Here is a 72,089-nt window from a genome sequence, read left to right as displayed (position 1 = left end):
TTGCAGAAAGAATTGAAGAAGAAAGAAAAAGGGAACTTAAAGACTATAGGAGATTTGTTTTCATTGAACTTGATATAGTGCCAGGTACACCTATCATTCATAAATATTCTACTCCAGAGTCTTCTATAACCAAGTTGTAGGAAGTTCAAACAGAGCTAATGCCTACCAAGTTGCAAGGACCCAAGTTGCAAACCAAAGCTACCGAATCAATAGCTACTATGCTTGAGCAACTAGAACCAGAACAAGAAGTTGAAGCATAAAAGGATAACAATTCAAGTCATTCAAAAGTCAAGGAGTACGTGCTAGCCAAATATGTCAGAAAGCATCATGCACCAAATTAGATCATTGGAGATAAATCTAAAGGAACTATGACAAGAAGTAAGTTGAAAGTCACTTGTTTACTTGTTGATTTTCAACCTAGAAATGTCAAAGATGCATTATAAAATGAAAGTTGGGTTGAAGCTATGAATGAAGAGATAGAAAAGATAGAGAAAAATAAAACATGGACTCTTGTACCTAGGCCTAAAGACAAAAATGTGATTGGAACTAAGTGGGTATTCAGAAACAAGTTAAATGAAGATGGTAAGGTGTCAAGGAACAAAGCTAGACTGGTATGCAAAGGATGCTCTCAAGAAGAACGTGTAGACTATGGAGCTCTTATTGCAAGATTGGAAGGTGTCGGAACCTTACTTGCATATGCTACATACAAAGGATTCAAATTTTATTAGATGGATGTCAAGTCAGCATTTCTCAATGGTATACTAGATGAAGAAGTTTACATTGAATAGTTTGAAGGTTTTGTTGATCCAGACAAGAAGGACATGGTCTACAAATTACATAAAGCATTATATGGTTTGAAACAAGCCCCTAGAGCATGGTATGAAATATTGCATAACTATCTTAGTTAGATTGGTTTTCAAAGAACTAATGATAACAGTAGCTTGTACATAAAGGAAGGATCAAATGATAAGATTGTTTTGGCAGAAATATTTGTAGATGATACTTTGTTCACAAGAAATGATGATCTTTGCAAAGAATTTTTAGAACAAATGAACAAGGATTTTGAAATGTCAATGTTTGGTGAGATCAAATTCTTTTTTGGTCTTCAAATTCATCAGAGTAAGAATGGCATCTACATCACTCAATCTAAATACATCAAGGAGATACTGAGAAATTTTGGTATGGAAGACTGCAAACTAGTTGGGACTCCTATGTGTACTGGATTGAAACTTACCAAGGATGATGAATCAAAGGAAGTGGATCAAACATTGTATAGATCTATGATTGGAAATTTGTAGTATGTAGTGCACACAAGACTAGGCATTGCCCTTGCAGTAGGAATTGTAGCAAGATTCTTAGCAAAACCAAAAGAAAATCACGTGATGGCAATCAAAAGTGTCATGAGATATTTAAAATGAACTAAAGATTATGGAATATGGTATAAACTTGGAGGAAATTTGGATTTAAAAGTGTCCACTGATGCAGATTGGGTAGGGAATGTTGATGAGAGAAAGAGTACAAGTGGAGGAACTTTCTTTCTTGGAAAGTGGTTGGTTTCTTGGACAAGTAAAAAGTAGAACTATACATCCCAGTCCACAGCAAAGGCTGAATATGTTGCAGCAGCAGTAAACTGTTCAAACATTGTGTGGTTGTCTAGCTCAAACAATTAATTGAAGGTATGAAGCAAGAAATCAAAGAAATTTTTGTTATGTTTTGTGACAATACAAGTGCAATCAACATATCCAAGAGTCCAATGATACATTCAAAAACCAAGCACATTGCAATAAAGTATCACTTTGTCAGAGAATTGGTGTAGGATAAGGAAATTAGATTGGAATATGTCCATACAAAGGAATAAATTGCTGACATATTCACAAAGCCTTTACCTAAGGATGCATTCTTGTATCTAAGAGGTAAGTTAGGGGTCATTCCCCTATCTGAAGCTCACTAAGATGAAGTTCTAGTGATGCATCAATAGGTATCACGTTGAAGAACCTTTTAGTTGATGCAGAATAGACATGGAAATATTGCATATGAATTAGTACATAAGGTAAGTTACTATTCATTTGGTTTATGTAAGAGGAAGACATTACTATGAAAGAGGGAGATTACATTGTGTGGTTGTCTGGCTCAAACAATTAATTGAAGGTATGAAGCAAGAAATCAAAGAACTTTTTGTTATGTTTTGTGACAATACAAGTGCAATCAACATATCCAAGAGTCCAATGATACATTCAAAAACCAAGCACATTGCAATAAAGTATCACTTTGTCAGAGAATTGGTGTAGGATAAGGAAATTAGATTGGAATATGTCCATATAAAGGAATAAATTGCTGACATATTCACAAAGCCTTTACCTAAGGATGCATTCTTGTATCTAAGAGGTAAGTTAGGGGTCATTCCCCTATCTAAAGCTCACTAAGATGAAATTCTAGTGATGCATCAACAGGTATCACGTTGAAGAACCTTTTAGTTGATGCAGAATAGACATGGAAATATTGCATATGAATTAGTACATAAGGTAAGTTACTATTCATTTGGTTTATGTAAGAGGAAGAGATTACTATGAAAGAGGGAGATTACTATATTTGAATACTTTTGAGGAATGAAACATAAGAGGGAGAAGCATTTTGTTAGAGAAGACTTGTTTTCAAATTTCATTCTAATATGACATGTTGTACTGCCATCAATGCCAAAGAGGGAGATTGTTGGATATAATTGTTCAATTGTGCATTGTCTTTGATGTTACAAAAATGTCATATCAATCATCAGATAGAGTCTACCAAGCTCAGTTGGTCAGCATGGCAAAAGACAAAGTCTACTGAATTCAATTGGTTAGCAAAGAAGGTTTACAATGTCTACCGAGCATTCTCAGGCTTTACCGTGTGTATATAGTTGTTACTGAGCTTTCAAGCTTAAGCAAGGAAATTTAGTTGTTACCGAGCTCACTTAGTCATCAAAGGGAAATATGGAAGAGATAGTTCTTACTGAGCTCTCATGGTTAGCGAAGAAAATTTAATTCTTACTGAGTTCACTTGGTTGCCAAAGGATTTTGTAGATTTTGCAGTATTAATCAAGTTGAGATGGTAAACTCAAGAAATTGTTTCTAGAAGTAGTGTTTACCGAGCAGGGTCAGCCAATGAAGAATTTCATTATTTTGTGAAATAAAATTTATTTGTTTAATGTAATATTTGTAGCTGACTGATGTATGGTTTATTGGTAAATGTAACTTATGAATGAGCTAACTTGATAATCTGAATGGTATATATAAGAGGTCAAGTTACAAATTCTAAGTGTGTGTGATGGATTTGATGTGATGCGAATGTGAAGGAGGACTGATTATTGGGAGAGAAAATTTTCTAGGATGATCAGAGATCATTGAGGAGTAGCAAAGCTATATTTGATCAAGGAGGATCTAATGGTGCAAACTAGAGATCTGTAATCAGCAAATTCAGTTGCATCATATTCAGGTCAATTCATTGTTACTTTCTAACCATTGTAGCAGTGATTTCAAAATCTCTTAATAGAGTTGGTTTAATAGCCATTTTGTAAATCCTCTAACAAGGTGATAGTTCAGTTGAATTCTTCTAAAGACCTCTAGTAAGGCTAGTCCTAATAGGGTGATTAAATTCTCTAACAGGGTCACACCTAATAGTGTGTATTGTAACCTTTAACAGGGTTGGCTCCTAACAAGTCTCACTTCAGAAGAGTGAAAATTGGTAGCTAGTTACTTGGTGGTTTTTCCCATATTGGGTTTCCACGTTAAATCTAGTGTCTCTTGTGTTCATGTTATTTACTTTTGCATGGATGCTAATAATTATGAATGCTTAAAGATCAGTAACAAGTTAATCTACCGAGTTATAGCATTTTTGTGATATGTTTACTAAGTAACAGTAGTAACTAGTTATTTAAGACATCTAAGGCATCAGAATTTATTTTTGGAGTAACTGATTCACCCCCCCTCTAAGTTACTTCATCTATGATTCCAACATTTCTCATCATAGTATAGATATGTAAAGATAAACCACTTAGATTAACTATTCATAATGTATGTGTAAACGCAAGAGGAAAATGTCATCTTACCATTTATCATTTGAATTAATTCTACTCACAACCATTCATATCTCATCAATAAATAACTCATAGTTTAATTTCATACAACAAATTGTACATAAATAAACTATAGTGATGAGTACCTAGAGGATTTCATTTAGTTGCACAACACTCTTCATGATGTAATTTACAATTTAACACAAAATCTAATAATCTTATTGCATTATCATAAAAATTACATAAATTAACAAATCACAATGTATGATAACATTATCATGATAAGTATAGGAATAAACACAACAACAAAATCAAGTCCCTATCATATAGATTCTAAAAATATTGATCTAATTCTATCCAAATCATAAAACTAATAATATAAATAAATAAAATGTTATATCACCCTTGTTTAGGCTCTTCCAATTTCTCAACTAATAAAGAGAATGAAAAGAAAGGATTGTAGGAATTCCCTTAATGTAATACATCAATTTTTCACATGGAGGCATAGTATGTGATTCTCAACAATATGCTCTACGAAATTTGTCACTTCTCTCCCAAATGGAACACCTCATCTTGCATTCTAGACCTTTCTAAGCCTCTTATAAGAGCACATTCATAAATTTTAGGGATTTATTTTAGTGCAAAAGTGTAAGGGCCTTACACCAAGGAGTGGTGTTAAAGTAAAGGATTTAGTGTCCATTTTGTGAGCATTCAAGGACCTTTTGCATGCATTATCAGATTGAAAATTTTTACTTAACAAAATCCCCAAACTTCAAGATTCAATATCATTTCAAACTTGATAAATGACAAAGGTTCATCATTTTATGGTTTAGATGAACACAAGCTTAGTATTAGTCTTCTATTTTTAAAAAAATTAAATGCAGACAAAAACATGAGAGACTCGCATTATGAAAAACCTTCTAAGTTTTTCTTTTTGTAGAAATATTTCGTCAAATATTATGGCTCTCAATGGAAAAATTGACCAAGGTAAAATGAAAAAATGCATTAGGGAAATAGAAGAAAAACATAACTAGTTTAGAATTATTATTTTTCAAGGGATCGTTGCAAATATACTAACACTACCATAATATCTAGTATGTGTTTTTCAAATGCAACTTCCTCTCACATTTATACTGACCATCCATGAATAGATATGTCCCTTTATGGGACATGTCTTTAAATAATTAGATACTTAATATTAATCATAATATATTTATTTATATATTTATGCATTTATACAATATATATAGATATTATATTAAACAATAATAAACTTACATATATAAATTATATCTCATATATGATGAACACAAATATAAAGGATAAAGGCATCTAAATTGACTAAACTTTAACACTCCCTCTTAGTCAGGAAAGATAAAAACATTTTGATAATCAAAGGTAAAGGATGATCAATATTTTGAATCATCCAAAGATGATTAACAATTGTCATCTAAGCTCTTAATTATTAAAATACCTAGTATGCAATTATACAAACAACCCAAAGATAATAAATGTGATGACATCTAAGCTCTTATTTATTTGTCTCACAAAATGCATACTTAACTCATACCCAATATGCATCTATATAAACAACTCAAAGATAGTCAATTTAATGAAATCTAAGCACTTAATTATAAGTCTCACATGATGCATATTCTCATGATTTAAGTACAACACTTATTCAAAATGTATAACATGGAGTTTAGCCAACTAAATATTTCACACATCAACACTCTTTGATTAAAAGATATCGATACATTACACCATTGGTAATAGTGGGAATGATAAGTTTTAAGGATCTCTTTAATCAAAAGATATCCATCATTATGATATCACAATTGCTATCATCAATATTAGTCTCCCAGAATACCTAATATTCACCAATTACTCAAATATATGATATCGCATCTGATATCAAGAGTAATGGCCTCCCAGATATCAATGATATTCACCAAGTACTCAAATTAAGGTTTGATATCACATGATACAAGTTATTGTAAGATTATCACATTACAGTAACTTTTGCAAATAGAAGTGACATCATTTGGAAGTCATCATCTCCTCATGATGTGCACAGGGGGTAGGCACATTAAAATCACATATTCATAAGGTATATTCATGAATTAGAGTCTTCTTGACTAGTACAATTTATGAATCACTTGGAGAATCCAGCTCAACATGGTTTACTCCCTCTGAATCACCGAATGTTGAATAATTTACTCTATCTTCTCCCTCTCTTTCAAGATTGTCTCTAATGAAATGTCAGGCTCCCTTTGAACATTAATCTTCACAGCTTCTTATTTTAGACAAAGTGTCAAACTCCCTCTAAATCTAATATAAATCCTTCATTTTCCTACAGTAAAATTCTCGGAGGAGAAGATCAAAGGAAAATAATTCTTATAGTACATGCATAGATATAGTTAAGAGGTTGACTATAATATGCAAAATTTAGTATTCAAGAAATAATAATCAACAATATTTATCTCAATATTCTAGAGCACATACTCATGAACATCCACTTTGATGTGACTAATTCTTTCTTCTTTGATTATTAGTCTTCATTTAAGCTATAATTGTTAGCATGACTACTGATGATACTACATTGGTGGAGTATCTTAAGAATTGAAGAACATTGATATGTTGCATTCATGATTGTGTTTGTCATTGATGTCAACATAGCACTAATTCTATAAAGAGTGGAAGAATAGTAGTTAGTAATCTTATGATGCACAAAAGTAGAGGAAGTATTAGATGATATATAGTGGAGGATGCCTTCATGAAGTTGTCTTGATGATGTGGTCAAGAGGATTAAGTCTATTTTGATGGTGTATGGAAGTTACACTTAATTTATTGGAAGTAGTGCAGAAATAGAGTATTGAAAAACAAAATATAAATAATTTAGCACTATCTTTCATCTAAGATGTAATGAAGATGATGGGTAGACATATGTGATATAGGACATTCATGTCATGCTGCCAGCATGTGTGCAAGACGTGGTTTCATACATGTGAAGATTTGCATTGACTATAAACCGACAGTGCTATTATAATTATGAATTAATTAATTATCTTATTTTAATTAATTGGGAAAGCTTCAAGGCTGAGTCAAGCAATTATTATGAAGACATGGTATAAAGGAAAGTTTTTTTTCCTTGTTTGTAAGTAGAACTTGGATTAGAGGACCAAATTATTATGCGTGGAGAAAGAAGGAGCATAATGCTTGCTAAATGCATATAAGTGATCTATGTGTAGTATGAGATCTGGTTACAAGATATGAAGAAGAAGAAGAAGTCTAGTTGACAAAATAGAGATAGAGGAAGAAGTACATTCTAGCTCTATTATTCTACAAGAAATAATATAGAGAAAATTTGGACAGTGGGTTCATTAATCTTAACCTTCAAGATATTTAGGTAGTGGGTCTAGTTGTCTTCCATGACTCCTAATAGGGCTGGAATCTCCTAATAAGGATTTAAAGTACCCTAACAAGGAATCATATATACAAAATATTGTAACAGACTCCTAATAGGGTCTATCCTCTAACAAGGAATATTTATATTAGTACATCATCTTGTGGGTACCATCCCCATTGGGGTTTTCCCTCTGATCAAGGATTTCCCTAGTTAACATATCTAGTGTTAATTATTTATGAGTATCTTGTTGTGGTTTTAGTTTATATTACTCACATTTTTAAGTTTGTTTAAGGATAATGATTTTGATAATAGTTGGATAACTGATTCACCCCCCACCTCCCCCCATCTCTTAGTTATATTAGTGGACTATATGTTCTAACAATTGGTATCAAAGGTTCAGGTCCTTGAAGATAAGATTTAACAACCTTGGAAGATCAATGGAAAATATTTTTAGATTAAATAGTCCAAGAATCAATGGGGCTATTTATGCTAGTTAGAAGGAAAAGATGAAGTCTCATCTATTATGCATGGGTCTAGGATATTGGCTTTTGATGAAAGCTAAGAAGATAATTATTGAAGAATAAAAGCTTGAAGAATGCATGAGGGGGAAAGAGATTTGTGCATGTGTAACATAAGAGCCAGAGAAGCCCTATTGTCAACTCTTTTAGAGAATAAATATAATCAGGTAAAGACATTTCAAACTTCTTATGAAATTTGGAAAGCATTAGAAGTTACTTTTAAAGGAGATGATCATGCAAAAAGAATGAGATTGCAAAATTAGATTTGCACATTTAAAGATGCTAAAATGATGGAAAATGAATTTGTAAGAAGTTATATTGGTAGAATATAAGAAATTGTTGTAGGAATTTAGCCTCTTTGTGGAACTAAGAAAGATAATGAAGTTATATGAAAGATCTTGAAAAGTTTGACACCACCATTCAAGTAAACAACTCAGATGATTCAACTAATAATGCCCTACACTAAAGATTTCACTATAGAAACATTGCTTGGAAGATTAGAATTATTAGAATAAAAAATGAGATAGTCTGGAGAGTTAGCCAAAGTTGAGATAGCTTTCAGTGCTCTAAACATTTGACCTAATCTATTAATAAGTACAAGTGCAAGAGGAGATTTTTCTAGTAGTAGCAGATATGAAGAAGATAAGAAGATTGGAAAAGTAATAGCCCTTCTAGTAAAAAGAGAGAAAGATGGTAAGAAAATATTTAAATGTTTCTCTTGTGATGAATATGGTCATTATGCATCTAAATATATTAAAAGAAATAAAAAGTTAAGGAAAATTCAAGTCTAGAAGAGATAAAGATAGAAATTGTTTGTATGCAAATGAGGATGAAGAATCTGATGAAATAGGTCAAATTGAAAGTCATGATGAATTAGGATTTGTGGCTATCAAGGAAGATGATCTTGATAGAGAAATTAGAGAGGAAAGAGCTCTAGTTACCCAAGTTGAGCAGAAATCAGATTAGATAATTGATAGTAGATGTTCACATCACATGACTCGTGATATGAACAAATTTTTGAAATTTAGAAATCATGATGGGGGTATTGTTAGGGTTGGTAAAAATGTAACCTGACATATCATAGGATTTGGATCTATTAATCTCAATGGTAAAACTAGCACTGATGATGTTTACTTTCTTGATGGTTTGAAACATAATTTGTTAAGAGTTGGATAGTTGGTAGACAAGGGTTATCTATTGCAGTTCATAGAGAAGACCTGCATTATCAAAGACAAAGATGGTAAGATTAGTGGTACTGGAACCAAATCTAGAGGTAATGTATTTCAGTTGAACCCTACTGAGATAACATATTTGATTGCAAAGGTTGATAATAGCTAGTTATGGCATAGAAGGTTTTGTCATATAAACTTTGATAACAATGTAAAGGTTAGTAGTGCATTTGCAGTAAGAGATTTGCCTAAGATTATCAATCCTACTAATGTTATTTGTAAGGAATGTATCTTGGCTAAATAGAGGAAAGTGTCATTTCCTAGCAAAAAGTTCTCTACTACAAAGAAACTAGAGATTGTTCACATAGATCTAAGTGGTCCCGCAAGAACCAAAGGATTCTATGGTGAAAGGTACTTTATGATTTTTGTTGATGATTCCACTAGGATGATGTGGGTAGCATTTCTTAAAGAGAAATTTGAAGCTTTTGAGCAATTTAAGATATTCAAGAAGAGATCTAAAAATGAATTTGGTATTAAGATTAAATATTTAAGATCAGATAGAGGAGGAGAGTTTACCTCTAGAGAGTTAAACATGTTCTGTGAAGAGAATCAAATCAAAAGACATTTATCTTCACCTAGAACACCTGAATAGAATGGGATTGTTAAAAGAAGGAACAAGTCAGTATTAGAAGCAACAAGAGCAATGTTATTTGAGAATGATGTCTCAAAGATATTTTGGAGAGAAGCAATTAACATTGTAGTATACACTCTGAACAAAGTACAAATCAGAAAAGGGATGAGTGAGACACCCTATGAGCTATGGTTTTGTCATTCACCATTAGTCAAATATTTGAGAATATTTGGAAGTAAGTGTTACCTAAAGAGAGATGATGATATTGGTATGTTTGATCCTAGAAGTGATGAAGTTATGTTTCTTGGTTACTCATTGAAAAGTAAAGCATATAGATGTTTCAAATATGGAACTAAGACAATATTTAAGTGCACAAATGTAAGAATTGATGAAAAGTTTTGTACTAAAGAGAAGATGGTAGATTATAATTCTGATGAAGAAGAGGATAGTTTTGAAACTGTTAGATAGAATGTTAAAGTTCTTTTTGAGACTAACAATGACTTGCAAAATGATGTATCTATTGAGCATAGAGAAGAACAGAGAAATGAACCTAGAGATGAGATAAGAGTTGAGATGTCAACTCCTACCTCCAGCAAAAATATGACAAAGCACCACCCTATAGAGAAGATAATTGCGAGCAGAAATAAAGGTGTGATGATAAGGAATAGAGTAAATGAGTAATTGTGTCTAATTTCTCAAATGCACTAAGCATGTAAGGATGAACACTAAATGCAAGAAATAAAAGAATAATTAAATCAGATTGTTAAGAATGAAACATGGGAAATAGCTCCTAGACCTAAAGACAAAAATGTTATAGGAACCAAGTGGGTATTCAGAAATAAGATGAATGAGCAAGGAGAAGTTGTGAGAAATAAAGCTAGACTTGTTCACAAAGGTTAATCACAATAAGAAGGCATAGATTATGAAGAGGCATATGCACTTGTGGCAAGAATGATAGTAGTCTAGATGTTCTTGGCTTATGCAATAAGCAAGAATTTTAAGGTCTATCAAATGGATGTCAAGTCATCTTTTCTAAATGGGGAACTTGGAGAAGAAGTCTACATTGAGCAACCTAATGGATTCCCTCTAATAGAAGAAAAAGAGTTTTTATGTAGACTAAAGAAAGCACTGTATGGTCTAAAGAAAGCACTTAGAACTTGGCATGCAAGATTAGATAGGTATTTGTCTAAGATTGGATTTACTAAAGGTACATCAAATGGTAATCTATATTTAAGGAAAATTGATGATGGTTTTTTTATCATTTTAATATTTTTGGATGACATATTATTTGGAGGAAATGGCAAGGAAAGTGATAAGTTTGCTAAAGAGCTGAAAAATGAATTTGAAATGAGCATGATAAGAGAAATGAGGTTTTTCCTAGGATTGCAGATTACGTAGAGTAAAGATGGTACATTCATTTCACAAGGCAAGTATCTAAATGACTTGTTGAAAATATTTGGTTTGGAAAGTTGCAAACCTATTGGTGCACCCATGATAACGGGTCACAAGTTATCTAGTAAAGATGAGAAACCTACAATTTAGTAGCTGAAGTACATATCTATGATTGGAGGATTGCAATATCTAACTCATGCCAAACCAGATATGGCAAATGCAATTGGGATTGTGGCAAGATTACAAGGTGATCCAAAAGAGTACCATTATGCAACAGTAAAAAGGATTTTTAGATATTTTAAGGAAACATCTAATTATGGAATTTGGTATGATAGATCAAGTGATTTTACCTTGTGTGCATATACTAATGCAGATTGGGTAGGCAATATGGATGAAAAAAAGAGCATTAATGATGGAGCACTCTTTTTTGGAGGAAGATTGATTTCTTGGTTGAGCAAGAAATGAGATTGCGCCTCTTAGAGTATAGTTGAGGCAAAGTATGTTGTAGCAGAATATAATTGTAATCAATTTATGTAGATGAAGAAAATGATGAAGGATACTAGAATTGAGTTTTCAAAAGCCATTATCATTTTCTATGATAACACAAGTACATTGAGTATGTCTAAGAATCTATTATCACATTCTAAGAAAAAGCACATAGCCATAAATTATCATGTTTTGAGAGAAAATGCACTAGAGAAGGAGATAAGGTTGGAGTATGTAAATACTAATCATTAGATTGTAGATATCTTTATGAAGCCTTTTCCTAAAGATACTTTTGAGTACCTAAGAGGTATGCTAGGGGTTATGCCCCTGTCTACTTTAGAGTAGATGATGCAAGGAGTGCATCAGTCTAGTTGTATAGAGCACTATGGTTAGACTAGACTAAATGTTGATGCTTCCTCTATGGTGGAGTATTTGGTATGTATTAAGTCATTAAGGACTCTTGGTATTTGGTATCCTACATTAAATAGTGTCTTTGGACACTTGAGCTGATAGAAGAGTTGGAAGAAGTATATTCTAACAATTGGTATTTAACAATTGTGAATTTGAACATTTGACATCAATGTTGATGGTGGAGAAGATATGTATGAAAAAAATCTCCTAGCCAATGGGGGAGAGAATATGTGAAGAGAAGCACCTATTGAGTTGTCAATGGGGGAGTTTTATCTCCTTAGGGAGATTTAGCAAGATTCATGTAAGTGTGTCAAAGGATATGTAAGTATGCAACGGGATATGTAAGTGTGCAAAAGACTATGAGAGTGCACAGACAAATATGTTAGTGCATAGAAGGAAATGATCATGCACAAATTGATATGTAGTCAGAAAATACTGTAAGATGTTCACCATCAACATGCCAATAGCTAGAAAATTTCAAATTGATGAAGAGGATTTGAAAAAAAAGATAGCAGTAGCAACAACATAGTACAATTTGGTATTATTGAAATTTTTTTCATCTATGTTGCTATCAATGGCAAAGGGAGAGATTTTTATCATGAACACTAATGATACTACATTGGGGGAGTATCTTAAGCATTGGAGAACATTGATATGTTGCATTCATGACTAAGTTTGCCATTGATGTCAACATAGCAGTAATTCTTTTAAGACCAGGAAAATAACAATCAGTAACCTTACAATGCATAGAAATAGAGGAAGTATTGGATGATGCACATTGGAGAATATGTTCATGAAGTTGTCATAATGATGTGGTTAAGAGGATTAAGTCTATTTCAATGGTGTATAGAAGCTACACTTGATTTACTGGAAGTAGTGCAAAAATAGAGCATTGGAAAACAGAGTATAGATGATCTATCAATATCTTTCACCTGAGATATAGTGAAGATGATGCTTAGACATATGTGATAGAGGATAGTTGTGTGGTGACATTAGCATGTAAGCAAGACATGGTTTCATACATGTGAATATTTGTATAGACTGTGAGCCAACATTGCTACTGTAATTGTGAAATAATTAATTATCTTTTTTTAATTAACATGGAAAGCCTCAAGGCCTACTCAAGGAATTATTATGAAGACACAGTATAAAGGAAATTTATTTTCCTTGTTTGTAACTAGAACTTAGATTAGAGGACCAAGTGGGATGCAAAGTATTGTTACGCAGATCAAGAAGGAGTAGAATGCTTGTTGAATGTGTATAAGTGGTCCAAGGGATCACTACATACACAGTATGAGATCTAGTTACAATATTTGAAGGAGAAGAATTTTGGATGATAGAATAGAGATAGAGGAAGAAGTACATTCCAATCCTATTATTATGTAAGGAATAATAAAAAGATCATTTGTATAGTGGGTTCATTGATCTTAACCTTGAAGCTATTTGGGCAGTGGGTCTAGTTGTCTTCCACAACTCCTAACAGGGTTGGCACAAATCCTAACAGGGTTGGAATCTCCTAACAGGGATTTAAAGTCTCCTAACAGGGACTCATATGTACTAAATGTTGTAAAAAACTCCTAATAGGGTCTATCCTCTAACAAAAAATATTTATATTAGTACATCATCTTGATGGTACCATCCCCACTAGGGTTTTCTCTCTGACTAAGGGTTTCCCTAGTTAACATATCTAGTGTTAATTGTGTATGAATATCTTATTGTGGTTTCAATAAATATTACTTACATGTTAAAGTTTTTTTAAGGATAATAACTATGATAATAGTTGTTTAAGGATGTTTCGGGTTTTCCCACTGAAAATGATGATTGTATGTTCCATCCTTTATCGTTGTCTTGACAATCAATCCTTCAAACACATAGATCCAATTACAATGATTGAGGAATGCTCCTATAGAAGAAAGGACCAAAATGTGCACTTGAGGGACCTACTACTTTCCCAAAAAATCTCCTTCCATGCATGCACTAGCCTTCTAAGTCCATTGCCAAGACAACAAGACCTTGTCTGGAGAGAATACATTCACTATCAAAGTATACCACCACCATCAGAAAAACCCTTTACACATCCAAATAGGCTAAGAAATGATTATTTGCTAGTGGCATATGTATTTGGATGGTTATTTTTGGAACTTGTAATTTTACACATGAATAAATGATGACTACCACCCCCAACTAGTCTTAAAACAACATGCTCCACTGCTTAGCGAGATCCCATAGGTGTTCATCCTCCAATGTACATGGTTTGTTTGCCTTCAATCTCATAGAGGATTAATTCCATGTTTATTTAAAAGAATCATGTAAGGCTCTTGTAAGCAATGTGTGTTTTATTTCTCTACACAAGATCATGTCCTTACTCATTTTGAAGTAATTGGTGAAAATGGAAATTCATAGCACAATTATGTTGATGTTGTAAATGGCTTGTTGGGCCTAGGAGTAAAATTTAGGAAGAAAATAGAGGGCATGAGTAGTGCATATATACAACCACCATAGAATGCAGTTGTGGATAATTTGTAGGTGACTCTAAGTGCTCAAGAAAGTACCATAGCCACTGTCCCTATCCAAGATACTATAAATCCTATAGATTTTCCAACTAATGTCCCAATTTCTTCAAATCATTATCATCTAATGCACCAATTTCTTCAAAATAGTCATTAGTCAACATGTCAATTTATTTAGAGAATCTAAGGCTTTAGATGTTTTGATGAATGTCCTACAACTTTGCCTTCATCAAACCAGTGGTCTTTCCTTTAGACATTCAAATCCAATGGTGTAAGTTCTCAAAAAAGGCATGTTTTCTCCATCCCTACTAGCAATCCAAAAATTATCCCATGACCATATAAATATGGTCTTGAATGATGCTAGGCTTCAAAAATATGGATTCTAAAGGAAAATTTAATGGAAGTTGGAGTAGATATTTCTATGGATCACAACTTGAGTATGTAATTGCTTTATGTCAATTCCCAAATAATCATTTTCCTACCATCCTCTTCGCATAAATCCTTATGGTAGGATACACATGATTTGTATCAGAATAGAATGATTCAATATGAATGGAATGTAATCAATAAGATACTAGAGGACATTTGTAATAGTTCCTTCTATGTTTTGGCCCTGCTTCACCTTGTGTGAATGATCACAATCTTCTAATAATTTAATGGCTACACAAAGGTGACATGATTAGTGACCTTTATATTCCAAAATTTCTTTAATGTCAAAAAACATATCATCCTAACAACAATGTAGTTGGTTTGTGTGTAGTGGGGTTGGATTCTCATTCCATTAGCCTTGCAAATCAGCACTACACATGAAGTAATGATCAATGTATAAGAGATTTTCATCCATCTATATCTACAACCAGTCTCAAGGAGTATTTTTATTTTTATTTTTATTTTTTCAAAGAATTCAATGGGAAAAATGTTGATTTAAATGTTGACTCTGATATCTCCTTACTTTTATTTTCCTTCTATCATCTGATCTTCCTCCAATCTGGTTCTAATACCTTGTTATTTTTCAAAGGATCATTGTAAATGTACTAACACTGCCATAATATTAGGTATGTGTTTTTCAAATGCAAATTCCTCTCACATTTATATTGAGCATAGGACATGAATAGACATGTCCCTTTTATGGGACATGTCTATTTGATATTCAAATGCTTAATACTAATCATAATATATTAATTTATTAATTTATTTATGTATGCATATATATATATATATATATATATATATATATATATATATATATATATATATATATAGAGTGATTATATTAAATAATAATAAACTTACAATATATAACTTAAATATCTAATATATGATTAACACAAATAAATAAAAGATAGAGGAATCTGAATTGACTAAACTTTAACAAGAATAAACATGATGATATTGAAATATCCATATGTGTTTTCTTATGGAGATATCCACCATCTCTAAATAATGGGGGCATGTTCCATATTAACAAAAAGATATTACAAACTATTTATCTAAAAAGGTAAAATTACAAGCCCTTTCTTATTTATGAGCCATCATATATGACTGCATAAGGAATAAGAAAAACTAAGGAACCTGAATGTTTCACTTTTCAGTCCAAATTGTTGTTGTTTTGTCTCCTACCCTCTTTTGAAATTCCATGTCATTTCCTTCTTTCTTTTAACACTTTTGATGTACCCCATTTGTGTCTCTCTTCCAATAAATAGTTGGAGAGATTTGTAGCATACATGACACCCCACTAAAAGAGTGCACACATGTCCCATATTTCTGTCATGCTTCTAGTTTTGGACTGATAATTTTTAGTTTATTAATGTTTTTATTTTCCACATCATCCCATCTATCAAATAGTCCATATCACTTATAAATCTCATAAGTTAAATATATTCCTTTGCACTAAATCTGAACTGATCATTTCAATGGGTATGAAAATCACTTTATGAATTATTTAAATTACACTTACCAATTAAAAAATTAATATGAGTAACTCAAAATTATAATATGATATCTTGAAAATTAAAACGTACAAGCAATTATAAGATGGAGCAATCAATAAAGAAAACTTGAAAAAAAAACTTTAAGATCAAGTCAATGATAGTACAATTATTAATTTTCATTTATTAGAATAAAAATATATTTATAAAATAAATCTCTATAGAATCCTACATTCAATAGAGGCACTAGATGGTATGTTTAACAACCTCTTCCAAAGAGTTCTTATTAGAACAAGAGCTACAAGAACTACAACTAGAGTCCCTAGCATATGCAAAAATAGGGAGGAGACTTCACAAAAATAGGGAAGTTAGAAATTCAACCAATAAAAAAAATAATTAAAATGGATCATATAATTTTATTGAATCTCACCTACTGAACAATGTCAAACACATGATGGAGTTCAACTCCAATATCTTAAAACAAGATATGATCTAAGGAAAGGAGGATATTAATTCATCCTCATTTTTGGTATGCATTGGAAAAATTTTATAGAGAGAATTTTAGGTGACAACTACAATAATTCAACAATCAAAGGCAATAATTTTCTAGAAGATCATTTAATTTCACTATTGTATGCATCTGCTTTAACTCTACAGAACCCATTAATTCGTTGGTCAGACATCATCAACCTACACTCTTTAAAAATTGAATTTATGCTTGAGTGTTTTTTCAAATAGAACCCTAAATATGATAACTTATCATTTTAAACCTTTACTACCCAAGACAAGTAGATATCAATTTGCCTAATTTAAATACAAACATTTCAATATATCATTCTAAACCTTTAACTTATACATTATACTAAGTGAGGATAAAAAACCACATCCCTAGTGATGGAAGGTTGATCTCCATATGTTTGTTGTCTATTAGTGTCAAACACTTAGTCATTTAGAAGGAAAAGTTGGTTTGTCATCACTATGACTAAGTTACTCTATATAGTCAAGTTATGTATTAAGTAGACTTGTAAATAATTATGTATATGTCAAGCTTTAGAAGCTGAGAAAGTCTATGGTCTCCAAGTGTCCCTATGGAAGTAGAGTTATTCAATATGGTGAATTCCAAGTAAAGTAGATTTGGTATATGCCAAGTCATACAGAAGAAGCCGAGCTAGTAGAGGTCGATCATCAGCAGGCAAAATAGCTATCACCAAGCATCAAAAACTATGTGTCAAGTGATATTGTTTAAACAAAGAGTATTTGGAATGGCACAAAATATGAGGTAAACTATTTTGGTTGATATAAAGATGACATTAAATTATCATAGAGTTTTTTAAAGAGGTGATTACTGTAGAACTAGATCTTAGTGTGCAAGGAACATTAACATTAAAGAAAGCATTCACAAACCAAAACTAAGTTCACATATATGCTTAGACAAAGAAAAAAAACAAGAGATGCAAACCTCAAAAGATGAAGCACTTCATTGCTTTCTTGATTTTGTAGATGCATCCTTTGATGTGGATGTATGCTCAAGATGCTCAAAGTTGCTTCAATGGTGGAGATGGGTAATAGAAAATTGGTAGCTTTGTGAGCTCTCAATTTGGCATTATAAAGTTATGGGTATGGATTTTGGCTCTCAAAAGGGCATGATAACTCTAGCTCAAGGATTGTGATTGAAATGGCTTGGGAGGGGATTCAATTTATAGGCTAAGGGCTTTAGGGATGGAGGGCTAAGATGCAAGGAGATATGAAGGCTTAAGGAGGGCTAGGATGCACTCATAGGAGAGCACATGGATTGTTCTTACTTAGCACCAATGGGAAGGTGACACTTGTCACAAGGAGGATGAGTGTGAGAGGGTAGGGTAAAAGGTTGGTTAAAGGAATGATGAGTGGGGTTGAGTATGTAAGAGAGATGTAAGAGGAATGAATGTGGAAGAGGGAAGAGTGTGGAAGATGGATGTAAGAGTCATGAGTGGGCTTGTAAGAGTCTTTTATGTTTTGTAAGAGAACTCATGACTTGGTGGTTGGGATTCTTGAGGGGAGACTTTGGTTTGGTTTAGGAAAGTCTTAAACTTGCTTAGGGAATGTAACAACATTAGGGGGCGGATTAGGCTTGGGTTTAGGATTAGATTAGGAATGTTAGAGATGTGCAAGTGGATGGCATTAATGAGGGTGGGTGATTTAGTGGCTAAGCTTGGTTAGTATGGGTGGATGGGGTGGATTAGGCTAAATGGAGGATTAGGGATAAGTTAGGCGTTTTTGGATTTGAGGATTTTATTTATCAAATAGATTTATTTAATAAATGGGGATTTTTGGAATTAGATAGAAGAAAAGGATTAATTGATAAATAATAGGTTATTTGATTTATGAATTAGAACTATAGATGATTAATTAAATTAATTAGCTAGGGTATGACAAAGGATTAATTAAATAAGACTTTAACTAATGATGTCTTTAGAGATAACTAAATAGGATTACCAAAGTGGTGTAATCAAATTTAGGTGTCTACATTTTGCCCCTCTTTGGCAATGTGTTGAGACAACACTATTTCAAAGAAGTTCAAATGAAGATGACATGAAGAAGATGCTTTGGCAACAAGGTTGCCCCAGTCTTGGATAAGAAGAAGAGAGACTAGACTTAGATGATGCCCCCTCAAGAAGGCAGCGGGGAGAGAAATGAGGCTCGACGACTTCTTGAAAAGTATAAGAAATTGAGATGAGCTAAGACACAGATTGGCAAAGAGAAGGGGCTGAATTAGCTCAAACTCTCACTATAGGAGAATGATAAAGGGAAATCAGAGGCACAATAGTAAAGCAAGCTTAAGACTTTACAGGATTGGGGGGAGGATGGAGGAGTGGAGAGCTATAAAAGGAATCCATGGTAGGGAGATGGATGATGGAATGACAAAGTTGATGCAGCAGGATTTCAAAGAGTCAGATTGGCGAAAGATGGGTTTCGGAGATCCTTAGGACAAGGATTGTGGATCTCGAAAAATGAGGCTTGGTGGATTGATTTGATTGGTGGATCCCTAAGACTAGGATTGTGGATCCCTAAAGCTAAGCGTGAGGAGTGATTCAAAGAGATACTGATGCATATGCTGGGGTAGGAGCGACAGATGTAGGATATGGATGGGGGATAATGGAGATGAAGGGGTTCCATTGAAGCTTTTTTGAGTGGGGGGGATACTTCAAAGAGAAGTACCACCATGTAGTTGAGCACTAGATTTTCTATAGGACTGTTGGTTAATTGCCAAGGTTACCAAGAACATCAAGGCCTTTTCAACAACTATCCAGAGGACTAACGAATTGACTCAAAAAAAACACACAAGGATTGCCCCAGCATCACACATGAATCTTAGAGGAAGCAGTGTGGAAATGACACTAGGTAACCCACTGGCAGAAAAGAAAATAAACAAAAGACCTAACTCTTAGATTGCCCCATTCGCAGTATACCATGATATGGAAGATCGTGGCAACCTTGAGGAGGGAACAAAAAGATTGCTTGGAAAAGATATTTCAAGACCCAAAAAGGAAGATCCCAAATCAAAAGAAAGCAAAAATCCAAAAGAGAACCGTTTGCCAACAAGATGGGTAGGACGAGGTACTAACAGACCAAGATCAGACATGAGGAAAGCTATATCCTACAAGGACCTATCAGAGAGTACCTAAGCTGGTGGATTTGGATGTGCGATACATCTGGCAAGCTGAACTAAGAAAGATAACACTTTGGTGATAGGAAATCTAGCTAAAGGATGCATCGGAATAGATAACCAAGTTGTGCAATGTGTGCAAGATGTTGACCAAGGATGAACTGACATGAAAGCCGGATAGATACAATGGTACTAAGCTAAAGAGGATGTACAAGCTAATGGACCAAGATATGTTACAAATGTACAAGTTTGTTCATGTTTTAGTTTTTGTGAGATGGAAATGTTTGTGAAGGATGGGATGTCTGTAACAGTTGATAGGAGGATAGTTAGATGGTTTGCGAAAAGCTTAAGTGAAAATGGGGTTTTGTGTGTGCACGTGATAGTATACAAGCTAAGATACAAGCTTATTTTCAAGCTGGAATATGGTACAAGCTTTGGACAAGATTCGGATATACAAGGTATGGTACAAGATTTACAAGGTATAATACAAGCTTTGGTACAAGATTTTACAAGCTGAGGGACAAGATTTTACAAGCTGTACAAGAGGTATTTACAAGCTCCATTAGATTTTGGATATTTGGTTGGAACACCAAGGGAACAAGCAGGTGTTTTATGGCGATGGTGGGTGGATGGATGAGGGTTAGGATAGTGATAGATAATGGATTAGTCTTTAGTATACAAGGTGCTTGAATTACAAGGTTTTCACCAAGGTACCTATCCAAGGCACTTGAATTGCCAAGTTTTCACCATTGGATGCTTATTTCTCTTTACTATTTTTTTGTATTTTTCAAAAGCTGGGTATACCAAGGATCTTCAAGCATAGAACTTATTGAGATGAATGATGTTAGTGAGATCATTCAAGAGTTCTCCTTCTGGTGTAGATAACTGATAGGCTCCGGAGCCAAAGGAGGCGGTAACCACATAGGGACCAAGCCATGTAGGTTCAAACTTGCCTTTCTTTTCTCAATCTGCTTGGACTTTCATATTTTCTTTGAGGACCATGTCACCTAGCTGAAAGTGTCATGGGAGCACCTTCTTGTTGAAATTCCTTTTGAGACAAGTTTGGTAGACTGTGAGATGGTCATAGGCTTGTTGTCTCCTCTCGTCTAAGAGATCTAGCTGGGTGAGCCGAGCTACTCTGTATTCTTCATCTAATATTTTCCCTCGCAAAGATATGCACAATGAGGGAAGTTCAACCTCTATGGGTAGTACCACTTTGGCACCATAGACTAAGGAGTATGGAGTTGTTCCTATGGATGTACGGAAGGAAGTTCGATAGGCCCATAGAGCTAGATTTATTTGTAGGTGCCAATCGTGACCAAAATCATTGACAACTTTCTTTAGGATTTTGAGGAGGGTTTTGTTAGTTGCCTCTGCCTGGCCGTTACCTTGTGGGAAATATGGGATAGAAAAGTGGTGATGGATGCAAAGGGAAGTGCATAATTCTTCCATGTTGAGATTTTCAAAGTTACCTCCGTGGTCAGTGAAGATGGTGGATGGGATGCCAAAGCAACAAACAATGTGGTACAAGATAAACTTGGAGACCTGAACACCTGTAGCTGAGACAAGGGGGACTACTTCCACCCACTTAGTGAAATAGTCTGTAGCTGTTATTATCCATTTATGTCCATCAGATGAGAGAGGTGTGATAGTTTCAACTAGATCAAGGCCCCAACAAGCGAAAGGCCAAGGTGGTACAATAGGCTATAGATCCTATGCTGGAGCGCACACAAGATTTGTGTGCCACTGACATGGGAGACACTTTCTAAAAAAGTCACAGGATTCTTCTTCAATGGTAGGCCAATAGTAGCCTACTCTAAGGATTTGTCATGCTAGGAAAATACCACTCGTGTGGGCACCGCAAAGTCCAGAGTGTACTTCTTTTAATGCCATCGCGGCCTCATTTTCATCTAAATGTCGAGAGAGAGTATTGTGATAACCCTGACGATATAGGGTATTGGCTATGATAACATAGCAGGATGATTTTTCAATGAGGTTCTGGCATTGGGTACATGTGAGGTGAGGGGATATGATACCATCATTAAGGTAAGTGTGAATTTCATGGTACCAAGGGGATTGGGAACCAACCAAGATATAAACACAGTTTGAATCCTCATTCACATAGGTAGGTGTGAGGAGCTGCTTGACTAAAAATTCATACTGTGTAGTTGCTTGGGGAATTTCCAAGAGCGAGCCGATAGTAGCCATAGCATCTGCTGCTTTGTTTTGCATTTGAGGCACTTGTGTAAACTGAAGCTTTATAAAATGTTGGGTTAGTTGATCAACTAGCTCATTGTAAGGTAATAGCTTTTCATCTTTGGTTTGATATTCATTTAGGGCTTGCTTGATGATGAGCTGAGAATCGCCAAAGATTTGTAACTCAGTGATGTTCCATTCTGCAGCTATCTTTAATCCTGCTACGAGAGCTTCATATTCTGCTATATTGTTGGTGCTAGGGAATTGTAGCTTGAAGGCTTTTGGAATATAATCTCCCTGAGGTGTAACTAATAATATTCCTGCCCTTGATCCATGAGATGTGTATGAGCCATCAAAATAAATCTTCCATGGGGGTTGCTCTTCAATTAGGCAGATATGCTCGTCTGGAAATTCTGTGAGCAAATGATATGCATCTACTAGAGGTGCATCAGCTAGGTGATCTGCTATAGCTTGCCCTTTGATTTCCTTTCTATCCACATACTGGATGTCAAACTTGCTTAGTAGCATAACCCATTTTGCTAGCCGACCTATGAGTGTTGTTCTAGAGAGCATATACTTGAGAGGATCAACCTTGGAGACTAGTTGGATGGTATGACTTAGCATGTAGTGGCAAAGCTTTTGAGTTGAGAAAATAATTGCCAAACAAGCTTTTTCCATAGGAGTGTAATTGAGTTCATAACCAACTAGGGTTCTACTAATGTAGTAGATGGCTCTTTCTCTGGCATAGTCATCAAGTTGTGCTAGAAGTGCCCCTAGAGTAGTAGGCATTACTGATATGTACAAGATCAAGGGACGACCAGGAACTAGTGGAACCAAGATAGGGGGATTTGCTAGATACTGCTTGAACTGATCGAAGCTACATTGACATAAAGGATCCCACTCATAGTTCTCATCCTTCTTTAGTAAATGTGAAAATGGTGTACACTTATCTACAAGTTGGGAGATGAAGCGTCGGACGGATTGAAGCTTTCCCTGAAGAGAGCGAAGCTGTTGCAGTGTCTGGGGAGGAGGCATGTCTAAGATAGCCTTGACCTTCTTGGGGTCAATCTCTATACCTCATTTAGAAACTATGAAGCCTAGAAGCTTGCCAGATGTGACCCCAAAGACACACTTCTTGGGATTTAGCATGAGATGATATTGGGCTAACCTATCAAAGACTTTCTCCAAGTCAGTGAGATGATCCATGAAGGTGTGAGATTTGACTAGGATATCGTCCACATAATCTTCTAAAATGCTATGGATAATTTCATGGAAAATGGTTGTCATAGCTCTTTGATAGGTAGCCCCAGCATTCTTTAGGCCAAAAGGCACCATGGTGTAGCAAAAGGTTCCCCAAGGGGTAGTGAATGCTATCTTATGCTGATCCTCTTCTGCAATCTTGATCTGATTATACCTAGAAAATCCATCCATAAGGGATAGAATTTCATGTCCAACTATAAGATCTACAATCATATCTATGTTGGGCAAGGGAAAATCATCCTTTGGACAAGCTTTGTTAAGATCTCTGAAATAAGTGTAGATTCTGATGTCACCAGAAGGCTTAGTGACAAGGACCATGTTGGAGATCCACTATGAGTAGTCGATATGTCAGATAACCTTAGCAGCTAACATTCTTTCTAATTCAGCTTTGACCAGTAATGCCACCTTGGGGTGCATTTTTCTAAGCTTTTGTCTGACGGGCTTGATCTTTGGATCGACTGCAAGATGATGAACTACAAGCTTTGGATCAAGTCCTGGCATGTCTCGATACGACCTTGCAAATTGGCCACTATTCTCTCTTAAGACCTCAAAGAGGAGGTCAGCTTGGTCTTGTGATAGGGATGCAGTAATGTGAACAAGTCTGGGGATCTCTAAAGAACCGATGTTGACTTCCCTAGTATCCTCAATTAGAATAGAAGACACCTCTGGTCAATTATCTTGAGGAGGCAATGCTAAATCCTCATGTTCTGCTTATGGCTCTAGATTCTCTTGCTGAGGGGTTCTCTTCGCTGCCTTAGCTAGTCCCAAATTCACCTTAGTTCCAGTTTTGGGTGTATCGGAACTAGATTGGGGATTTTCTCCAAAATACCCCTTGGGATCTAGCTTATAGATATAGGCAGAATCTGGCTTTCCCTTCTTGTGAGGTGTTTTAACTCCCATGAATCTTAGAAGTGCTTCCTCTGATGTGAACTCATCAATGTGTATGACACTTGGTTGGTCCCAATCTATGAGTTGTGGATGACCGAGTGGTAGGTCAATGAGATGGATGGATAGTTCTCAGAGAACAAAGTCTCCTAGGAAGATTTGGTCTGGGATATCGTCGTAGGCTCTCTTTTCAACTTCCTTAGGAATGTCTTCAATTTCAACAAGGTCATGATGGATGTTCAAAAAAGCATGACCATTCTTGTTGGTGCCCCCAGTTGTGGGTATGCAAAAGCCAAGACCTGACTTCATTTCCCACTTATGTGCTTCGATGGGGCACTGCATGCCTCTTTCTTCTGGTCCTAGACCACCTCCTTGATAGTTCCATTTTTCAGTGATGAGCTTATGTTCTTGGGGATACTTCTGGCTGAAGTGGTCAAGGCATACTTGATTTCTTGTAGGTGCATCCTTATGTAACCAATTGTTGATATCTGGAGTGAGCTCTTCATGAAGAGGGCTTTTTGAGGATAGAAAGGTGGTTGGGCCAAATTGTTTGTATCGAGAAGGTGGAATCTCCTTAGCTTTTTGATATGTCGATCATCCATGGGCATGTGGATCAAGTGGGAGTGCCCCGACAGCAAATGCATCTGACAGACTATACTCTCCACAGCCTTTGTTATTAATCTTCACAGTAGATAGGGTGCAGGCAAGGATGGTTTCTGGGTCATTACAAGTGTGGGATGAGCTAGTGATGGCTGTACCAATATCAATTCTAGGGCAATGATTTGTATATGAGGTTTCAACCGCATTACAGTAAGCGAAGGGTTCTGGATCGGCATGGACGGTCACCTTAGTGCTCTGATGCAGAAATTTGATGCACTGATGGTACGTGGATGGAATGGCTTTCATGGCATGAATCCATGGGTGACCAAGGAGGATGTTAAATGGTAGGTTTAGATCAATAACATGGCAAACCATCTCTTGGATGACCGGCTCAACCTTGATTGGCAGCAAAATAGTTCCTTCTATGGTTCTTTCCAACTTGTCGTAAGCTTTGATGGTGATAACCTCACTGATCATATCTGCCTTAGTATACCCAGCTTGTTTTATGAATTTTAGGGTGAAAATATTCAAGGCTGATCCATTATCTATCATTACTCTTTTTACGGCAAAATTGGATACCATGATGGCTATGCGAAGCGGAAGGGTGTGATTTGGCTCGACCTTGGGTATGTCGGTGGGTTTGAAAGATAGGGCACATGAGGATAAAAGGTGTCCATCAAGATTACAAAATCTAGTAGCATTGATATCAAAAGGGAAATGGGATTCTATGAGAGCACTGCAAGGATGTCTTTGTACATAGGACTAGTGTGGAGAAGGTCTAAAATGGAGATTTGGGTTCGCATGTTCCCAAAGTGTTCCAAGATATTGTACTGCCTTTTTGATGGAGCTAATGGTGCTGATGAAACCATTGGGCCTGCAATGTTAAATTGTGCTCTTTGAGTGGTAACTGCACACTCATTGTCTGGTCCTTGGATATTGATAACATTGATAGAAGGCTCTTTCTTGAATATACAACCTATAAGGCTACCATAGTCTATATAGGATGAAGTGTGGTCATTGTTCTTCCCATGTTGTTGGTTTGGTTAGCGGTTGTTGGTGTTGTTGTTGTTTTCGATAGGTGTTTTTCTAGGATTTTGGTTGTTGTGTGGAGGGAAAGCATTTTGATAAATCTGTAAGCCTACATTGGGATGGGTTTGGGCACCAACAGTGATTTCTTTCCGATCAATGAGGTCCTGCACATAATCTTTCAATTTCATGCATCTGAAGGTGGTGTGACCATTTACCCTATGGAACTTGCAATACTCATTGTCCTTGTACCATGCAGCTTTGGATTGTCTTGGATCAATTTGCTGGGTAGGAGGAAATTTGATGAGGTTTTCCTTAGCCAATTTCTCAAAAATGACATCCAATAGCTCACCAAGGGGTGTATAGTTTCTAGGTGCGTGTTGGAATCTAGGTTTTTTCCCTGCAGCTACATTGATGGCATTAGCTTGATTGTTAGACCCTTGAAATTTGGGTCTTGTATTGTAGTTTTGATAGCTTTGGTTATTCTGCTATTGGTAATTGATAGCTTGTTGGTTTTTTGGTTGATATGGTGGGTTAGACTGGTTTTGAGAAGGGCCAAAAATATTCACATGTCTGGTGTCAGTAACCCCATCTGTTGCAACATGCTTGTTTTTGTTCCAATACCTAGACTTGTCATTGGAATGTGATTGATTTTGGTTGGCCTCTTTGTAAATCCTGACCACATCATCTTTAATGAGTCCTTGCTCAAGGATCATTCCTTTCTCTTTGATATCCTTATAGGTCTGCAAACAGTTCATGGTCATGTGGTGAGCCAAGCTAGGATGGGCATTATGAATAAATATTTTCACCACATGGTGCACTAGCAAGGTGTAGGATATGTGGGTGGTAAGGGTTTGCCATCTTTGCAAGTATTCAGCAAGGCTTTCTCCACCTTTTTGCTTAGTGTGGACAAGGTCAACTATTGATAACTCTGTTTCAACAAGATGGGCATATTGGGCTACAAATGTCTCAGACATTTCAGCAAAGTTTTTAATTGTGCAATATGGGATTCTATAAAACCATTCAAGAGTTGGCCCGGCCAAGCTTTTGCGAAAAAGGTGTAAGAGGAAGACATCACTGTATGCTACCTCTTAGCAGTGCATGTAAAATTTTTTGATGTGGGTGGTTGGGTCTCCTTTTCCTCTAAATTTGTCAAATTTAGGTACCTCAAAATTCTTGGGGAATGGAGTCATAGTAATGGCTCTATCAAATGGATAAGGACACACAGTCTCAAACTTGAATGTCTTTGGATCATTCCCTTCTTGGATGGCTTTCAAAGATGTCTTCATTTGCTCCCATTTTGAATTGATAGGTGATGGCTGGGGTGCCCCCAATGTGGGAGTTCCTTGAGGTAGGTATGCACTAGATGGGGCCACTGAATATGGATGGTTGTGAGGGATTTTATGATACAGATTGTACATTGTTTGGGCAGTTGCATGGTAGATGACGGGTTGTTGAGGGGGAGGTGGCGCATATTGCTACATGTGCTGTGAAGCTTGCTGTTGATATGGGATTTCAGGTTGGCATTGAGGAACATAAGTTGGCTATGGGATAAATGAATGGCTTTGTGGAGGTAAGGTATAAGATGGTTGTGAAGCTTGGGGAAAGGATCAGGGGGCTTGTGGGGTTTGACCAATATATGTGGGTTGCACCCCCATTTGGGACGGTACCTGCAAATAATTAGTTGTTGGCTAGATTGGTGGATTACCTCCTAGAAGTGGCATTGAAAAGTAGTTGGTAATAGGAGGTAATGGATTAGTTGGTGGTGGAGGTGGTGGGAATTGAAAGCTTGGGAATGGAACTGATGGGGTTTGATAGCTTGGTGGCTAGATTTGGAAGCTTGGTAGAATGGTGGCGGGAGTTGGGGTCACTTGGGAGCTTGGCAAAAAATTGGCAGTAACTTGTGGAATTTGATAGCTTTGTGGAGTGAAGGTAGTAGCTTGTGGATTTGTGGCTGATGGTATTGAGCTCACAAGACCTAATGGAAATGATGGGATTGTCCTTTGGGCTATGGTGAACAAGCTGGGGGTGATGAAAGGTTGATTACTTGGCCCCATGGGTGGCATCCCTGTTGTATATTGCTGAGGTTGGCCAAAGATGCTAGCACTGATTTGGGAGATGGCTAGATTTGGAACGCTGGGTTGGGGAGCAGCAGTAGCAACAGTGAAGGGAGTGAATGGTGAGGTATTTTGGTCAAAGGAAATTTAGAGTGGAGAGGTATGAACCAAGGATGGAGTGGTAGTGGCTGGATTGGCTTGCGGAATGGAGATTTTGACTTGGGTGGAGGATGGTATGTTTGGGTCTATTGGATCAAATGGATTGGCTTGAGGCTCTTCTTTTGGCATATATTGAGGATAATTTAGATCATAAGAGCCGATGGGTGGTGGCAGCTACCCAAACAACGGGTTAGATGGATCTGATAATGGAGGGGGTCTTCCAAAGTCAAAGGTTCCTACATTGTCCCTTCAAAAATTAGCCATGATTGTCTCTTTGTTCTTGTCTATAATGGCATTTACCAATACTGCATTTCCTGGTTGGTTCATGAAAGCTTCAATGTTAGTAGGTAATGGCATAGCTTTGTCTAGGCTAAAGGATGGCTGAGTGCTCAACGGGGGTGATGCTATTCAATCCAAATGATAGGGCTCCATTGTTTCTTTCTTCTTGGCTAAGCGAGTGACAGGTGGCATGAAGATGTAGAGTGTTCCTAGGGATGAGATGCAATAATGCTAATGGATGCAAAAGGGGGAAGGCTTTTCTATGCAAATGATTTCCTAGGTTGAGGCAAAGCTATATGAAAAAACCTAAGGAGGATTGGGTTGGGGATTCTAACTTCAAAGATATGTTGCCAAAGCACGAAAGGTCTGCTTTCCTATGTGCAAGCTTGGTGGTGATTGTGTCAACTTAAGGATAGACTAATGATCCTTTAGGAAGAACATGAGATTGACCACTTGTGGATCCCAACCTTTAGCTCAAGGTGATGAGGGATAACAAGTGACAAAGCTGGATTACCCTAGAAAAAGCTCTGTCAAAAAGATAACCTTGGTGAGATTGGTGGATTTGAAAAATTTTAGGAATGGCAAACTTTTTGCAAGGTGACAACAATTTTGAAAGCTTAGATGTACAGATTTTGGATTGCTGGCTAGATGGTTTGGTTCTAAATGAGATGGATGAGCTAATAATGCTTACGGGGATAACCTAAGATGGTTGGCCTTTCTACAAAGATGACTTTAAAGTGAAGCTTATCCAAGAAGATGTGGAGAAACAAGGGTGTTTAATCATAGAAATCATGCCTAGTTGGTAAGGCATAAGTAGGATTAACTCCTGGATGTTGGCTAAATTTGATGGTGTGCTCAAACCAAGACTCTTAAAGTGCTTCATTGGCAACTTTGTCCTCTACTTTATGAAGTTTGGCGATTTGCAGGCTTGGTGTTATTTCTTTTTCTCTTGGCTAAAAGTTCTTGGTATGCCAGAGATGGCTTGAGTTTGACTTTGTGAAACTTTTGTTTGGGTTTGGGTTGTTTTGACATATATTCCTCAATCTGCTTGGCTTTGGGAGATTCTGGTTGTTTTGCTTCAACTTGTTCAACTTCTAAAATAAGTAGTGACTACGCTAAGTATGCCCTAAGCTAGGATTGACCAAGTTTGGCAAACATTCATTCAACAAGTAAAATAAAATCAAGCAATAGATAGGAACACCTAGATAGAAGTTTGTGGTTCTCAGAATGTGATACTTGCGCCAAGGAGTGTGTATGTTCTACAAATGTTTTGATTATTCACTTCAAACACATTAACATCCTAGATGGTTGTCTACAAGGCTGACAGTTGGTTTAGCTAGGGAGTACTCAATATACCCAAGGTATGTGAGGCCCAAATTCATAGATGAGACCAAAAAGATGTCACACAGCCGAGAGGAGCGGTAACCCACTTATCCTCTTTCACTTCTCAAGGGTATAAAGTTCCTTGAGGCTTACCCTGAGTGATAAAATCTTGATCCCAAGAGAGGTGTCTTTTGATTCACCTCTCGGTTCTTATACTTTGCCAAAATGCTGGAGTTGAGGTCATCCAAGGGATGATGAAATCCCCAAGCAAGCCTCCTAAAAAAAAATAAGGTTTTGGATCCTAATCTTATGCACCCAAGATGGCCTTAAAAGATGATAAGGGGAGAGAAGACTTGGATGACCTTGGGCTAAAAAACATGCTTGTCCTTTTACCAACTGACTCTTATGTGTGCTAATCTAGACTTTGCAAGCACTCATGTTTAAGAGACAATGGTCAATTCCAACTTGAAGTGCCAACAAAAGTAAATCGATCGAAGAATGCAAACAAGAAGAAGAGTTAGGGTCAACAAAAGCAAACTTGCACGCTTGGAGGCCCTCCACGTCAAGTATCAATTAATTTTTTTTAAGGCATTCAAGATTGAGTGTGAGTTTGTTTTAAGCCCAAAACAAAAGTGTGTGAGATTTGATTTCAAGCGCGCAACCGGAGGCTCTCCACGTCAATTGTTGTTCAATTTTAGTGCCCAAACTTGAAGTGTGATCGATTTAATCTAGAGTTTTGGTCATTTAAGAATTTTTATAAAGTTAAAGCAAACGTTCAAAGACCAAGTGAGTTAGTTAGATTGTGGAATATTTAACACTTTTTTCAAGTAGACCCATCCCCATAAATGGCACTGAGATTGCAACCAATGGTTGAATTGATGAGTGATTAGAAAAGAAGTGAGTCCAAGGAACTACTCAAATTGATTTTTGCAAATTTGTATTTAACTTAAAAAAGTTTCTTAATTGTCCAAAAATCAAACTTTGCCTAAATTGCATGCAAAAGAGAGATTTGTTTGTTCTTTTTAATGCACCAAAAATTGAAGTGTGAGATATTGCAATGGTTAATTGATCTTTGCATTCAAGATTGAATTTTTTTTTTTAAGCATGCATTCCAAAGAAAATTGATTTTAATCTATGGCATTCAAGAGTGTGTTTTGAACAACATATATTCAATGAAAAATGTGTTTAACCATTCAAGTTCATTTTAGCAACATGCATTTAAAGACAAATGATTAAACAATCAAGTTCACTTTAGCAACATGCATTCAAAGACAAATGATTAAACATTCAAGTTCATTTTTTAGCAACATGAGAACCTGCAAGAAACATGGTTAGTGGTTTCATATGTGCTTCAACCTACAATGAGACAGAAAAAAGCAAATTGGTTAGTCACTCAAAATCTTCCAAAATGAAAGCTTAACTATGGGGGAAAAAAATTGAACTTTTTTTGCTATTTTTCCTACACATAAAAATGCTTAGAATGGTCTAAATCCTAGGAAAATACTAAAAGGAACTGATATGCTAAAACAAAAATGCAACATAAACAGGCAGAGATGACAGTTTATCAGGTGGAGATGCCAAATTGCAGAGACGTTGAAACTCGTAGACATCAAAACTCGCAAATGACAGTCTAATGAAGAAGGCAGTTGGTAGCGTCAGAGATGATAGTTGACTGCTAGCGATGGCGGAGATGACAATTGACTGCTGGCGGTAGCGGAGACGATAATTTGAGCTTTTGAAAGTGATGCAGATGACAAAAGCCAGGCGGAGATGCTGAAACTCGTAGACATTGACCTGTGCAGATGCCGAAATTCACAAACAACCGTTCAAGTTTTAGAGCAGACTCCCAGAAAATAGGCGGAGATGCTGAAACTCGTAGATGACATTTTGAGTGTGCGAAGACGACAGTTGAGCTTTCATAGACGACCATTGTGCAAACAAGCGGAGATGCCAATTTGTGGAGATGACACTGCTCGTAATGAACCGACGGGCGCGGGTTTTTCCAAATTTTTTTGTTTTCTTAGTTATTTTTGGATTTTAAAGGATATGTCCTTCTTTTTAGTGCATCCTTCAACCTACAAAAACAAGCAAACACACCTTGCAACAACTCAAACAACAACAAACCATTAGATTGTTAGTTTTTAAAAGCAACATGTAGATTGAAATGGATGAAAAAAATGACCCATAGCGGGGTCCCACCATGCGTGCCAAAATGTAGAACTAGATCTTAATGTGCAAGTAACATTAATATTAAAGAAAGCATTCACAAACCAAAACTAAGTTCACATATATGCTTAGACAAAGAAAACAAACAAGAGATGAAAACCTCAAAAGATGAAGTACTTCATTGCTTTCTTGATTTTGTAGATGCATCTTTTGATGTGGATGTATGCTCAAGATTCTCAAAGTTGCTTCAATGGTAGAGATGGGTAATAGCAAATTGGTAGCTTTGTGAGCTCTCAATTTGGCATTATAAGAGTAATAATGTCATTGGGATTGTTACCCCCACTTTTGTTTTCTAATCTATTGGTCAAAGGTGACTTCTTTGTTTAGTCAAGTTTAGTCCCTATTTTGAAGTGTTCGAGTCTAGGTCTATAATCTTTAAGTCTAGGTGACCTCTATAATATTTCCCCAATTTTCCTTCTCTTTCCCCATAACTAGGCAAGTGACTGTTCTTATCTTCTTGTTTGTTGGGTAAGTTAGTTTACATTCTAATAGAGGTTAGTTTCCACTCATTACAGATGAAACATGTTTACTATTTTCTCACAAGTTTATTGATGGTTGAACATATAGCATTGGTGGAAAAATCCATTTCATCTTCTCCTCAGTGGGTTTTCGACCCATGAAGACAAGTTTCTGTGAAGGCTCACGTGGAGGAGTTTTTAACATTAAAAGATTTAGAGTTGAAACTTTCTTATCAAAATCAATGTTTGGAGCTAAAATTAAGTACCTAACGATGATCTAAATTTTCCATCTCAACAAAATTTTTCCTTTTTGGGAAATCTCAAATAGTCTTCTACACAACGGGTTGCACACTCATGAAGACAATTTTTCACAAAGTAGAAAAAGATGAAAATTAAAGGTTCAAAGTTACTCAAATGGATTTGTATGTCTGAGTTGAGTACCTTAACATTTTTTTATGCATTTGATTGGAGCTTTAGCCTATGTAGATGCATTGGCAGAAAATCTATAATGGCCTTCTCCATAACAGGTCCTCAACCCTAGTAGGCAATTTTTTGCATATGTGATAAAGATCAAGCTAGTAAGTGAATTTATTTTCCACACTAGATTTGGAGTCTATCTTAATGATAAGAGAATGGATTGAACCATTATGGAAAGAAGACAAAACTAGAATCATTCATAGTTGATTTTCATCAGTGAGGTACCCCAATGATAACTTTCTAAAGCTTGAAGAAAAATAGAAAGCTAAGTACCAGGATTATAAAAATTTACTATTGCACTCAATAGAATAGTGAAAAGACCCCCAAATTCTCATTGATCATTTGAATTTACTATCAAATGGGTATCTCCATAATGTCTAGCTGTGTGGCACAAATTCTAAAATAATAACAGGTGAATTATGGATCTTATTTAAAAGCAAACAAACAGTTTAAAAAGTTACCACTTTTTTCTTGATTTCTCATTCTATCATTACGCATAACTATTTGAGAGCCTATGAGCATTGTATTTTTTGTTCCATTCATTTCTTAAAATTCAAAATCTTGATCACAAGCTTATGGCAAGAAATGGCATCTTAAAGGTTAGGTTAGCATCACTGCGATGGCAAAGGGGTCTCTCTCTTTTGACTTTACCTGTAATGAGGACATGGCTAATATTTTGTGTGAAGGGCCCTAGAGTATAGGATGGGCAACTCTGGTGTTGCAGAAATGGTCTTCAAAATTGGACTTAAATGAATCTTTTTTTTAGCAAGCTCCAGTGTGGGTTAGACTCCCTGAGTTGCCCTTGGAATTCTAGAATGAGGATGTTTTTATGGGTGTGGCTAGTTCATTTGGAGAACTATTATCAATTGATCCTATTACTACTTCTAAGAGTAGACTTACCTATGCAAGGATTTTCATAGGAGTAAGGGAAGGGGATGATATGCCGGAAGTGGTGTGCTTCAAGTCTAAGCTTAGCACTCACATACAGTAGATGGACTATGAGAGCATACCTTTTGGTTGCTATCATTGTTTTAAGATTGGACATAAGGCTTTTCAATGTTTGAAAGTGAATATGGACAAGAAGAAGAAGTCTCTCCCTTCCTCTCATCTTAATTGGGACAAGAAAAATTGCAAGAGGAAGACCACCAGCATAGGCCACAAGGCTGATCCTATTATGGTTGGTCAGAAGGCTAGAGAAGTTAAGAAGGAAATTACACATAAGCCAGCAGCTTCTACCACAATAGCTCAGACCAAAGATAAGAAGGATTTTCCCCATTCTGAAGAGCATGCTCAAAAAAATCCAAATGGTGAAGTATCTACATATCTAAAGGAAAAGCTAGAGGCAAATGCCCTAGAAGGAAACCAAGTTGACTTTCATGAGTCAGAAGACTCTCAAATTGTGGAAGGGGTAGTAGATTTGCAATAGGTAAAGCCTATCGTTAAATATTGCAAGGGAGCTCCTCAGTAGATTATGAAGGAAGCAGATCTGGAAGGGATCCCTGAGTCTAAAGGGAGAAGTGTTTTGGCTACCAAAGACGAAGAGAAGGATAGAGTTAATATGGATATAATTATCTATCAAGGCCTCGAGGATAATTTTGTTTCCTCTAGAGTAGGAGCTGAAAGTGTTGTAGAGAATGAGAATGAAGTTTTGGTGAGCGTGCTCAAAGATTGGGAGGACCCTCCTAGAACTCCAAAGAAATCTCAAATAGTATCTAGGTCTTTGGACCCTATTTTGGAAAGAGAAGCTTTTCTTTCCCCTAAGCCTAGGAAGAAAATTTTAGAGAACCCTCTTTGGCATCTCTGATGGAGACTAGCAGCTACAAACCAGATGTGGGAACAATGGCTAGAAAAGGTAGAAAAATAGAGAAGCAAACTAGAGAGGAGGAGACCAGAAGATGCTTGGCGAATGGGCGCTAGAGAACTCTTCAAGAGTGTTCCAAGAATGGAAAATGAAGATCATATCATGGAATATAAGGGGCTTAAACGGAGCCCAAAAACAAGAAATTATAACGAATTTGATCAGAGATCAAAGACCTGATATTTTGATGATCCAAGAAACTAAAATGAAAAAGGAAACTCTAAGGAAAATTAAGTTTAGTAGCATGATGAGTGGGGAGGCTTTGGATGTAGACGGTGCCTCTAGTGGTCTACTGACCCTGTTTAATATCAAGCATTTCAAAGTTGAAGTACTGTTTAATGAGGGTAATATTCTTCTCTGTCATGTTCCAATCTAATGAAAATTGGTTTTTGATGAATTTTTATGCTCCTAACAATAAAAGAGATAGAAAAAATCATTGGACTAAAGTAGGAAACCTGGTGCAAAGTAGTAATTTAAAGAAAGGCATCATTATGGGAGATTTCAACACTCATCTTGTGGATGGGGAGAAGATGGGTGGTCTGATCCCAGATGGGAAAGTAAACAAGACCTCTCTAGCTTCATCAATGGTTTGGCTTTTCTAGATCTAGATCTTATGGGAGCTGCCTTTACTTGGTCAAACAAATGCTTGGGGTAGGACTGCATCTAGGTTAGATTAGATAGAGCTTTAATCTCCCCTAATTGGTTGAAGTCTTTTTCTTGTAGGTTAGCTCTCCTGCCTAGAGTGGGATCTGATCATTCTCCTATCTCCCTCTCGGTTGCTCCTATAGAACCTAGAAGGAACCCCCCCTTCAAATTTGAAAAAATGTGGACTTCTTATCCTAATCTTTTGGATAAAGTAAAATTTTGGTGGGGTTTAGAAGTGAAAGGCACTACTATGTTTAGAGTTTCTAGGAAATTGAGTAATGTTAAGAGAATGGTTAAAGTTTGGAATAAGATTGATTTTGGCCATATCTTTCATGAGAAAGATGTCTTATCTGACAATCTTATTTCTATTCAAGCCTCTATTTAGCAGGATAGGTATGATGAGCTTAATAGGGAGGCTAAGTTGTCTATTCTTAAAAATTTACATAATATCATCAGCAAAGAGGAGAAGTTTTGGAGGCAAAGATCTAGGGTTAACTGGCTTAAAGATGGTGATCAGAATTCAAAGTTTTTTCATCTAACCACCCTCAAGCATAGAGCTTATAATAGAATTGTTGGCATCATGAAAGGGTAGGATTTGATGACTAAGGAGAAGGAAATATTAGCTAAAGTTGTCTCCTTCTTCTCTTCTCTCTTGCCTTGGGATCCTCTTCTGTCAAAGGTGGACCAGGAAGACTTGGTTGTTTCTATTCCTCAGTTAATCCAACATCATCATAACTTAATGCTTTGAGCCATTCTTTCTATTGTTGAAGTTCATGAAGCTCACTTTTCCTTTCTTGGGGATAAATCTCCTACCCTTGATGGTTTTTCTACCTTCTTTTTTCAGATGTATTGGCAGGTGGTGATGGATGATGTGGTGAAGGTAGCTCAGGAATTCTTTGGAGCTAGGAGCATTCTTAAGGAGATTAACTCCACTTTTTCGATCCTCATCCCTAAGGTGCCTTGGGCTAACTCTTTGGACATGTTTAGACCTATTAGATTGTGCAATTCCTTTTACAAGATTATCTCAAAGGTTCTTAACTCTAGGTTTCTAAAGCTCCTCCCTTTGATTATATCGCAGCAACAAACTGGTTTTGTCCCGAGCAGACAAATTTTAGACTCGGACATGATGGTGCATGAAGTGATCCACTCTATGCAAGTTGGAAAATGAGAAGGGATGCTACTTAAACTTGACCTATCTAAATCCTCTAACTACGTTGACTGGACTTTTCTTGATATGGTGCTCAAGGCTTTTGGGTTTGATTTAAAAGTTTTTAAATTGATATCTTAGCTTGTCTCTACTTCCTCTCTTGCTATGTTGGTTAATGGATCTCCTTTAGATTTTTTCAAACCCTCAAGAGGACTATGGTAGGTGGATCCACTCTTGCCAATACTCTTCATTATCTTGGATGAATGTATGGGAAGGCTTATTGAGAGAGAAAATAAAGAAGGTAGAGTCAAAGGGATAAAACCTTCCTCTAAAAGTGATCCTTTCTTGCATCAGCATTTTGTTGATGATACTATCATTGGGGGGAGGCTTTTGTGAAGGAGGCAAAAGCCATGAAGGATGTCCTGGATATCTACTCTAGAGGGTCAGGCCAACTAATTAACTGGGAAAAGAGCTCTTTATATTTTATTAATACCCCAGAGGATAGACAAAGGAAAATTTCTAGGATTCTAGGTGGTAATGTGGAAAAGTTTCCCTCTACCTACCTTGGGCTTCCTTTGGGTTTGATTCCTCCAGACTCCTTCTAGAATGGTATTATGGACAGGTTCAGCAAAAATCTTGTTGTCTAGAAAGGAGCTATTCTCAGTCAAGTTGGCAAATGTCAACTAGTTAAATCCACCCTTCAAAATTTTCCACTGTACACTTTAAGCCTCTTTGTGATTCCACTTAAATTCATGGAGAGGATGGAGAAAATTCAAAGGGATTTCTTATGGATAGGAGTTGAAGGGAAAAAAAGATACCCACTAGTTGCTTGGGACAAAGTCTATCTCCCTAAGAATTATGGAGGTCTTGGCATAAGGAAGCTTACTCATCTTAATAAGGCTCTTTTGGCAAAGCAATTATGGCTTATCTTCAACAGCACTAGGGAATGGAGATACATCTTGGTCAACAAGTACATTAAGAGGCCTTTTATTTAGTTCATCCTTTTTAGCGAGGACATTCCTAGAGGATTAGCTATATAGAATGGTTTTCTAAAAGCCAAGAACTTGGAAAAGGGAAAAGTATCTTGGAAATTGGGGAATGGGGAGGATATCTAGTTCCAGTCTGATAGTTATCTTATTCAAGGCCCCCTAATGAACAATCCTGTCTATGATGTTTGAGTGAACCATTGTATTCAACTTTTTGGGCTGAAAGTCTACAACTATAGGAATGACCAGGGTTGGATAGATCTGTATATAATCTCTTATGATCTAAAACCAATCATGTTAATGTTAAATTCAATGGCTCTCAACAATAAGAGGGATGAAATGATCCGGGGGGACAGTTCTAGTGGAAACTACTTTGTTGCTTCTAGGTATATGGCTCTTTGGAGCTTTAAAAAGAAGCCTTCATGATCGAAAGCTTGGATCCCAAGCCTCACTCCTAAAATCAATATATTTTATTGGCTAGCCTTACAGAACAAAATTCTCACTTAAGATAACCTTATAAAAGAGGACAGATTCTACCAGGCAGATGTAGTTTATGTAAGAATCAGTTGGAAACAGGAAACCACTTGTTCATTCACAGTTCCTTCTCTAGGGAGGTCTGGGATTTCCTAACCCAAGACTTAGGGATTAGCTAGTGCATGCCAGATAATCTCCTGGACTTTTTTTGCCAATGGAAATCCTTGTTCAAATCCCCTATTTTGCAAGAATTAGGAACCTAGATCTTACCCCACTACTGTTGGAGCATATCGAAGGAGAGAAACAATAGAATCTTTAGAGACAGAGAGGAGCCAGCCATTTTTCTTAGGAAGAAGATTCACAAAAATATAAAGGAAAACTATCTAGTAAGGAAGGGGGGAGGTATCGAAGTGGGCTATAGGAAAATGGAGAAGGAAAAAGAAAGAATGTTAAAAAGACAGGAAGCCAAGTGGCTTCTCCCCCATAAAGGATGGCATAAAGCCAATTTTGACAGGACCTCTAAGGGAAATATTGGCTCCTTGGGAGGTGGAGGCATGATTACTAATGAATTTGGGGACTGAGTAACGACCTTCTCTCTCCCATTGGGTTTCCAAACTAATCACTTTGTGGAAGCAAGTGCGGCCTGTCATGTGGTGAAACTAGCTTTTGAAGTAGGAGTTACTAATCTATGGCTTGAAGGGGACTCCAATAACATTATTAAATCTTTAAATGGAAAATTCCATTATTCATGGTCAATTTCTAATCTTATTGATGAGACACATGAGACTCTTGCTAAATTTGATAGAGTCCATGTCACTCACATTTTTAGGAAACAAACTCGGTGGTAGATTGGTTCACAAATAAAGGTGTCCAATCTAACCAAAAAATGACCTAGCAACTAGGAAAGAGTTATTCAGTGGATATTAAGAGCCTAATCGAGCTGGATAAGATCCAAGGGAGTATAAAGGAGATCAATCTACAATTATGAATAGGAAAGGCTTATGGGGAAAGGGTACAACTCTAAAAGGTTGTATTGGTAAATACAAGAAATGGGAATTATTACAGTTTATTCGACACACTTTATGGGTCATTTTTTGCAATTGTAACTTGAGCAACGACAAGGATTATTTCTTCAGTCTCTCTCTAAAATACAGAGAACCCTATCAGATGGTGAGGTTTTACAGGGCTGTTCTTATGAGAATTGTGGGAGAGCAAAGTGTCAATATGGTCGGTGAAAGGTGTAGAAAAGAACTAGTGGGGAAAATGGAGAAATAGAGAAGCAGGAAGAAAGTGTGGGAGAAGCTGGCTTAGGGCAAGATTTCAAGGTATATCATGAAGCTGAATGGTTATGACCAAAATGTGATTGATAGCATGGTCAATTTTTGGAAGGATGGTAGAGTCAAGGTGAATGGGATAGCTTTTCCGATAATGGAGGAGGTGATTTTGGCTATTACTGAGATCTTGATGGTGGGCTTTAAGTTCTTTAGGGACAAAAAGCTTTTAGTCAGTGCAGTGAAGGACTTTTCTGACAACTCTAAGGAGCTAAATGCCCTGAAAAAGAGTGATATGTTTTATGATCTAGATTCTATAATGAAGATTTGGAGGTATGTTTTGCATATTGTCATTGAGTACATTACTCTTGACCCTAGGTTTGATCATATTTGCACCCACCATTTCATTCTTTTGAATCATTTTCAACATCATAGCAAAGTTTCTTTCCCTTTCTATTTGTTGAACTCTATGAGCAAGGGAGTGTCAAGCTTCAAAAAGAAACCCTCTGCTAACCCTACTTTGCATGAGGGGCAGTTACTGCTCATCTAAGAGCACTTCAAGGCTTAGACAATAAGTAACATCCCTTCACAGGTTGGGAATAAGGAGATCAAAATCTCTAGCTACTCCTTTGACTTGGATGCTATACAGAGCATTAGTTATGAGGAAGGGGGGCTTACTTTCTCTGGTAAAAAAGCAACGTCTAATGTAAAGAAGTCACCATCCCCCATTACCCCTAGAAGAAAAAGCCTTAGAAATCATGGTCAAAAGAAGCTTGGGAAAGAGGAGCAGGACACCTATGATAAAGAGGAGGCTATGGAGTCTAAAGATGAGGAAAAGGAGAGGTAAGGGGGAAAAAAGGAAACCTAGGGTGGGAAAAAATGCAAGAGGGTGAGCATGGAGGATGAGAGGTTGCAGTAGGACCTAGACTCTTCTCCACTCCCTCTCTCCCCTATTCATCCCTAAGCCCACTCGGAGGAGCAGATAAAGGATAGTTTTGGAGCTGGGGGGGGGGGGGAGGTGTTGGCCAAAGATAGGAGGAAAGCCTGGAGAAATGTTAATGTGAGGACTTCAAAAATGGGTATTTTCAGAGAAGTGATGAACCCCCAGATCCTAGTGGATAGCCAAGAGGAACCACATCTTGAAGAGCTCATTAACTCTGAGATTGTGGCAATCTCTAATAATGCCAGGGAATATGGGATGAACCTCTTGAACAATGCCTGCAATAGCATGATAGACAATTACAGGTCAGTCCAGTGGCTTTTTCATGAGCTAGAGGAGGTTAAGGAGAAGGTGGTTCAAATGGATGCAGTCAGGAATCTAAAGGGCCTAGAGAAAGGGATAGATTATGATTATAGGCATAGCCTGGTGGAAAGGAGGATCCACAACCTAGAAAATTACAATCACAATCTGTCGAACCAGAAAATCTCACTTCTCAACTTGATTAATAACAACATTCTATCTTTAACTAATTGGCTTAAAAATAGAGGCATGCGGGGGGCTGTGGATGGAAAAGATAGGGGTAAAGCTAGATCTAATGATGATAATACCACTGGTATCACTTTTTCTACTCTAGACTAGGAAGAACATAGGACTCACTAGTAGGAGGCCAAGGAGAACCAGATAGCCCAGGAGGCTGCCTCGGTCATGCAAGAGTTGGAAAGAAAGATTGAGGATTAGTTCTTGTCTTTTTCCTTTTTCGTTGGCTTTTTGTTTTGGCTTTTTTCTATTTCATTTGTCTTGTCTTTTCTATTTGGCCTTTTCTTTGGCCTTTGTTTATTTGGCTAGGCCTAGTGCTTATTATCAGCCTTTAGACTTGTTTCTTTTGTGGTTGGGCTTCTAACACTTATTTTCAACTTGTTATGTTTTAACTCTCGAGTTTTAGGATCCTTGTAAAGCCTATTTATCTAATCAAAAACATAGTTCATGAATTTTGATGCATTAACTGGTATCAAGATGGAATTGTAGAAATTCACAAACACTTCCCTCTATTTCTATGACATGGTAGATTTCCAAAGGAGAATCAAAGCTGAGAAGATTCACCATATCATGGAGAAGCTCTAGGGGAGTGGTCTAGTCAAAGCATCTGGTTTTATGGTTGTGGTCCAAGCCCTGGAGCTTATTCATGAATGCATTAACTACTACAATCCAAAAAATAAGTAGATTGTGCTACCTAATGATACAGTTTTGATTTTGATCAATAGACAAATAGTAGTAAACTATCTTTGAGTGGTAGAGTGAGATGAGTTCTCTGATTTAACCATGGGAGGAGCATTCTCAAAATTTTCCTTAAAGAAGATGATCTAGAGGAAGGAGATTATGAGAACCTAAATCCAGAAGTTATGGAGTGACAAAAGAAAATTTCCCAAGACTTTTTTCGAGAAAACGGGCAAACTAGAAATAATTCACATTTTATTTCTTCTTCATAGACTGAGAGGTGAATTAGAAGCCCTAAATTTTGTTGAACAACATTTCTTTTTTATTTAGGTTATATGCTCTGACACATAGCATATTGACTGGTGACATGAGGTAAGTTAGAATCTATCCAATACTCTCTAGGTGAGCAAGTTTTATAACTCATTCTACATGTCTTCCTTCTTGATTTATATGTAGTCCTCCTTGCAATAATGGCTTGGCCTTCCAAGATTAGAAGATTTTCCTGATGATGTCAAATCTTATGAGTTTTACTCATGCCTCCAATTAGAAAATAGCTATGAAAATTATGTTAAAGTGAATGATGTGTTTACTATGAGGGATTGCAAGGAACTATAAGGATACCTGAATAGAATATTCAATCTAGAAGCCATGACAGCCATTGAACAATTTGGATGTTATTTTCAATTCTCATCATTTTCTTATTTGCATCTTACAATATTTAATGGCTTTCCCCTGAAGCTCCTAAGGTACCCAAGTGACATGATCGTGTTGATCAAGGTCATTTAACAAGCCCTACAAATGAACATCATGAGTCGAAGCCTAAAGGAGGAGTAAAAATTCCCTATGAAGGTTGGAGCTTTCAGTTGTGATACCTAGTTTGATGCCAAGAACATGATGAAGGTGTTCAAGAAGAAATATAAGTTAGACACCTATGAAGTCTTGAGGCCCATGTTCAAACCAAATGAATATGCTAGAGATTTTCTAGAGATCAGGAGTGTGATAAGGCATGTCACTACAATTGAAGATTAGTAGGCTGATTCCAAAGATGAGTTTGAGATCTGTGATCGAGCCTTCGCTAGATTGACAATTGACCAACTGAAAATGTATAAGGTGTACATAGATGTAATTTGGATTGAGGATGATGGTCAAAATATGTATAGCAATAATTATTTGACCAAGCTAAGGAGCACTTCCATACGTTTAGAGCCTTTCAAGAATGCTATAGAGGACTTGGACATAATGATGACCAAAATCTACATGAGGACCAAAAAATTGGTCAAATGGACCACAACCCAACAAAGTTGAAGTAAGAGAACTTTAGCCTAGCCCTACCCAAAAGTAGTTTTGACTTCATCCTCTCATAGTATTGTTTTAGGCATAATTGTCCCCTCACTCAAGGACCTACTCAACCAACTGGTGGAGGTGACCAACCTCCTGCCAAGAAATTCCCACTTGATAAAACTTGTTAGGATGGTTTGATACCAATGGTTAGAGTGGAAGAAGAGGTCAAGAAGAAAAAGGTAGAATAAGTAGAAGATGGTGTAATAACACCATATCTTTCACCCAGTAGTAGCCCCACTCCACCTATGAGTACTCCACTACTCTAACCAAGTAGCCCCCCAAATACAAGTGGTTGATCTCAGAGATGGATGAAGTAGTGAGAGTGAGCATACAGAATCTAATGAAGTAGCAAAGAAAAAAAAGTGGAGAAAGGGGCCGCATGTTCAAATCTCATCTTACAAGCCCTAAATTATCCTTTCTCTTTAGCATTGAGGATTCTAACCCCACCCAAAAGGAAGATGTTCAGTGTGGACACACTCAAGATTGCATCCAAAGTAATTGGCCCTAAATCGCGGCTTGATAGTACTCTAGATAGAAAGAAGAAGAGGATAGAGGAAGTAGCCCCAAAAAAAGGTACTTTGTCCTTGGCTACTCAGTTTGGGTTGGCACCAAGTAAAACTAAATTGAAGATAATGTCAATTCTCAGATGGGACCTTGATACAGGGCACTTAACTATGGAGATTGCTAAGCCTGCCAAGAAGGGAAGAATTGAAGGCCTAACTTTTGATGACTTCTCATTGTAATCTATAGATCTCAATTAATTTAGGAATGACACCAAAGTGGGCCTCTAGTAGTTGAAAAATAAAGTAACAAAGGAGGAACTTGAAGGACTCAAGCTCTCCAAAGTCAAGATAAAGGTAGAAATCTAGGAACTTAACAACCTCACCGAGTAGCTAACTTCTCCACTGGCAAGTATTATGGGAGTTCCCCCTACTAGTGCTCCTATAGCCATAGATGTCCAAGCTATCATCTCCTAATTATAGGATAAAAAATTCTTTGCACAAATTGGTAAAGAATTGAGTGGAAAACTCAAGTCTGAAGGACTTGTAGTCATAGAGAAATTTGACAATGTAGTGATGAAGCTTAAAATAGAGAAGGATAACATTTTAGCCAATGGGGCTAATCTATCAGTCAAGAGGGTCAAGAGTGAAGATTATATCTCCCTCTCAGATATGGTCTTACAAATGAAGACCAAGGAAGTAGTTGAAGCCAAGATCCTTTAGAATGGAGACAAGCCCTTACTTGAGTCACAACAAAGCTTTTAATTCAAAGCTAAAATGATCTCTTCTGTAGAAGAAGGACTGAAGGAGATGGAGATTAAAGTTAAAGTGGAACAAGATAGAAATTATGTGTTTCTAAAAGGATTTTACACTGACTCTCAAACCAGTGGTCAAGGGAAATGAGTGGTAGGAATCACTCTTATGCAAAAGAATTTCTCTAGTTATCTAGACAATTTAATAGAGAAATCCATCAATCATCAAAATAGAGTGTCAAATCTACAATGGCTTAGCAAGTTTATACAAATGGTAGTGGAGGAAAATAAAGAACAATTAGAGACCTAGCTAAAGAACATTCCAAGTTGCTTTTGAGGTACACCAATGTTCAAGTTCATTGACACATGGAGCTTATTCTGATCATCATTGTTGTCACTACCTACAAGGTCTAGTTGAAGGATGGAAAGAAGGTGGCGTGATCTTTATCCTGCTTTTTATATATTTTGTAACTGATAATTGGCCTCTAGCTATTTTTTCATTTTTGAGATGAACTAGTTGATTTCCTTTTATAATGGTCATCTTGGAATCCTATATGTACTAGACTAAAAGATTATTGAAAGGTCGACTAATTTTTGGTGTGAAATACTTCATGTTGCAAAGACAAGTTGGATGTGTTTTATATCGATCATTTATTGTTCCATGTTTTAGATATCTCTTTTAGTTGAATTGAGTTAAGGAATAAATAGAGCTTTGTTCCCTTATTCAATTTAACAAATTGAAAATAATAATAGTGTTACTGAAGGTTGAAAGAGATTATGTCTTGGATTATTGTTTAACCTAGTCTCTAATGTCTTAGAGTTAGAAGCATTCTATTAATTACCTAATTAATATATGGAATTTATTACTAAATCATCAAATTTTGTGGGTTCATAAGATGTGTGAGTTCACAAATTTGGTTAGCATTAAAACCCAAATCTTTGCCTGAGTTAGTTCATGTTTAGCATTAAAGACATAGCTGTAAGACTCTTTGTACAAACTCTGATATAGAGTGCAATGAATTGGTTTCATCATTTAGACGATGGCTCAATAACAAACTAGGCTATGATAAGAACTACTTTTGAAACAAGATTCAAGACTGTGGAAGATGAACATGTGATCGTGACACAGTTGACATCTATCAAAAAGCAAGCTTATGTAAGTATGAGGGATTTTATCACTAACTTTAATAAAATAACTAATAGAATTCCCACTACTGATAGACCCACCGCCTAGAATTTAAAAACATTCTTCATAAGTAAGATGCCACTAGACATCAATTATGAAAAATAATATCTCATACTAAAAATTTGGGAGATTCACAAAAGAAATTAGTTGAGCTAGAAGATGACATGATTTCTATCAAAAAATGGAAATAGGAGATTTAGACAAAGGCAAGTACTAGCAACACTACTTCGTTTGATGAAATATTGCAGAAAATATCTAATGAACTAGTTTCCATGAAGAGGAAACTCCTTGAATTCAATAATTCTTACCAGAAAAAATTTCATAAACAACCTACGAGGAATATCAATGCCCAAATCTCATAGCTTACAGTCCATGACAAAGATTGGCTATTGAAGTCCTGCCCAAAAAAGGAAATATGTGTCTTTCATTTGACCATAGATCATGATAATGAGAACTATCTTGAGATAGTTCATACGATGCAACTTTTGTCTACTAATGAGTTGAGCTCTTTAGCTTTTGCTCTTGAGTCAAATTCATACTCAAATGGTGACTCTAAAAAAATATTTTTCAAGTATGATTCAAATTCAAAAAGGCAAGGAGAATTTTATGCTACAATCAACATGATCTCATACATGGTGTTGACCAAGAGCTTGAGCAACAAGAACTAGAATCCTAATCATCTCTTAGATGACAATGATGATTCCCCTTCAAGTACCAATCATGTTGATCAAGGAGCCAAAATCCCTTAGTCAAGTAAGAAGAAAAACCCTTTTGATTTTATTCAATTCTATAAAGATTCTAGAATCCAAATTTCTCCCATAGACTAACTAGAATCCCATCCATCTAAATTAAAGAGACTAGTGGATTATTGGAAGGGGGGATATAAACTTAAATCATAATGTTACATCTAAAGAAGAGGATGAAGCTTTAACATCTAATTTTTTTAATCAAGAAGAATCAATAGTTTTGGCAATCTTTCCAAGCTAGAAACTTGACCCATTTTATGTGTCATTATATATAAATGTGTGCAAATTAACTAATTGTATCATTGACTTAGGGGCCTTAGATAATGTAATGCCTTACCCTATGGTTAAAGCTCTAGGCCTCACTCTCACTAAATTTCAAGGTAGGTGTTATTCCATGGATGCCAAATAAGTTCCATTGCTCAGAAAAATCAAAGACACTCAAGTAGCATTAGCTTCCTGACCATGAAAAGAAACTATTGTTGACAATAATTGTTGCATACATCCCAATTATTTATGGCATGTTGTTGAGACAAAGATTTTGTAGGGACTCGGGAGGTGAAATAAAATTACATTGGTTGCAAGAAGTGATACCTAGAGGGAGAAAGAAAGTGAAATTGGAACCTAAAGAGAAAGCTAAATTTACAATTTTGAAGTCGGATGACCCCAAAGCCCAAATCCTTTACTAGGAATTATAATTTGGTAATTACATGGTATTCACTAAAGGAATCATGGATAACCAAAGTTTTGAGGAAAAGGAAACCCAAACTCTAGTAGAAGAAGAAGAAACATTATAGATTTGGAATAATAGCTATGAAAGAAAAAGGAATCAAGGTACTGAAAGCTCAAGATGATGTCAAACTCATTGTCCTCTAAGTTAAAGGGCAATACTTTGTTAAAAAAAATAAGCTTAAAAATTACAGGAATATGGTATGGGATGAGATCAAAGGGTTGGATGCATTCTCAATTGAATCATTACTAAGAGAAATGAACTCTAAAGTATATTCATTGGCAATTTTTGCTTCTTTACTTCTTCCCCACCTAGAATTCAAAGATAACAAATATCAAATAGAAATTGTATATAGACCTTCTATTCTTGATAACATGGAAGCATGGAAAGTTTTCAACAACAACCAAAGTCTACAATTATTTTGGGAAAATGTCGGAGCTGTTTGTGAGATCATTCTGATGAGCCTATTCAAAAAGATCTTAGTGAGAAGCAAAATAAGGAAGGAACTAACACAGTTCAACTACAAGGTGATATCATTCTCCCATACTTTGTAGCTTTGAAAACATTTTTTAATAGATATGACACCTACATTAAAGAAAATTGGATAAAAAAGGACCTACAACTGGTGAATACGAGGGAGTAAATATTGAAAACATGCAAAGTCCCAAGATGATCAATATCAAAAAATGTTGTATGCCTAAAGAAAATGAATTTGCTAGACAACTTTTTTATGAAATATCAAGACATATTTTCATGGAATTGCAAAGATCTAAAAGGTTACAAAGGTGGGAAAATGAAACATGAGACTCCCTTGAAGACCGATGCAGTTCCTTTCCAACAAAAGAAGACAAATTTCAACTCAAAAGTAGTAGACACCATATTCCTAGAATTTGACAAGATGTTAAAGGCGAGAATCATCTATCCTATCCACCACTCTACCTGGATAGAAAGCATAGTACCGGTTAGGAAAAAGATCAGAGAAATAAAGATTTATGTAGATTTTAGAAACTTAAACCAGGCTTCTCTAAAAGACAACTATGCACTCACAAACATGGATCACCTACTACAAATGGCAGCAAGACATGAGATTATGTCTATGCTTAATGGCTTTTTAGGGTTTAATCAGATAGAGGTGGAAGAGAAAGATCAACATAAAATAGCTTTTACCACTCCATGGGGTACATTAGCGTATCATAGGATTCCATTCAGCCTTATCAATGCCAATGCCACTTTCTAAGGAAATATAAATAAAAAATTGGCTAACATGAAAGATAAAATCATTGGCATATACCTCGACGACCTCATGGTATTCTCAAAGAAGACAAAAATTACATAGAAGATTTGAGGCAAGTGTTGCAAAGATGTCGAGAACATGAGATCTCATTAAATCCTAAGAAATCTATCTTCTATGAGATAGAAAGAAAATTTCTAGATCATATAGTATCACAAGAGGGTATTAGGATCAACCCTAAATGGATGGAAGCTATTTGGAGATTAAGTCTACCTGTAAGTAAGAATGGAGTTAAGTCCTTCTTAAGACAGGTGAATTTCCTCAAAAGGTTTGTACCTAACTTTTTTGAAACCACAAATGTATTGTACACATGATGAAAGGAAATTTGAGTTTTAAATGGAATGATGTTGGAAAATGAGCCTTCTAGAATATAAATATTATCATTTCCAATGCTCTAGTGTTGTGCCACCCTAATTATAAATTGGACTTTATAATCTATTGTTATTCTTTGGAACACACGTTGTCACCTATTTTCATGTAGGATAATAAAGGAGTACAAGCCCCTATCACCTTCATGAGAATACCCCTAAAGAATCATGAACTAAAGTACTCTCAAATAGAAAAACATGCCTTCATTATAGTGACAACCTTAAGAAACTTTAGGTTTTGTATTCTACATTCCCACTCTATCATTTATGTACCTTAAGAAATAGTAAAGAGTGTGTTAACTCAACAATACATAGCATGCAATACTAGAGGGGCGTAGGTGGCTAAAACACAAGAGTATGACATTGAAATTTAACCTACAAAGCTGGTAAGAGGTAACATCCTATGTAAAGCTATATCTAAAAATGGTAGTGTTGAAGAATCAGATGAAAAAAATTTGGTTTTGGAGGTGAGTCTACAGGACCCTTGGTTTGATAATATTGCATACATCTTAACATATGATGAATGTCCTAGAGGATTGAAAACAAAGAAAAGAAGTTCAACCTCAAATTGAAAGCTACTAAGAATATAATATGGGATGATAAACTTTTCAAGGGATCTTTGGATGGAACTTTCCTTAGGTGCATAACAAACAACAACAAGAGAGATTTTTGAAAATATTTCACAATGAAGCTTGCAATAGACATTTCTCATCCTTAGTTATTGCTTTTAAGATATTAAGACAATGTTATTATTAGCCTAGGATGTTTAAAGATCCCTACTACTAGGTGGCAAGATGTGAGAAATGCAAGATTTTCTCAGGTAAACCTTAGTCGCATTACCATTCAGACCTATGGTAATCAAAGGACCTTTTCAACAATGGGACCTAAATTTTGTTGGACCTAGTTACATCATTATTGCAACTAACTATTTCCTAAAATGGGTGGAGGCTAAACCAACCAAGAAAATTATTTTTGAAGTAGTCTACAACTTCATTAAAGAAAATACACTCTTAATATTTGGCATACCTATCAAGCTTATAATGGAAAATGTAGCTTATTTTTCCTCTATCAAGATTACAAAGTTTTGTTTCAAACATGGCATAATAGCTAGTCATTCTTCTAACTACTTCCCACAAGGGAATGGTCAAGCCGAGTCCAACAACAAGAATTTTGTAAACATTGTGAAAAAGATGGTATCAAATAATCAGAAGACTTGGCACAAGATGATCCATGAAGTACTTTGGATAGATAGGGTGATTCCAAAGTGAGCAATTGGAATCTCCCCTTTCGAATTGGTCTACAGAATGGAAGCTAGTCTTCCTCTACCTCTAGAATTAGCCACTAGCAAGTTAAGGACAATGATTAAAGATAAATTTTATAAACATGGATTGGAGAAAAGAATCCTATATCTAAAAAAACTTGAAGAAGAGATAGAAGAGATTATGGATTACATAACACAACATCAAATGCATGTGAAAGTTATATTTGACAAGAAAACTAGACCGTGAAAGTTCATGGTGGGAGACACTGTAATATTGTGGGATAAATGAAGAGCACCAAAAGGGATGCTTGGAAAGTTTGACACACTCTAGAAGCATTCGTTCATCATTTATCAAGTGTTTAAGAAAAACTCACTTAAATTAGCATATCCCGATGGTGAAGTGTTACCTTTGACCTACAATGGTTAGGACCTGAAGTTCTACCAAATTTCAAAATGAAAATAGGTAACCCTTGTATTGTATTATAGTTACATTTAGTTTCCATTTATATTTTTGTTTTTTCCTTAGCTAGGTTCCCTCATTTTCCTACTTTAGTTTTTTTTTTGGGCCCTTTTCTATTTTTTTGAAATTAAAGAGTTTGGATTCTTTGCTTCAACATGGAATGTCTAAGTCCCCAAATAGAGCCACGTGTTTCTCCCACTTTTGTATTCTAATCTATTGGTCAAAGGTGAATTATTTGCTTAGTCTAGTTTAGTCCCTATTCTGAAGTGTTTGAGTCTAGGTCTAGAATCTTTAAACCTCTATTAGATTCCCCCATTTTTTCTTCTCTTTCCCCATAGCCAAACAGGTGATTGTTCTTATCTTGTTGTTTGTTGGGTATGCTATTTTCCCATCCAATCGAGGTCAATTTCCACTCATTATAGATGGAACACATTTACTATTTTCTCACAAGTGCATTGATGGTTGAAGATATAGCATTGGCAAAAAAATCCATTTTATCTTCTTCTCAACAAGCTTCTAACCCATGAAGGCAAGTTTCCATGAAGACTCGCATGGAGGAGTTTTCAGCATTAAAAGATTTAGAGAGGACACTTTCTTATCAAAATCAATGTTTGAAGCTAAAATGAAGTACCTAAGGATAATTTGAATTCACCATCTCACCAACTTTTTGACTTTGCAGGAAACCTCAAACAGTCTTCTCCATGGTAGGTTGTGCACCCATGAAGACAATTTTTCATAAAGTAGCAAAAGATGAAAATTAAAGGTTCAAAGTTACTAAAATGGATTTGTATGTCTAAGTTGAGTATCCATAACATTTTATTATGCATTTGATTTCATTTTTATCCTATACAGATGTGTTGGAAGAAAATATATAATGGCCTTCTCCATGATGAGTCCTCAACCGTAGTAGGTGATTTTTTGCATATGTGATAAAGATCAAGCTAACAAAAGAATTTGTTTCCTATGTTGGATTTGAAGTCTATCTGAATGATAAGATAACAAATTGAACCTTTATGGAAAGAAGACAAAACCAAAATCTTACATGGAAGATTTCCATCAATGAGGTACCCCGATGGTTATTTTTTGAAGATTGAAGGAAATCAGAAAAGTAAGCACCCGATCTATAAAAAGATACAGTTGCACTCAATGGAATAGTGAAAAAACTTCCCAAATTCTTGTTGAGCCTTTGCATTTACTATCGAATGGGTATCTTCTTAATTTCTATTTGTGTGGCATGAATTCTAAAAGAATAACGAGTGAATCACAACTCTTATTTAAAAGCATAAAAATAGTTAAAGAAGTTACCACTTTTTCCTTGATTTCTCATTCTGTCATGTTGGTAGATAGATTTTTTCTGTTAAATTATAACTCTTAAGTGCCCAAACTTGGAACAATATCTAGTTACAAATAGTTGAAAAGCCACTTAGGGATGAATTGGTTTTTCACTGAATTGGTAGGTACAACTCCCTAGAATTGACTTGCAATGAATTATGTTTTCCTCCTAAACTAATTTGGGGTATGTTCTTGACCTGAGAATAGAAGAGGTAGAACCAAGCTAGACCTAAATAGAATCTAACTCAGGCAAATAAAAATTCTTGAATGTCTAAACAAGTTTATGAATCCACACATCTTCTGAATTCACAATGCTTAACTAAGTAATAACTAGTATGAAGCTAAGTTAGAGCTAGGTTAATATGAACTTGAACTACAATTAACAAATGAAGAGTGCTTAAGGGATCTCTCTTTGAATTAACAATGACACTACTTATAACATTCATTCATTTTTTTGAAAAAGGGGAATGAAACTTTGTTCTTTCATTTCTTCAATTCAAACAAAACATACGACTAAATTTAACAGAGTAGGAATAGAAAATAATTGATATAAAATACCATTAAATTATCTCTACAACATAAAGTACATCACACCAAAAATTTTCCAACCTTTCATTAATCTTTCAATCTCATACATATATAATTTTGAGATGACCATTACAATGAAAGTTCAATTGGTTCATCTTCTCAAGATTGACAAATGGCACGGCACCAGTTTGTCACATTTCAATAATTAAAAAAGAAAACAAAAGAAAAGGCAGAATGTGAATCACTTCAACTTCTTCCCCTTTTCTACTTTTTCTCTATAGGCCTTGGCAGCAACTATGATTGGGATGAGCTCTTTATGCCTAGGCACATGGATATTGGTATACCTTAAGAGCCATTTGGAATGTTCTCTAGCTAACTCCTTTACAACATTTAGTTGATATGGGAGTTCCTTTGTGGCCATGTGTATGAATCTTCTAAGTGCCTAGAGTTTAGCAACCCTCTTTTGACTACGGGAAGATATATCAGACAAACTATCCAAAAATTTGGAAAAGTTCTCCTTCATGACATTGATCCTGATAAGTGCTTTTCCTTGGCCACTAGTCTGAGAATCTGTATGTAATCCCTTCATTATTTCAAATCTTTTGTCTTGTATCCTTTCTCTATGGACTGGATCATCTCAGTCTTAAACTACATGCTTTGAAGCCACTCGAATAGAGGTTTGTCTCCCATTGGCAAGATTTTTGCTTCAACTGGTTCCTTGGCCTTCATTTGGATGATTATCTTCAAGAGTGAGATGCAATCATCACACTTCACCCTTTCTCTAGCTAGATTATTTCTATTTGATATGATGTTATCTTTTTTCTATTTCCAACCTTAAGATAACATTACCAATTTGCTCCACTATAGTGGATCCTTCTAATTTGAGCTTCTCAATCCATTCTTTACCAATCTAACCAAAATGCCTATCTTCTTGGAGTTGAGAGATGAGGACTTGAACTTTAGTAGTAGTAGGATTTTTGGTCACTAATACTCTAGAGATGAATGCCAATGGAGTGACTAGCTATCTGATGAACTTATTCAATTCTTCTATCTCAACCTTCATTTTGGTCTTAGACAACTTTAGACTTTCTAACTACCCCTCAATCACCTCATTGGTTGACTTCCATAAGTCAACTTTGGTGTCATGCCTAGCTTGTCCAAGATCCACAAAGTGCAAGGTAAAATCATCATCATTCATGTCCTCAATCCTCCCTCTTTTGTTGGGCTTGGCAATCTCCATTGTCAAGTGTCCTATTTCTAGATCTTGCCCAAGCATGGACAAGGTTTTTTGCTTCTTTACTTTTTTTAGTGTAGATCCACATGAGATTGTGAGAGACATAGTATCTTTAGCAGAAGTGCTCTCATCTTTCCTTTCCCTTTTTCTCTCTAAAGTATCCTCCAACTAGGAGTTAGAACTTATCACCTTGGAGGTTATCCTGAGTGTTTCTATACTAAACATCTTCCTCTTAGCTAGAGTGGTTGTCACAACAGTCGAAGAAAAAGGATTATTTGGATCTCAAGAGATAAGCTTAGAAGAACTCTGATCTTTATCTACTTCTAGAGTCTTCTTTGCTACTTCATTAGACCTAGTAGACTCACTACTACTACTTTTTCTATCCCCTAAGTATACTATCTGTATTGAAGAGGAACTTGGTTGCAAAAGTGTAGCACTTGCTAGTAGAATGGGACTATGATGAGGAGAGAGAACTGGAGTATTATGGGGAGAAGGAATTGGAGAAACATGAGGTGATGGAACTGGTGTGACATGGGGGGATGGAATTGAGGCAGTCATGCTATCCTTTGGTTCCTCCATCTTCTTTTCTTTAGTACCAGTTTGGGTTCCAATGACTAAGAGGGAGCCATCATGACAAGTCTTGGCTATAGGGACATTCTTATCTAGAGGTTGATCATCTCCACCTGATGGCTAAGCTGGCCCTTCAATGGTAGCTATTCTTATGCCTGGTGTAGCACTCTGAGATGAGGAAGGTGTTGCAGCTTTTGGAGAAGCTTGCGTGGTTGCACCTTTACTCCAGCTCCTCTTGGTTTTCCATTCAACCCATTTCCCTATTCTCTTGATGATCCTAGCCATCATGGTATCAAAATTCTCCTCAACATCTACATACAGCTCTGAACTGATAGGAATCCCCCTTAACTTAGTTAAATATGTATTACTATACATATTTTGGCCATCGTCTTCCAAGCCTTCTACATCAAAGTTGATGCCATATGTTTTGATTTGCTCCATTATGAGCGTAGCAAAAGCATGATCTTTTCTTTTAATCTTATCTCTATAGTTTTCCCAATAGTCTTCAATGGTGGTAACATCTTTGATCATGCTCCCAATCTGCAACACATCTCTTACATACCAATTTAGGTCAAACATAGGTCTCGTGACTTCATATGCCTCCAATTGATATTTAATCTTAAATGCTTTGAGCATATTTTTCAAATCAGAGTGAGAATCACAATTGTAAGCTTCAACCTTCATTATGAATTCATACCCTTTCTTCTTCAAGCTTGTGCTTAGCACATTCACCTGGATCACCTGCCTCATGATCTCTATCAACACAATCATGTCACTCAAATACCAAAGTAGCTTCAAAGGAAATCCATCAGAAAGTTGCAAGACACAAATATGAGAAGGATGAGAACTAGATAAAATAGCTACCAAACTAACTAATAGCCGCCATTTCCTTCAGGTTGAATGTCCTCTCAGAGCATCCTTGGAGTTCCCTGCAAATTCTCATCATAAATGTGTCATTAACCTTAACATATTCTGTATAACTATTCTACAATTACAAACATGGATAGAACTCATAGCTTTTTACATCATTAGGAAAGTTCTCTATTCTGGGAAGTCCTAGCCACAACTATAGAGAAGCTAACATATAAATTAGCAAAGAAGATATGTAAAAGGTGTTGTAAAACTTTATGGCACTAAGGGATCTAGAAAGATGCTCACTTACCTCATAGGCCCAATCAACATACTATGTATCTAAATAGATAATTTGTACTAGAAAGAAATATTGTTCAACAAAATTAAGTGCTTCTACCTCACCTTTCAATCTGTGCAAGAGAACCAGAATGTCTATGATCTCGGGCTTGAGATTAGTGCCAAATAGAATTTTAGGAACCTTACTCTTCGCACCTTGTAGCTTTTGGAACCATGACCTCATAATTTATTTTCTCCACACCATTTTCTTCAAGGAGAATTCAGACATTGCTCCTCCTATTGTCAACTTAGAAAACTCTTCCCATTCTAGAACTCAAAGGCAATTTACTACAGTTTTCCTATCAATAGAGATTAGAACTTTATTATCAGCAACAAAAAAATTTTGGTATCTAGGTTGTACTAATTTATACATGCAACACTTAATTCAAGAGCCTAAATTTCCATTGGAAACCTAGCTACTTCCACTAACCCACTTCCTTGGAGTTTCTTAATTATAGGGTGAATTGGCTCCAACCTTAGCCTCCTTTGAAAATCTTGCATGTCATAGAAATGGAGTGAGGTATCTGTGAAACTCTACAATGTGGATTTGATCACATTAAGTCTATCAAACCTAGCAATTTGATTGTCATTTTATCTAAGGTAGAAGTCAATCAAAACTTTGAACTTGAAGGAAGTGCAGAGGATAGAATTTGCAAGTATAAGAGATTTGAAAATGTTGTGCAATTCAATAGCATAACAGTTCAAGAAAAAGCAATAATTTGAAAAACTATTATGTTTCTTTCTATATAGAAATCATAATTCACCCATTAATCTTCAAGATCTGCCCCACACAAATGAGTTAAAGGATAAATCCATTAGATTAGTAAATGTGGGAGTTTCTAATAGAAATTTCCATGTCTTTTCACTATTTCTATTGGCCTAATAGTAACTTTCCTTTATTTCATACTTACCTTCTTTATTTTCACCTAGTTTTAGATAAATAAAAATGGAGTACTCTGTAAGGAAATATCCGCCCAACCAAATTCTACTGACTAAACTTTTCCAATTGTAATTAGCTTGTTTCCATTATCATCTTAAGGTGTCTTACATACAATTTGTGTGCCCAATTTGCTTACAAAGTCAATTTCTTCATGAATGCAGAAAACCACCTTCATGGGTCGAAAGCCCGCTAAGGAGAAGGTGATTTCTATTTTTCTGCCCATGTTTTTATTTTCACTTTATCCTTCAAGTTAATATGCCTTTTAGTTTTATAAAATCCAAAAAGGACTACAAAAATTGAAGAGGGGCCCACTTACTTGTTTTTCTCTTTTGCAAATGCCTTTAACAAAAAATTGACTTCATGGGTCAAAAGCTTGTCGTGGAGAAGTTATTTTAGAGTTTTTCGCTTAACGTGATTCTGGGCACCATGATGAATCCCAAATGTTATCCAAGGTGGAATACTATGATGAAAATAAGGCTTATCCATAGAAAAACTCATTCCCTTCTTGCTTTAGTCTACAAGCCACATTTGTTAACCTCTGCAAAAAATCACCTTCATGAGTTGAAAAGCTGCCAAGGAGAAGGAAATGTTTAATTCTCTGCAAGCTTCATTTTTTTCATGTGTAAATCATGATAAGCCATGAAAAATTTTATCATTGAAAATAACTTTGTGAACTACAAAAATCTCCATCGAATTAGGTTCTAGACTACCCACAAACTCACAACATCGAGGAAAACCCACCTAGCCATGTGATGCAAGAGAAGGGAAAAATGGATAACCTGATGGAGAAACTTCATACCTAAGAAAGAAAGACTAGACCTAGACATACCTAGACCAAACTAAGACAAAAAATTTTCCACTTTGCAAAATGGGTACAGGATGAAAAGTGGGGCAACATGTCATTATGCATAATTATTTGAAAGCTTGTGAACATTGTATTTGTTGTTCCATTAATTTCTTTGAATTCAAAACCTCAATCATAAGCTTATGGAAACTAAGTTCATGGGTTTTGATGAATTGATTGATATCAAGTGGGAATTGTAGAAATTCATAGACACTTCCCTCTATTTCCACAACATGGAGGATTTCCAAAGGAGAATCAAAACTGAGAAGATTCACCCTATCATAGAGAAGCTCTAAGGGAGTGATCTAGTCGAAGCCACTAGTTTTTTGGTTGCAGTCCAAGCCCCAAAGCTTATTCATGAATGCATTAACTACTACAATCTGGAACTAAGAAAACTGTGCTACCTGATGATATAGTTTTGATTTCAATAGATAAACAAATAGTAGTAAATTGTCTTTGAGTACCAGAGTGGGAGGATTTCTCTGATTTAACTATGGGAGGAGCATTCTCAAAATTCTCCTTGAAGAAGATGATCTAGCGGAAGGAGATTATGAGAACATAAATCTAGAAGCCATAGAGTGACAAAAGAAAAGTTCCCAAGACTTTGTTCTAGATAATACTCAAAACAAAAATAATTTGCATTTCAGTTCTTCTACAATATATGCTGAGAGGTGAAGTAGAAGCCCTAAATTTTGTTGAACAATATTTATTTTTGATTCAAGTTATATGCTCCAGCACATAGTATATTGATTTGGTGCAAGAGGTAAATGAGAAAATGTCCAATGCTCTATAGGTAGCCAAGTTTTGTAACTCATTCTACATGACTTCCTTCTTGATTTATATGCTAGCCTCCTTGCAATTGTGGCATGGCCTTCCAAGATTAGAATATTTTCTTGATGATGTCAAATCTTATGAGTTCTACCCATGACACCAATTAGAGAATAGATATGCACATTATGTTAAAGTAAATGATGCATTTACTATGAGGATTTGTAGCAAAATACAAGGATGGATAGAGAGAAGATTTAGTCTAGAAGTGATGGCACCCATCAGCCAATTTGGATGTTATTTTCTTCAGTACTCATCATTTTCTTATTTGCATCTTGTAGTATTTAATGGTTTTCCCTTGAAGCTCCTGAGGTACCCAAGTGACATGATCATGTTGATCAAGGTCATCCAACAAGCCCTGCAAGTGAACATCCTAAGAAAAGGCCATAAGAAGAAGGGGTGTGAATTCCTTATGAAGGTTGAAGCTTCCAATTGTGATATCTGATCTGACACCAAGAACATGATGGTGGTGTTCAAGAAGAAATATAAGTTAGACACCTATGAAGTCTTGAGGCCCATGGTTGACCAAAATAGATATGCCACAGATGTTCTAAATATTAGGAGTGTGATAAAGCACTTCACCATGATTAAATATTATTAGGTTGATTGCAAAGATGAGTTAGAGAGTCATAATTGAACCTTTGTTAGATTGAGGGTTGACCTAGTGAAAATGTATAAGGTAAACATAGATGCAAGTGGGATTGAGGATGATGGTCAAAATATGTATAGCAATACTTATTTGACCAAGCTAACAAGCACTCCCATAAGTTCAGAGCCTTTCTAGAATGCTACAAAGGACCTGGACATAATGATGGCCAAAATCTACAAGAGGACCAAAAAATGGGTTGAATGGACTACAACTCAAAAAAGAAGTAAGAGTACTTCAGCCCATCCCTCCCCAAATGTAGCTATGACTTCATCCTCTCATAGTGTTGCTTCAAGAATGACCCTTCCCCTCACTCAAGGACCTACTCAACTAGTTGGTGGAGGTGATCAACCTCCATACAAGAACATCCCACCTGATAAAACTTGTCAGGATGGTTCAGTACTAGTGGTTGGAGTAGAAGCAGAGGTCGAGAAGAAAAAGGTGGAAGAAGAAAAACATGGTATAGTAACCCTGACTCTTTCACCCAATAGCAGCCCCATTCCACCTATGAGTACTCCACTAGTATCTCAAAGATGGAGGAAGTAGTGAGAGCGAGTCTATAGAATCTAATGAAGAAACAAAGAAAAAAAAAAGTAGAGAAAGAGGCCAAATATTCAAAACTCATCTCACAAGCCCCAAAGAATCCTTTCTCTTCAACATGAAGACATTCACCCTAGCCAAAAGGAATATGTTTAGTGTAGACACACTCGGGACTGTATCCAAAGTAATTGGTGTTGAATCGTGGCTTGAAAGTACTCTAGACAGGAAGAAGAAGAGGATAGAGGAGGTAGCCCCAAACAAAGGTACTTTATCATTGGCTACTTGGTCTAGGTTAGCACCAAGTAAAACTAAGAAATTGAAGACTCTATCAATTCTTGACCAGGACCTTGATATAAGGCACTTAACTATGGACATTGCTAAGCCCACCAAGGAGGGAAGAATTGAAGACCTAACTTTAGATGACTTCTGATTGTAGTCTATAGACCTCAATGAAGTTAGGCATGACACCAAAGTGGGTCTCTAGAAGTCAAAAAATGAAGTAATAGTGGAGGAACTTGAAGGACTCAAGCTCTCCAAAGTTAGGATGAAGGAAAAAATCCAAGAACTTTATAATAACCTCATTGGGTAGAAAATTTATCCATTGAAAGGTACTATGGGAGTTCCACCTACTAGTGCTCCTACAACTATAGATGTCCAAGCTATCATCTCCCAATTACAAGATGAAAAATTCTTTGGGCAAGTTGGTAGAGAATGGAGTGGAAAACTCAAGTTTGAAGGACTTGTAGTCATAGAGAAAATTGGCAATGTAGTGCTGAGGCTCAAAACAGAGAAGGATAACACTTTAGCCAATAGAGTTATTCTATCAGCTGAGAGGGCGAACAGTGAATACTATATCTCCCTCTTAGACATGGTTTTAAAAATGAAGACCAAGGAAGTAGTTGACACCAAGATCCTTCAGAAGGTAGATGAGCCCTTACTCAAGTGGTAATAGAGCTTACAATTCAAATCTGAAATGATCTCCTCCATAGAAGAAGGACTGAAAGAGATAGAGATTAAAATTAAAGTAAAACAAGATAGAAATTACATTTTGTTGAAAGGATTGTACATTGATTCTCAAACTAATAGTCAAGGGAAATGAGTGATAGGAATTGCTCTTATGTAAAAGAATTTCTCTAGTTATTTGGACAATTTAATAGAGAAATCCATCAATCATCATAATAAAGTGTCAGATCTCCAATGGCTCAACAGGTGCATACACATGGTGGTGGAGGAAAAGCATGAATAGTTGGATGAAATTAGAGACCTAGCTAAAGAACATTCAAAGTGGATTTTGAGATACACCAACATTCAAGTTCATCAACAAGAGGAGCTTGTTCTGATCATTATTGTTGCCAAGGCCTACAAGGAAAAGTTAAAGGATGGAAAGAAGGTGAAGTGATCTTTATCCTACTTTTTATATATTTTGTAACTGATAATTGGCCTCTGGCCATTTTTCATTTTTGAGGAGATGAACCGATTGATTTCATTTTGTAATAGTCATCTCAAAATCCTATATGTACCAAATTGAAAGATTAATGAAAGGTCAACTAATCTTTAGTGTGAAATACTTCATGTTGCAGAGGCAAGTAGGATGTGTTTTATATCAATCATTTATTGTTCCATTTTTTAGATATCTCTTTTAGTTAAATTGATTTAAGGAATAGGTAGAGCTTTGTTCCCATGTTCAATGCAGCAAACTAAAAATAATAATAGTGTTATTGAAGGTTGAAAGAGATTATGTCTTGCATTATTGTTTAAGTTAGTCCCTTACATCTTCAAGTTAGAAACATTCTGTTAAATAGCTAATTCATATATGGAATTTATTACTACATCATCAAGTTCTATGGGTTCATAAGATGTGTGAGTTCATAAATTTGGTTAGCATTAAAACACAAATCTTTTCCTGAGTTAGTTCTTGTTTAGGCCTAACTTGTTTTACCTCTCCTATTCTCTAGTCAAGAACAAACCCCATCTTAGGAATAGAAAAAAACAAATTAATTGCAAATTTTGACTATAAGGGAGTTGTAACTTTAAATTCAGGGGGAAGTTAGTAGTTTAACTTCAATTTCCCAACTGTTATAATAAATTATTGTTTAGGAATATTGGGCATTTGAAGAGTTAATTGAAGTGAACAATTTGTTTACCTACAAGGATCAATGAACTACTACAAATTGTGTAGCATTTTTTAATACCAATATCTTATTTGAATGTTGAGGAGGTGGGTTACTGGTTGTCCATTGTTGCTATATAGTAGCCCATGATTCCTATAACACCTTTAGTTTTCTATAGAAGAAGACCATGAACAATAATAAGACTTGCATGATTTTTAAATTAACTTAAGGCCTTTTGCATTAATAAGAAAATAAATTAAAACTTGGTGAAGGAAAAAATAGAAGCATACGAGTTTAAAAATAGAGTAGTGAATAAATGGAAACATGGCAAAGTGAAAAATTTAAGCACATGGGCCTCAAACAATACTATAATAGTCACATACATAGAACTTGAAATGTATCTAGACATAGAAAGCCAACACTTCATCTATATTGAAAATCAATATATCGTTAAATCTTTCTACAATTGGGCTTTAATAAATAATGGCTTAGGTATGCATGCATGTTTGATCCTAATAATGGAAATACAATTAGATGTTTTTAGTGTTAGGCTAATGATTTTCATGGAAATATATATAATAAGGAGACAATTCAACTTATAGAGGAATTCCACAAATATATTTTTCCAATACTTGGCTAAATGTAGGTTACATTCTAAGATGATAATTTATTGTTAAATTTAGTGACACAAGTCCAAATTTGACATTATTGAGACTATTAATTTATGAATATAATGGACATTGGGGAGGTCAAGAATATCACTATAAGGGATGCACAAATAAGGTAGTTCCTTTCTATCAACAATAGGATATATAACATTATGTATCTTCTTGTTGAATGTCATGTGCTTATATGCTTTATTGTTCATGTACCTTGGGTGGTTATATTATTTGAGATAAATACTAGTTATGTTTTCTATTTTAAGAAATGAGAACATTTCAAAACTAACCAACAAAAATTAGAGTAAACCACACCAACATTCTATTGTAGGTGTATATCAACATTATAATCATTGGACCAACTCGAGCATCACACCATTCAAGCTTACATATGTCTATGATACTTTAATCACTAATGTGACGGAACTATAATATTCTTGAAAATTCCACATAAGTAACATTTGTTCTATTTATTGACTGGGAGGTCTTAATAATAATTCTTTGATAATACACTAATATTCAATAGATATTATGCAAATTATGTGTTGTATTAATCTCTTTGCACTAACTTTAAAAATTGCAAGAAATTTTTAAAAACTTGAAATCATAACATATATTATATGTTGCCTAAATATTTTGTTATTTTGAATAGTTTATTCTAGTTCTATTACAACATAGTGAGCACCAAAGCTGATAAATAGACTTCCATATATTTCTTAGACATGTTAATTCTCACAAAATACTTATAAATGTGCATGTGATTCATCTAGATTAATGACATTGATATTAGTAGATCCTCGTAGCCATTTACAATTGAGAAAAATATTATAGTGTTGTATGTATCTTGTAGCAAAGCCTTGGAATTCTACAATATCAAGGGTATTCACTCTTCTTAGCTTCTCCATGGGGATAACATATATCTTACACTTGTTGGTTGATTTTAATTATTCCATGCCAAGTCATTGATCTTGAATTTTGTTGTTTATTGTTGCAAAAAGGCAAGTCTTTTGCCCCTATTTTGCTTGTTCACTACAAAGTTGTCCTATATAAATTGTAGTTTTATGAAAATAGGTTGTCGATTTCTGGAAGAATGTTCTCAACTACATACTCTTCTCAAGGTAACGCTACCTCTTCCAAAATTCTGCATGCTTTTCAAAATTTAATATAAAACACCATTATGTAAGCTCTACTAATGAGATCAACTGAGCTTTATGTGTAGATAAATAGAAACATAAAGCTTTGTTGAATCTGTGTCATACTACTTTGGTACTTTGTCATTGATCTTAAAATGTAACAATCACACATGATTTTGAGGCTTGATTTGGAGGATCATAGGCTTAATTTAAGGGCTTGTGCAGATATTACATCTACTAATGTTTTCTAAAAGTAATCCCACTTGATAAGGAACCAAACCCTTTCTTAATATTCTCTTAGAAGATTTTTGTAGGGGGGTCACCTTGATTACTTTCTATAACCTGCTTATTTCTTAAAATTTAGTAAGTCCCTTTATCCATGGATGTAACATCATGACCAATCAAAAGAGGTGCAAATGTTGAAATGGAAATTAAACCTATAATATTGGAGCATGACCTTTTATTTTAGAAAAAAAAATCAAATAAATATTAATCTCACATTAGAAAAGAAAATAAGGTTAAAAAAACAAGATGAAGAGAAATACCAACCACCTTTATGAGAGCCCAAATGCTAAAATGTGATCCATATAAATATACTAAGGTTCTATTTGATTCCACCCTTTCTAACCACACTTTACAACCAAAAATGGACCTGGTCAACACCCACTTAATCTTGGCAATAAAAAATGAACATTATAGAAATTGAATTTCAAAGACAACTTGGTTTCATACAAAAGGAAATATAAGAATACAAGATCAAGACTTGTATTATGAAACTTGTTTCTAGATTAACTAGATTTGAATTACAAAAGATGCCAACTAATGTACCATTCTTTAGTTTACAATTAGAAAATGTGAAAATAATGTGTAAATACTAGAATTGATACTCTAAACTTTAAATTCTATTTCAAATGATTGTTTCTTGTACTGGACAATATTTGTGTCCTTCAACAAAATATGCCTTGTTTATACCTAGTATCAAAAAGTTTTCCAATTGGAATGTAAGGAATTGACAAACATAAAGTTCCTTCTACACTATATTAGCATCTTAAAGGACTCGGTATAACTTAAAAAGTCCAATTTGATAGATATTATATAGGGAAATAACTCTCTAAATGTGTAGCTAGTTTCTCAAATACTATAATAGATATTATAAATATTCAATTTTTGACTAGATAAAAATTTTATTCTTAAAAAATTAGCAATACATTTAAGAAATGGCCATGTTTTATGAATAAGTATATAAAATAGAAGCAATAATTGTAGTCACTATTTTTCATGAATTAATGGGAGGCCTTCACTAATTTTCTCATGATATATATATTATGATTTGGCCCAATGCAAACTCTGTTTCATTTTCATTCAGTAAACAAGAAACATTGTCCATGCATATTCCACTACTAATTTCAAGAAATATTTTCTCTAAGAAGCTACAAACTGAGGGTTTCCACATTATTGATAAATTCACCCTTAATTTTCAAGTATCCCTGTCCTTCTAGTCACTTGTATAATCAATGATGGTAGTTCATGAAAATTGTTCCTAGCCCACCACTAGAGTCTAGACTATAATCCATCCAGGTAGATAAATGTATGAGTAAAAAAGAGCATGTTATCTTAAACATTGTAGAGTGTATATAAAAAAAACCAAAGGCAACCTATTTATTAGTACTAGACCACTCAAGCCATCTTATCATTCTTGTTAACCTATTGATTGTGCAACTAAGAGATTGTCATTAGTTGAAGCATTGGCACCAAAAAAGTGTAGATTAAAATAATCACCCTTATTACATATAGAATAGACATGCCCTTTCTTTAGTAAATTTCTCGGTGGAACACATACTTAAACTTGAATTTCATCAACCCAAGGCGATGAATCAACCCCATGGTACTCAATAATTTTGAGGAATTTAAGCCAAGAGAAAATTAAGAGGAAATGCATATTATGCAATTAAAATGGAAATTATATTGTAAAATGCATAAAATTGCATTGGGACTTGCTATAAAATGCAAAAAAATCCAATACGAGTACATAGTAAAAGCCATCAAAATCATATGAGCAATCAATAATGCATAAAAATATATGGGTAGCAAGTAAAAGTCATGAAAGGACACAAAATAAAATATTAGAAAATAATTAAATTCTTAAAGATTATAAATGTCTAAGTCATGTGTAATAAATAAAATAAATTTAGTTGGGTGCATGCATATGTTACCTCAAAATGAGAACTTTGCAAATAAAATGCTCACGTCAGTAGTGAGATGTTCTGTGAAAAAATGAATCTTGGAAATGGATGTCTCATAAATTGCCCCATAAAAGGGCATGCAAAAGAGTCCATAACAACACAAAACTACCATGATGTCCCCTAAGAACTATATTGAGTGCCCCACATCCATAAGGACTTCTATGGAAATTAGAGTTTTTGACTACATGATCCCTATGAATATCTTCCACTGATGTATTTTAACTTATTTTCAAGGAAAAATTACTTGTCTATGTACACGACATAGAAAGGAAAAATATTGGTGTAATGACAAAAGATTTTGGGCCTTACTTCAAAGGAATCTTTATGCTCCTATCACTATACATCTGATTGTCAATGTGCTTTTGTATATAGGGAAATAAAAATCACCTAGGTAAAACCCATCACCTTAAATGGTTGAAGTAAGGTGCATGCTAGAGAGATTTAGTATACGACTACCAAAGAAACATGAAATAATTATAGACTTAACTAAAGGAATTGAGAAATATAAAAATTATTTTGTTCTTTATTCCAAGTAATTAAATTCCTTTTTAATGTTCCTCGTCCTCTCTAGAACCAGCTTGTTTTATTGGACTTATATCCACCCTTCAAAAATTTGAAACCAAAAATAAAACATCAAATCTTTTACTTAATACAAAAATTTAAATGGACCATAAGGATACATGAACCTATGGAGGAATGAATTAATTAAAAATTGTAGTTTGAAAACATTAGTCTCCACCATTAAATGCAAGAACTAAAAAAACATGCTCATTAAAATAAGACTCTTAACCAATATCACAAACTTTTTAAAACCCCCCCATGTGTGACTCTTTTATCTCATCCTTGCCTTGATATGATCCCCTTTATTTATTAATATTATTACTATTTTCATATTGAACTACATGTTGGAATATTTAGAATAACTGAGAGGTGGGGTGAATCAGTTATGCAAGGTCCAAATGTACAAATAAAACTTTTCAACACTTAATAGATTGATATCCATATATCCACATCATGCATGCATCCATTAGATCATCCATTACCTTAACTTAGTAGGACAGTATCCTAGCTCAAAATAATTTTGTAGAAATGTAAACATTAAACACCACAAAATCATTCACACATTTTGACACAAGGATTTAATGTGAAAACCCAATTTGGGAAAAACCACCTATAACATGCTACCAATTTTCACTCTTTTGAAGTGAGCCCTGTGAGGAACCAAACATGTTAAAGGTTACAATGTAGACTATTAAATGTGACTTGGTTAAAGGATTTCAATCACCATATTAGGAGTGAGCCTTGTTAGAGGACTTTAGAAAATTCCATTAGAATGTCACCCAAATAAAGGATTTACAAATGACTATTAGGTAAACCTTAATCCAAAGGATTTATCCAAACTGGTACAATGGTTAGAAAGTAGCAGTATGACTTGATTTGATAATAAAATACAACTCACTTGCAAATTATAGATCTCTCATTCAGTGCTCCATTCTACTTGGCATTCATACTCTTCATCTTTGTTTGCTTGTTCATCCTTCAAGCCTTCAAATCCTTAAACCTTCTTTCTCAATATGCCATTTGCAAATTCATTCCCTTAGCCACCATATGAAACAATACCTTCAAACTCTATGCAAATCTCCTAAACCTCATTTGTTTCTGGCCTTGTATCCTCTTATAAACAGAATTATGATCTTTTGCCACTTAATCATAATTGTCCATCTTATGATTACATTAGATTCATCAAATCCTCCCTCTTTTTATTTTGTTCCCTCTAGAAACTTCTCTTACAATCTTCCTTAGATTCACCTCAAAATAGTCTACCTTCAATTTTGTGCTTCCAACTCATCAAGCTTATCTTCAACCACTTCACATAATTTGAGAAATCAACTTTTTCGGCTCAAGTCTATCAAATCTTCAATTTAACTCATTTTGTTGTCACTTAGCATCTACACTATTTGCTCGATAATAATAGTCTTCTGATGCTTGGCCAACACTGGGTTGCTCGGCATCTACTAAGTCATCCTCGCTCGGTCACCACTGTTATTTCCCTGACACTTGGAATTTACTAAGTTTTTCTAATGCTTGGCACCTACTAACTTTTCTAACAATCGACACCTACTTAATTTTGCTAAGCTTGAACTAAGTTTTCTCGGCTTACACTATTTTCTTGGCTAGGCTTGATAGACACTTTTTTATAAAAACACTTCCTCTTGGTTTAGCTAAAGTAACCATTCACCTTAGCCTTAAGTAGATCAAAAATACACTATATCATCAATGTCTTACTTGGTCTAGTTCTCCTTTTATACTCTATATAGCTCAACCTTTCACTAGGTACTCTTGTTATGCTTTCTTTTCAAATTCATCAATCAAATGATAACATTAAGACCAAAAAGAAATTGTCTCACCAAAAAGTAGCAAGTTTGACATCATTCACAAAATAATAGTTGTTCCATTCTAAGTTCCACACTTCAAACAATCTCTTTTCAAAAATCTCCATCTTTGGCATTGATGGCAAACTGATACCAACAACAATACCAAAAAGAAACTTAATACCTTTATAACTCTCCCTGTATTAGTATGTGTCCTTCCTCTGTATAGGGTAATGTAAACTTTTTCAATCTCCTACAATTTATCTCTCCCTCTGACTTCTATCAATATATTCTCCTTGTTAAGATGTTTCATGTATATCTCTTATATCTCCCTTATTAGGTATGTCTTCCTCTCTTAAGATTATATGTTTCAATGTATATCTCTCCCTTTGGCTTCCTTTCACTCCCTCTTTTTGAATTCTTTTCATATCTCCCTCTTTGACAACAATGCCAAAGACTTCTCATCTTAACATGTAGATATTATCAATTCAAGTTCTCCCTCTGTCACCTTATGTATGACTGTAAATTGTCTATCCTAGCTCCTTGATTACTTTAGGCAGATCGTAAAGTAAGATCCTTATGCAGGAGCATCCTGTGTGTGAAGGAAATCTTGCATCACTCAAAAATATTTTTACTTTTAGCTTGTATCATTTTAGTTTCAAGCTTTTCTATTTTAATCAAGACTAGTAGACAAGGGGGTTACTATTTTTGGGAACTTGCTATTTTTAGTATGTTTTTCATATGAGCTCAAAATGTTCTAATTTTTGTCAAGAAGGTTTGTTTAAGCATTAAAAGCCTACCATAATAATCTCATGGCTCTAGCTTCCATATTGGAGAAGTCATTGTAGATTTTTGGTGTAAACTTTTGCAAAAATATCTTTGAAATCAATTTTGAAGGCTTTAGAGTCTCCAAAATGGGGTTAAACATCAACTAAGTGGTGCTTCACCTTTAAAATGCTATAGTTCAAGATCTGCCCTTTCTAAAAAGTGGTTATAATAGTCAATCGGAGCTACAGTTTGTGAGCTATGGTCTCTAGAAGTTTGGTTACCTTACTCGTGGCCATAAAAATTAAGTTTGTACTTCTTTGAGTCAACTCTAATGTAATTTATGAAATTTGGGGTTTTTTCAACCTCAATGGTTAATTTCTATAATAGTTCTGGGCAGCATAAAATTGCATATTTAAGCAAGGCCTATAGGTTTGTTTACGATAGTTCTAGATAGCTCTAGGTGTTAGTTTGCAATTTTGTCTTGCAGATTTTTGTAATGAAGGCACCCATGTGGGTTAGCATTTTGTAATCTTAAATTATGTAATTCAGTATTTGCGGTGATAATAGAAAGCCCATATTTTGTTCTCTCAAATTATTGTTGTTTCTTTTCTTTATGTTTTGTGTTTGTGGTATTAAGGAGATCACCCTTCATCAAGTTGTATCAGAGCTAGAGTTCTTGAGTGTGTGGATAGATTGCCAACTATGAGTCAATTCACACTAGGACCATGGTTTGGGCTGAGCGTGTAGACAAATCGCTAATTGTGAGGTAATTTGCACTAGGGTTTTAGTGGAACCGCAAAAATTCCTCCACAAAGAGAGCATGGTGGAAGAGTTGTAGGTGTTACACCTAAGGGTTTTAGAGCCCTCCAAAGAAAAATGGCTAGATGAATAAATCTTCTCATAAGAGATGAAAGTGAGGATGAGGATGAAGTAGAAGATAATGCCAAAGAAGAGGCAGTTCTAAACCCAAATGAAGAGAGGCTTTTTAAGGCCATCTCCAAGATTGGAAAAAGACCTAAGATTGTAGTTTCCACATTTTTGAGAAATCTTAACCCAAAGGAGCTGATCAATTAGATCAATGAACTAGAGGAGTACTTTGAGTATGAAGATATTGAGGATCTTGATAGGGTCAAGTTTGTGAAGGAAAAATTGAAGGGACATGCAAAGATCTGGTGGCAGGAAGTTTAGTTGGAATGAAATAGAAAGGGAAAGGACAACATCACCAGATGGGATTATATGATAGCTAAACTAAAGTGATAATTCATTCCCATGGATTATGAGCTTGAGCTATTCAAGAAAATTCAAGGGTTGAAGCAAGCGAGAAAATCAATTCAAGAGTATATTCAAGAGTTTTACCGAGTTCTTATTAGAATCAGCCATGCAGAAGCTGATAAGGAGAAAGTGACTTATTATCTTAATGGGTTAAGGCCAAGTATTCAAGATGAGTTGAATGTGGTTTGAATGAATAGTATTGAGGAGGCATACCCATTTTCCCTAAGAGTTGAGGAGAAACTAAGCAAGAAGTTTGACAAAAAGAATACTGGAAGATCTAGCAGATGATCTTATGTTGGCAAAAATGATGATACAAAGAACAAGGATGAGATTGGAAGTAGTAGTCAAAACAAGAGGGTAAATAATCATTTCCATGATTATAAAAATAGAGATCAAAGAGGAAGAGGTAGATAAAAAGGATCTGGAAGAGGAGGCGTCCATGGAAAATGTTTTCACTATGGAGAAGAAGGTTGTAGAGCATTTGAATGTTCCTAGTGGCAAGGAAGAACTGAAGGTTAGGCCAGAGTTGTGCATGTTGATGGAGATGTCAAATCATCACATTCTGAAGATGTTGAAAGAGGAGAAGTCCTAGTCAACAGAAGAGTCCTGCTAAGTGGCGAGAATGAATCTAATCAAAGGAGGACCTTGTTTCTCACAGGGTGCAAATGTGAAGATGAGTGTTGTGATGTGATCATTGATGGTGGAAGTACTAACAATCTAGTGTCAGATATGATGGTCATAAAACTAAATCTAAAGAGGCAAAAAAACTCGTGTCTATACCATATTGCCTGGGTGCAAGATGACCATAAGGCCATGATCACTTAGTAGTGCTTAGTGAAGTTCAAGATTGGAAGCTATTAGGATGAAGTACTATGTGATATCATACCTATGGATATATGTCATATGTTGTTGGATAGGCCATGGTAGTTTGATAGGCATGTTGTACATGATGGGTGAGAAAATACCTACACTCTGACCAAGGATGGAGTGAAACATAAGTTGAAGCCATTGAAGGAGAAAGAAGAAAAGGTATGTAGTGCTACCAGAATATATTTCATTTTTCTCAAATGTATGAAGCATGAGCATATGCACTTTATTGTAATTCCAAAAGATAGTAAAGAAGAAGTAGACGAGGTACCTACACAAGTTGCATATATGTTGGTAGAGTTTTTTGATATTGTATCAAATAATGTACCTAATGGATTACCCCCAGTGAGGAAGATCAATCACTAGATGGATTAGATTCCAGGAGCTAGTTTTCTAAACAAGGTAGTGCATAGAGTGACACTAGCAGAAAGTAAGGAGCTGAATAGACAAGTGCATGAGTTGTTGTAGAGGGGGTTGATTCGAGAGAGTCTAAGTCCATGTGTTGTACCACTAGTATTAGCACCTAAGAAGAATGGAGAATGGAGGATGTGTATAGATTCTCATGCTATCAATAAAATCACAATCAAGTACATATTTCCATTGCCAAGGATGGACAATATTATGGATTTTTTGAGTGGAGCTAAGTATTTCACAAAGATAGATATGAAGAGTGGGTACCATCAGATTCACATTGAAGAAGGAGATGAATGGGAAACTACTTTCAAGACAAGGGAAGGACTATACGAGTGGTCAATCATGCCTTTTGGGCTAACCAATGACCAAGCACTTTCACGAGGCTCATGAATGAGGTAGTGAAGGAGTTTCTAGGTAAGTTTGTCATTGTTTACCTAGATGATATTTTGATATTTAATAAGACATTGGAGGAGCATATGATGCATATTTGCAAGGTGCTTGAAAAGTTTAGGGGAAAAAAGTTTCTAATAAATTTGAAAAAGTGTAGTTTTGTGAAGGAGTTGGTATACTTGGGATTTTTAGTTTCAGGTGAAGGTCTAAAAATGGACCCTAAAAAAGTGCAAGCTATCCTTGAATGACATACTTCAAGGAGTATGACAAAGGTAAGATCTTTTCATGGACTAGCTAGTTTTTACAGAAAGTTGATAAGAGGTTTTCACAGTATTTGTGGACCCTTGATTGAAACAATGAGGGGGGGTAGGATAGAATTTAAGTGGACTATAGGACCATATAAGAGTTTTAATCTATTGAAATAGAAAGTTGTTGAGAAGCCTATTTTAGCACTTCATAATTTTAGCAAGGTGTTTCAAGTAGATTGTGATGCTAGTGGTATTGTAATAGGAGTTGTTTTGAGCTAAGAAGGTAAACCTATTGCTTATTTTAGTGAGAAATTGAAGATGCAAAAAGAAAATATTTTGTTTATGATCAAGAATTTTATGCTATAGCTCAAGCATTAAAGAAGTGGAGACACTATCTTCTTCCTAAGGAGTTTGTTTTTTTATACTAGTCATAAAGTTTTGCAATATCTGAATAGTCAAGGAAACTTAAACTAAAGGCATTTTAAGTGGGTTGAGTTTTTGTAGAGTTATACATTTGTTTTGAAACACAAGAGTGGGAAGTCTAACAGAGTTGTAGACAATCTTAGTAGAAGACACCTTTTGCTGACAGAAATGCATATTGAAGTGGTTGGGTTCAAGGAAGTCAATAATTTGTATCCAGATGATCCTAATTTTGGTGAAGTTTGGAAGGCTTGTACGGTACCTAATACACTTGACA

Source organism: Cupressus sempervirens, chromosome 5 (genome assembly GCF_028749045.1).
Source record: "Cupressus sempervirens isolate cs-2001-9-10 chromosome 5, ASM2874904v1, whole genome shotgun sequence".
Classification (NCBI taxonomy): domain Eukaryota; kingdom Viridiplantae; phylum Streptophyta; class Pinopsida; order Cupressales; family Cupressaceae; genus Cupressus; species Cupressus sempervirens.
This window is presented reverse-complemented; position numbering follows the sequence as displayed.